This window comes from Pleurodeles waltl, chromosome 1_2, assembly GCF_031143425.1.
Source record: "Pleurodeles waltl isolate 20211129_DDA chromosome 1_2, aPleWal1.hap1.20221129, whole genome shotgun sequence".
In the NCBI taxonomy this organism is placed as follows: Eukaryota; Metazoa; Chordata; class Amphibia; order Caudata; family Salamandridae; genus Pleurodeles; species Pleurodeles waltl.
This window is the reverse complement of record NC_090437.1, coordinates 1,189,806,875-1,189,878,963: the sequence shown is the minus strand read 5'-3', so window position 1 is coordinate 1,189,878,963 and position 72,089 is coordinate 1,189,806,875.

Genomic DNA, 72,089 nt, shown 5'->3' with positions numbered 1-72,089 from the left:
AATCACTCACATTACAGTACTTCACTCAACTAGTCAGTGTCTTGCAAAAGTGAACCACATAATCCACCCTGGACTGATGTGGTAGCTTCTGGCTGTTTCTAAACTTCTGCCTCAATCCCGCCCGACCGGACATCGCCTTCCTTACCGAAACCTGGAGCAACCCCACCTCGGGACCAGACATCGCCATCGACATCCCGGACGGATACAGTATCCTAAGGAGGGACTGGGCCTCCCACTCGGGCAGAGGACTCGCCATTGTTCACAAGTCCTCACTACATATGAAGGCCAACTCAGAAGAACAGTGCACCACCATGGAACACCTTCACTTCCTGTTCCACACTGATCACAACTCCTCCATTCGCAGCACCCTGGTCCACAGACCACCCGGCCCCCGTTCAGTATTCATCAATTGCATTGTAGACATCGCCACCCCCCCAGGCCCTGACGTCTGACTACTACTTCCTCCTTGGCGACCTGAACTTCCACCTTGAGGACCACAATGATCCAAACACCACTGCTGTACTCTACAGCCTCGCCGACCTCGGCCTCAGACAGCTGATCACCATGCCTACTCACATCGCAGGACACACACTGGACCCCATCTTCACCTCAAGCAACCGGATTACCATCGAGACCATCTCCACCCCAGACTGGACTGACCACTGCTGCCTACACTTCACCATCACCACACCGCATCTGCACCCCCAGGGCTCCCCACAGGAAATGGAATGAAATAACCAAAAAGCGACTCACCACAACTCTTGCCAAACCCATCCCGCCTCCCTCCGATGAGGCCAACACTACAGCATGCAATCTCAATGCATGGATCACCAAATGCGCGGACACTATAGCCCCCTTCGGTCTGACATCGGCCAAGCGCATACCAAAGAAAGCCTGCTGGTTCACCACCAAACTCCAGGAATCCAAATGCACCCACAGGCACCTACAGAAAAAATTGAGGAATAGCCAAACCAGCGAAGACCTCGTCTCCCTCAGAGCCGCAACCGCCAACCACCACCGACACATCAAGAACGCAAGAAAGAACACACTCTGGGAGTGAATCAACTCCTCCACACACAACAGGAAGGAACTTCTCTCAGTCATCAACGAGTTCACAAATCCCCCAACCGCAGTCACCAGCTTCCCCCCATCGCAAGACCTCTGTGACAAACTTGCCACCTTCTTCCACCGCAAGATCCAAGACATTTAAGACATTTCCTCCTGGAAAACCAACCCAGCACCAGAACCTATGACTGACCCACCCCCCCAGAACCCATCCACAGCTGGTCCACCCTCACCACAGTGGAACAAGAAAGCAACATAAACAGCACCCACTCCGGAGCCCCCACAGACCCTTTCCCGTACCACATCTACGTCAGAGCCAGCACATCCATCACCCCCAAGCTCCGGAACACGATAAACCACTCCATTAACACTAGCGCCTTCCCCGAGGATGGGAAACATGCCAAAGTATGCCCCCTCCTGAAGAAACCCTTGGCTGACCCATTAGAACCTAATAAAGTCTGGCCCATCTTGCTGCTACCCCACATGGCCAAAGTACTGCAGAAAGCCATCAACACACAACTATTGAATGTCATGAAGGTCAACAACTCTCTGGACAGCTTCCAGTCCGGGTTCTGCAGCGCTCATACTCCTCGACCTCTCATCGGCCTTCGACGCGGTCTCCCACAGCACACTGTGCAACAGACTCCATGACATAGGAATCCGCAGAACAGCCCTGAAATGGATCCACTCCTTCCTCTCCGGAAGGACTCAGAGGGTCAGGCTCCATCCCTACACATCTAAACCCACAGGAGTCAGCTGTGGAGTTCCCCAAGGATCCTCTCTCAGTCCAACTCTTTTCAACATATGCATGACCCTACTCGCAGCAATCGTCAGAAGCCACAGAATGAACATCGTGTCATACGCAGATGACATACAATTCATCATTTTCCTCACCGAAGACCCAGACATGACCAAAAGGAATTTCCACTTGGGAATGGAAGCCGTCGCCACCTGGATGAGAGAAAGCTGGCTCAAGCTCAACTCTGACAAGGCAGAGGTCATCATCTTCGGAAACACCACCTCAGAACGGGACGACTCCTGGTGGCCCACATCTCTCAGCATCTGTCTTCACCGACTGAACACGCCCGCAACCTAGGCATCATCCTCGTCTCCTCCTTATCTATTGCCCAACAGGTAAACTCAGTCACCTCCTCCTGCTGGCACACCCTCCGCCAACTCAGGGAAATTTTCAAACGGATCCAGCAGACTGCTGCAGGATCGTCACCCATGCCTTGGTCACAAGCAAGCTTGACTACGCCAACACTCTCTATGCCGGCACCACAATGAGAAACATCAAGACTCTGCAACTCATCCAGAACACTGCTGCCAGACTTGTCCTTAACCTCCCACACCAAGAACATATCTCCGAGCACCTGAAGACCCTTCACTGGCTCCCCATAGAAAAACGAATCACCTTCAAGCTACTCAGCCACATGTACAAAGCTAAATACAATGTTGGACCTGCATACCTGAACCACTGCATCACCTTCCACACCCCGCCAGATCTTTCCATTCCGCTCAACTGCCTCTGGCCACTATCCCTCGCATTCAAAACATTACCGCCGGAGGACGATCATTCACCTACATCGCATCAAAGAGCTGGAACAACCTGCCCCTAGATTTCAGACAAAGCCCATCACTTACCATCTTCAGGAAGAACCTCAAGGCGGGGCTCTTCGAATGAGGCTCCATCCTCACCCACCCCCCTAGCGCCTTGAGACCCTCACTGGTGAGTAGCCGCACTTCACAAAAACTGATTGATTAATTGATTGATTGCCTATACTTCTCTGAGATGAGTCAATACATCCGACAAGGGCTTCCTTCATGAGGAAATACCTCATCCGGTCTCTGCTCCCTAGACTGCTCCAGAAACAGGCTCCCCAATCCTCCTCAGGGACCCTGTGCATCTCTAAGTTAACCTCATCAACTCCAAACCTCTTGTCAATATCATCGCCCACATCCAAGTTAGGCACCAGGACTTTGTGGATGTGGACCCTCCTGTCTCCACTGAACACTGGAGTATTGCTTTCACCAATACTGCTGACTCTTAGGCTTGTTTTGTTTTTATGTCCATCTCTTTAAGACTGCCAGAGTCTCTCTGTCTTAGCCTTCTCCTTTGCCATTGTGATCACTCCCTTAGCCCTCCTCTCCTCTGAATCCCTCTTTGCAGCAGCCTCTTCTTGACTGTTTCCATTTAGCTAGCTGCAGTGGACGGACAAGTTTGGGAAAAATTATGCTACCTGCTCTAGATCTTGCAGGGGACCTAACTCCTGTTGGTACTTTTCTCTCCTATGGGGCTATGATAAGGAGTTTCTCTCCTTCCTCCTTAGTTACATCCTCCTTCTACTCCTCCATCTCCTCATTCTCCTTCTGCACTGTGGCTTCTAACTTGTGGGCCTGGTGGGCCTCCTTCAATGCCCATAGGTCCTTTTGGATATCCTGCTTCTTGGAGCACTTGGTTGTTGAAAGTCCCGTCTCCCTGCATAATCACGTCTGCTCATCCACAGTGTAAATCTCCATGTTGTTCATCTCAAACAGGTGCACAAAGTCAGGCAGAATGGAAGTTGATTGGAAAAAAGCAAAAGTGACAAATCAAGGAGAATTTAAAAAGAGATTGATTCTGATGTTGGATTATTTGGATGGGATTTGAGTGGCACTACAAAACACAAGTACTGGATCCCAGAACTGAACATCAATGTCAGAAATGGGGTTATTGGTTTAGGGGGGATGAAAACCCTGCTCAAGCAACAACTACAGTCCTTGTCAGAGTGAGCCACAAAAATCACTAAATTAACCTGTGCTTAACACTCTGGTAACTTGCGAAAGCAGTCAGGCGTAACTGAGAAGCACTTTGTTAAGTATTTATATACAGCACACAAACAGTAATAAAGTGAAAACCCAATACAAAAAAAAAATCCCAAACTATTTTTTTTAAAAAGACAACATTTTAATAATCAAATTGATAATAGAACAAATCCAATCAGTAGAACCTAACTTTTGCAATTCTATTTTTTGTGTGAATATAGCACCTAAAAACACATAACGCCAACTAAAGCTATGTGGTCACGCTGGACCAGGACAAAGTCACAAGTTCAGGCCGAGGCCGCGGCAGAGGAAGGGGCAGGAGAAGAGGAAGAGGAAGACATGTTCATTGGGCCAAACAAGAACCGCAGATGATAACGTGCAGCCAAGGGAAGAACCCTTCAGTGAGAACCTAGTTGTCAACTTGTCAATGAGACAACTTACTGTGGAGAAGAACTCAGTCCTGAACAAAGGTTTGGGCTTTGTCCCCACACTGACAGATGATTTTTTTTAGAATCAATTGTGAATTGTATCACTTTTTCAGGAACATCAGACTACATTTTTTCTTTATACATAAACCAATGGAGTCCCAACCAGAAGATACAAGACTGACGACTCCATCTACTTTTTATCCCTCCTCCAGCATCTGTCCCCTGTGAAGTACTAGCTTTTGAGAAAGCAGTTATGATGGATGTACAACACTTACACCCCAAACGTGCCTTTTGCAATATTACCACTAGAGAGAGAGCAGCTGTGAAAGCCCTCGGACAAGATCAGACTATCATCATCAAACCGGCAGACAAGGGTGGAGCCATTGTGATCCAAGACTCTCCTACATACAGAGCAGAATGTCTTGGACTATTGAGTAATTTGACTTACTTTCTTCCAATTTCACATGATCTGACTGAAAGATTACAGCTTCAGATTCAGACTTTGATCCATGAAGCTGTGTCTAATGCTTGGATAATTCAGAGAGAGGCAGATTATTTGGACCCAAAATTCACAAGGGTACTACACCTCCCCACTGGGCATCCAATCATTTCATGCATTGGGTCTATACTAGAACCCCTTCCCACTTTCTGCAATGTCTTTTTACAACCCATAGTAAGAGAATCGTCCACCTTTTTGAAGGACACTAAGTAGGTCCTTAACTTAATTGAGTCTATTAATGCCACAGAAACAGTACAAGCTCTGATTACCCTAGATGTCGAGTCACTCTACACTAACATTCCACAACAAGAGACACTACGGGTCGTCGAGACAGCTCTCCTGAGTAGGACATTGAAAACTACCACACCTGTATATTTCATTATGCAATGTGCCACTTTAGCACTCACAGAAAACTTTTTTTCAATTTGAAGAGCAACTGTATCATCAGACTTGTGGAACTTCTATGGGGAGCACCTTTGCCCCCAGCCTAGCTTGTCTGTATGTGTACGATTTTGAACAGCGTCACATCCTTAATACCATTAATCCTTTCCCTGAAAATATCAGACTCTGGTGAAGATACATCGATGATATTCTTATCATATGGTAGGGGATACTCGATTGGTCCGCACTCTAACCAACTGTATTAACAGTCTTGACCCCTTCCTTAGGTTTACTTCACAGTATCCACTGAAAGTATTTCCTTTCTTGACCTTACTATTACCATCAACTGTGGTAAGTTGCAATCCTGTACATACTACAAAAAGACTGATTGTAACAGTTTGCTACTATTTGAAAGTTATCATCCTAAAGCTCTACGGGATAATCTACCTTGTGGGCAATTTTTGAGACTATGTCGTAATTGTAGCAACATATTCACCCTTGAACAACAAGCTGATGACGTGACCAAGATACTACTCGAGAGACATTATCCGGCTGGTATGATCAACTCAGCACGTAAACGAGCTTGCAACAACAACAAAGAGGCATTATTGTCATCCACACTAACAAAATGCTGGATCCCACCTAACTTGTGTGTCCACTTTTTCACCCGCGTCAAACTCTCTTAAAAAACTGATTAACAAACGCTGGTCTATTCTTACCAGCGGTGGAATCAATATACCGAAACCCTTATTTGCTTTCAAATATCACCCAATATAAAAGACTCTGTTGTGCATACCAGACCACTACCATTTAACAAGGTCTCAGACCAGAAAAGTTTATGGGCTTTACCGCCTGTGAAAGGCCATTTCCTGTGCAGCAATCGTAACGTATGCTCCCTTACCAAACGCACTCAAGAAGTTCTTTTGGAACCCATTGGTCTGTGGCATCTCCATAAACACACTAATTGCAACAACCATAATTGTATCTATATGATTTGTTGTCCCTGTGGGCTACGTTACGTAGGGATGACTACAAGATCAGTAAAGATCAGAATAAATGAACATCGTAGCAACATCAGATGTGGCCGCCTCACAAAAAAAGTGAGCATCCACTATTGTGATGTACACCATACCCCAGACGATCTTTGGTGGATAGTCCTAGAAGTTGTCCAATCACCCACAAGAGTGCTCTTAGAAGTAGAGCAATGCTGGGTGTTCGAGTTAGGGACTCACATTCATGGATTGAATGACGATATACCATGGTTGAGTGTTGCAGGGGGGATGAGATAGTTTTCGTTACTCAGCAACCTTCACTATCTAGGTTCTCCTCCTTTGTGACAGATATCGGAATGCACTTATTTTCCACTTGAAATAGTCACCACCTACTATTTTTTAAGTGGACATGTCTTTGTCCCTCTTACAATCATCTGCCACGTCGCCTTACATCTCCACACAAGTTACTCCTAAGTGAACAATACTGGAGTTACGAACCTGTAATTTTCTGTCTGTGTTTTTACTGGTTCTATGGCGTTGCAGCTACACGCAAAATAATTTGTTAATTTCACACCAGCTAATTCTTTGTACACTATTTACGTGTATAAAATCCACTTTATTCTGGTAGTTTCCCTCGTTATACTCGGTCACAGTACCACGAGGAAGTTAATTATTAGTCCTTCCTTTCTGTCGATGTCCACAGGAAGCACTAGGTCCTCCCCCTCTTTTCTTTGATTGGACGCCGAGTTTCCCGGCGTCCATTATCTTCTAAACCGTGTCTCTCTATCACTTGGAGGATCCGTGGCACCCGGGAAGACTAATGAGATCCCAGAGGAGCTGTTGCTGTAAGTAACACGGTTTTACTATTTTCCATTTCTTCAGTTTCATTACGATATGGAGAACCGCAACCTGATTATTTTTACCGACATGCGGCGTGGTTGTCTAGCCAGCTGATGGAGTTATTCGCTGAGGACGGCACCCTGATTATACTATCCCCGTCTGGGAAGGGTGTCCTCCGTTATTGTTGCTTTGAGCTTGATAAACTTTATTTAGCCGAAGCCCGCGCTCCTGTCTATCTAGGAGAACGCGCCCCCTTTCCATTGTTTTGCACTGTTCAGTGATTACGGACATTGGTCCTTTAATTATCCCCCCGGTCTCACATGTGACCCACAATAACAGCTCTGTATTTTATTTGTTACTACGCGATCTGCTTGGGCGAGGCAGCACTAAAATCTGCACCCCAGCAGCCTCGGCCCCCCCCCCCTGTTTTACTTTTCTGGTCATATCACCATTATCACAGACTGCATACATACATTACTCTGAAGTCTAGCCTAACAATGTATTTGTTGTAGCTATATATTTTTATCCCTTGTTTTGCAGATGTCCAGATAACATTTGTGAATTTGTTATTTGCATTATACAGATTTTGTCTTTAACATATTATTCTAGAAACAACGACTGAGTGTTAGCTTGCGCATCCCAGAAAAATTGTGCCCAGAATATGGATGGTAAGCAGATTTTTCCATTGTTCTTTCTTTGATATTGCCATGACTACCTTTAACATGCAGCACTAATTGTGTAACTCTCCCCGAATAAGGTGGGAAATAGACAACTGCACTATTCTGCATTACATTATTTTGTATCATATTAAAAAAAAAATCTATGTGTTTTGACTACAGGTATGGTTCAGTTGTAGGAGCCTACTGAGAATTATTGTGAGTAGAGTCTCACTATCAGATTTTTTGTTAAAAGTTTTTCGACCACAGAACATTTCTAAATCTGTTGGAGAAGATTTCACTTATTCCTGATGAAGTGCCAGTTGATCCGTGGGGACATTGGAAGGTGCGAAACATGTTGACTTTCAGAGTGGTACAAGAAATATTCTTCTAATCACTCTTCTTTAGAGTAAAGGATCATTGATTCCCTTAACTTTTTAGGGACGAGCCTGCGTCACATGCTCTTGCGCATGCATTTCGCTAGCGATCCGCTTTAGGGATTAATAAGGGCTCGGAGCCCCGTCCACTTGACGTCAGTGTCTTTCATTGGTTCGTGCGCTTGCCTGTTAGAATCTGCTTGATTTTATTAGTGGAAGGCACGCATACGTCATGCTTTTTCCGGTGGTTAGCCCTCCTCGAGCGCATCAACCAAGTACAGAAAACATGCGAGGCTCGCTGTTTTCCATTCGGTTTGTGGACTACTTTTTTTCTATTTTCAGAACGCGATCTCGCTTGGCAGAAGTCTTGCGCTTTGCATAATATCAACGCTGCTCTAACACGAGCAAATGCGAGACCCATTGGTCTCTATTTCTCATTCTAGGGGTCGCAAGTACCAATACACTTCGGTATTCGAGCGGTTTGGAAAATTGTTACTTACTTATTGAGATGCCACATTAACCACGGATAGTTCCGACATGTTACCTTTTGGATAGGACGCTTTCAATATCTATCCATATAAAGTAAATATAACATCTTAATGTCAAAAGGCGTTTGTTCACACTGGAGCTTGACTCTGAATATGCCTGTGCCGTTCACTAAGACTATTGTAACATTAAGTAATGTTCCACTGAAACATCTCTTTTATAAAAATGAGTAGGTTCAAAATGTCATGAGGTTCACAATATCAGCACTAGATGGCAGCCAGGGATTTCCTATTCTGGTTGTGGCCTCAAAATTAAATCATTAATTTAATCAAAAGCATATTTCAGGTTTTTTCTCTCGGCAAAGATAACCATGTCCTGGGCAAGCCCAAGTTTTCTCCAACTCCAGATGAATGATGGGAAAAAAACATTACATTCAAATAGCATGTTCTTAAATTTAACTATCTCGCTTGGCAGAAGTCGAGCGCTTTGCATAACATCGACCCTGTTACATAGTTAATTGCACTTTTGCCGGTTACGTAGATAATTGCACTTTTGCAGATATGTTTCACTATGAGTGAACTATAGCAGCGCGATCGCGCTGTTTTTTTTTCATTCAATGTGGCAAGAAAAATCTGGTTGGGAGTTTACAACTGCTAAGAGCTGGAAGTCGGAGAAATGTGAGACCCTATTGCATTGCAAATGCTTGTTTTTTGTTTTTAAAATTGACCAGCACTCCCTGACACAAATAAAATAGTTTTTTAAGGGAGTGTTAGAGCCAATTTTAATACACACTTTTCTCTATCTCTCCCTCCGTGTTTATTCACCTTATATCTTTTGTACAGAATTTGTCTAAGTGGCCCCATCAGGGTCCCGACAGGCATTGCAGTGCAAGTTTGACGTGGAGAAAGCCCAATGATGATACATGAGGGCCCTTGCTTCTGAAGTAAGACAAACCTGAAGAAGGCTAAAGATTTTCCGGGGGGTTGCCGTATTCTTTTTGGAACAGTGTACCTTTTTGATTGATACAAGTTCAGACCGACCACAATGGAGCACAGGTTGGGCACAGGACCAAGTTTGGTCCGCTAGAAGTTGTACCTTATGTCATTGGTGTGAGACCTGTGCTGTGTTGTTTGTGAGGCCTCTCATTGCCCGGCATTCATACCGATGAAGCTGCCAGCTGTATGGTTAGCCTTTTGTGGGGCTTCAGCTAGTCAAGGAGGAGTTCTTTCTGATGTCAGCCAAAGGTCCAGGACCTGGGGAGGCACCTATTGAGGATAAGGGACTCCCTCTTCCGCTGCTCTGGATGTTTTAATCTGCCTTCTGGTTGGCTGTTCCTTATCCAATGGTTGAGAACCCTTTCTGTGCATAAGAAAGTCTACCTCTGCTGCCATAGAGCTGTCCTCACTATCTTCGAGCCTACTTGGCTCTGTTTCCCTGTTCTCCTGATACTTGTGTAAATCCTGACAAGGACTTGTGCACAAAGTAACCTTTTTTACGGCTCACCTACAGTTCTCAAAGTAAAGGCAACAGTAATAACCGTTCCTTTAATTTTTTGTATAAGTAGCACAGCAAGAACTATAGTGCTGGCATCAACAGTTCATCACTCTTAACAAAGGAAGTTAAAGAAGGACCATTAGTGGCCTTATTTTTGAGTGTATCAACATCTGTCTGGCCGTTCAAACCTAGCATTGTTTTTAGAAGACATCTCATATATCTGGTAAGTGTGGAAAATCCATCCGAAAACCTGAATAATTATATATAGAGACCCAAAAATGATATTAACTGGAGGATTGATTGAAGTACTTTGTTAAAAATGACATAATATGTTGTCAAGAAACATAGGACGTGAACCCTGCTTTTTTAAATGGGTATAGAGCCTATTGTTCAGCCTCCATACCTCCACCCGCTGGGAGAGGGAACGGGGGTTTGGTAGTTTTTGTCATCTGTATTTTGAGTAATTATGAGGTGAAAGTTCTAACAGCTACTCCTCATTTTCAAATTTTACAATTATGAAAGGATAATGCATTGACCTTGATTTTAATCAATTTCTACTATAATAATTTTGTTTCACAGACAGCTAAGATAGTAGAGGATCTGGGGAAGTCGCTTTTTGCACTTCATAATAGATTAGAGAAAGCCCCCCCTTCTATAATCTGGGCAGGGGATTTTAATGTTGCTGAATGCAAGTACAGCACTGAACATATTTGTGGGTTCTCTGATGCAGATGGGTTAATTAGGGGTCACTTTCACTTCACATACTTTTTATGGGGAAGCAATAAATAAACTTATTCTGTCCTTCAATCTGGTTGATGGAGCAGACATATCAATCAAATCAAATGACATTGCTCTGCCCACATACACAGGAAAGGGCAAGGGCAGCATGACTGACTTTTTACCTTTTATCTTCTAATTTGGCAGCCTGGATCTCTTTAAAGTACATCCTCTGCCTTTTAGTGACCACAAACCTATCCATGTTTGTTTGGATGACCATCATTATGAGGAACTGACCATGGTAGATAATTTGCCAATTGGCTACACGGTTTATAGTGGGGCTCGTTTAAAGTGGAGCAAAATCAATCCACAAGATTTTATTAATAACCTTATTTTCACAAGGCCTGATGACTTTGGGGGTTATTCTAACTTTGGAGGAGTGTTAATCCGTCCCAAAAGTGACGGTAAAGTGACGGATATACCACCAGCCGTATTACGAGTTCCATAGGATATAATGGACTCGTAATACGGCTGGTGGTAAATCCGTCACTTTTCCGTCACTTTTGGGACGGATTAACACCTCCTCCAAAGTTAGAATAACCCCCTTTATCTGTTGCTTGTCAATGTATAGGGCCCCTGGAGAGATCCTAGAGTTTTAATAATATTTGCTGCACTGTTGCATGTAATCTAACCCTAAATAAACTAGCAAGAGAGCGCCCAGTGAAATCTTGGTTTAACCACAAGGGCACATTAGCACTTAAGGCACTAAAAAAGGCTACTTTCCATAAACCTTGCAATCCAGAAGCTATAGGAAGAGGCAGAGGAGTTTATAAGTAAGCAAAGGAAACAAGAAATGAGGACTAAGGCTTGGGATCATTTAGTAAACGAGGCAATCCTAAAGGATAATACATTTTTGGGGGAAATGGACAACCAGCCTCTTTTCACTAATGACTTTTCCTCTGGAATTGAGTGCCATATTAGCACCCAGGATTGGACTGATCATTTTACATCCATTTTCAATCCTGAGAATGTTTTAGTAATTCAAGTGGATGTTTCAGGTTTCTCATTTCTTGAGGTTAGTGAAGATTGTCCAACTGGCCTTGTTGATTATGCAACAGTTGTTAAAGCATTTCAGGGATCAGCTAATGGTAAAGCCCCAGGTCCAGATGGCGTACCTATCGATTTGCTTAAATATAATATTGATCTTTGTGCCCCATTGTTAACCAATGTCTTGAGGGCAGCAGTCGAAGGAAATCTAAATGATTCATGGAAAGAGGCCATAATGGTACTAATATTTTAAAAAAGGAGACCAAAACATGCCCTCTTACTACCATCCAATTTCTCTGTTAGACTCAACAGCAAAGATCCTGGGAAGGGTAATTTTAGATAAACTAGAGACCTGAGCTGAGTCATCATTCTTTCTTTCCCCATTACAATATGGGTTTAGGCCCAGTTTGGGGAAGGGAGAGCTGGCCTTACTACTGACCCTCATTTGGAGAGAATATGTCAAAGCCAGGACTGGTGCCCTTCACGCAGCTTTTATGGACCTCTCCTGTGCTTTTGACTTAGTGGACCGTGGATTATTATGGGACTTAATCGATCAGGAGGGAATTGACCACATATTGGTGATGCTAGTACAGCGCCTTCATATAAATACATCTGTTAAGGTGCATTGTACTCTTAACTAAACCTATTAGGGTCTCCAGAGGTGTAAGACATGGATGCCCCTTTTTAGATTCTTATCGTAAAGACATCCCAGGAGTTGGTGCAAAGCAGTCCCGGCCCACCTCTATGCAGACAATGCAGTTCGTTTTGCCATTAACCGCAAATGGTCTTCAAAATCTCGTACCCGGATTTCAATGACTTTATGAGTAAATTAAACCTTAAGGTCAATCATCAGAAATTGTTTGTTCTGACCTGTGGTCCCAAATCAACCAAGACCAAATATTTCCATATAGGAGGAACCCGAAATTTGAAAGTCCCTTTTTTCAGTTATTTAGGTATTTTATTTGATACCTGTAGTTCATGGGAGAGGCTAATTGCGCATAGAGCATTGAAAATGGGGGCAGCCGGTGATGTGTTATTTAGATTTGCTAATCGGTTGGGCCGTAAACCAATTAGAGAGTTGATTCAGCCATACAAGAGTAAATGCTTTTCACTAAGCGTTTATGGAGCAGGTGTGTGGGGTTGTGCTATGCCATGCACATTTGAGGTAATTGAGAACAAGTTTCTCATTCACCTGCTAGCAATACCTTAAAGTACGGCTAGCTTTATATCCCACTTCAAACTTGGAATGGACTATTTGAAAGACTTTGTGGGTAAGGCTCCCCTGTTACATTTGGGGCCAAAAATGTGGAGTACCCCCAATGTGGTGTTCACTCAGAAAGTAATTATGGACTGCCTAAACTTGGATAATTGGCATGCTATCCAGTGGCTAGCATACATAAAAGGATTTTGTGTAGTCTTGGGATGAACCAACTCTTTGATTCTTTGGAAGGGACACGGGCTCAAATGAAGGAAATTATCAAAAAATGTTATTTGTCTTACAAAGACGAAGGTCGTATGGTAAGGTCCCTTGACATGGTCTCTGTCCTGAGTTACATGCAGCTTTCTAATAGTTTGGGCATCTATGGGTACTTGACATGGCTAACTAATTTCCAACATTGATTTTACCTCACAAGGCTAAGGCTGGACTTAATACACCATTATTCACTCTTCCGATAGCGGGCTTGACACTGACATTTTTTGCACACTGCCCATGTGATGATGTCTCTGTGCAATCAGCTGTGCATTTTATGCTCCTCTGTAAATTGTATTCAGTGTGTCGGGCTGATTTTCTTTGCCTCATGTGCACTTTAAATCTCACAAAGATGATTTGAGATAGTTGCAATCTCCTGCTATTCCGGAAATATGTTTTTCCATTTGTGAGTTATATTAGGGCTGCTATTAAACTACTGAAAACATGTGGGCCAAGATTTAAGAGGGCCTAGCGCCTCCTTGCGCCACATTAGCTTAATTTTTTTACGCTAATGTGGCTCAACAAGACCAAATTCGCCCTGCCAGATTTACAAAGTGGCATAATGCGTGCATTGCGCCACCGTGTAACCCCTTGCACCACACTATGCCTGTGCCAGGCACAATGTATGCAAGGGGGCGTTTCCCCATTAGGGGGCCTGCAAAAATGGCATAGTGGAATCTATGAAATTCCACTGTGTAATTTTTAGCACCATTTTAGTGGCTGTACAGAGCAGGTGTTAAAAGGAGGCACACTATTATTTATAATGGGTCTTTATATACTTTTCAGGATTAGCACCAAAATTGTTCACGCTAATCCTGAAAAGTACAACAATAGCGTCAAAAATGTTGACGCTATTGCCCCTACTGTGTGGCATGGTGCGCCTTATATTAAATACAGCGCACACATAGTGGTGGTATCGGGGTGCAAGGGGCCACAAGAAAAGTGGTGCTACATGTAATGTAAATCTGGCCCATGGTACCTAGAGTTGAATTTTTAAAGACGTTTAGTCAGAAACAATTTTAAAATGTTATAAAAGGTATATTTATTGGTGTTAGATAGGGGTATGATATTGTAAGCTGCCTGTTGAATTTTTATTTCTCCTGGGTGTTCTTTTTTCATTTTGTGAATATTGTGTGTGTTTTAATGTTATTAATTTGCAAATAATGCTGCATTTTATGTGCTTTTATAATAAATAAAAAAACCAGACCGAATAAAGTTTTCATGAAAGGAAATACTAAATATTAACTGTTCACTATTTTTAGGTTCATGGGGACCTTAGTTGGCTTTAAATGATGACATTTTGGATTGAATTCCACTATTCAAAATGTGGCGATCCAAATCTTCTTTTTCCTTACAAAGACATACATATTTGTTGATTTGTGCCATTTTGATTTGATCCAACTTCCAGTGAGGAAGTGACTCTTTTTGCATGGTCAGCCTGGTTGTTTAGCTCTGCACAATGAAACACTCCTGACCAGTCCACAGTAATGTACTCTGACTCCATAAAATATAACAAAATTGGCTATTTAACTCTCCAGTATGATAGCAACACATGGTGCAGGAAACAGAACAATGGCATGGAATATTCATTAATACCTGTGAACTGAATTTTATATTGTGCCACCCACAAGGCTGACAAGGAAAACATGACTTCAGGCCTAGGTGTGTAGCTTGACTGCTGCAGCTTTTTAAAAACCTGTTTCATAGGAAGAATCACTACTTTAAAAATGTTAAGTAGGTTACCTCTAAGTAGGCTTTGAAGCCTATAAGTTAGGATACCAAGCATTAAAAACTGTAATATGTCTGAATTTCAGGTTGACGTGTTCCTGCAGTGACTAGTACACAAAATCTAATTTACCTACAAGGGGCTGTAGAGATGCAGCTATTTCTTTAACAAAAACTAAAGTACAATTAAAATGCTGTTTTGTAACTCTGTTTAGAATAAGCTGCAGAGTTCATTAAACCACTGTTTTCAATATTTATTAAAAATCCAGATCAATGGTGAAGCTGGATTTTTGATAAATCTAGAGGAAAAGTAATTTTTACAAAGTTATAATTTTCCTGCCTGTCGTTGAGGTAGGCCATCTAGCTTTAGCCTACCTGCAGATGCCCTCCTTGTCAATGCTTTTCTCTTGATGAGGTATGAAAACGTCTCACACTGCAGAGAAACTTTACTTGGTCCTTTGGGCAGGAAGACCTAGGCATGCAGTATGCAACTCTTCATCATTTAGGAAGATCAGCTGGGGGGGCTTCGGGTACTGAATTAATGTGAAAAAGACCAGGGTGTAACCTACCATAGTTAAGTGTAAAGTGAGACCTGGGGAGTCTCTGGATGGAGACTTGAAGAGGTGGCCCTGCTCCCTCATGTATCCAGGACTTAGAAATTGACTTCAAGTGCTAATCGGCTGATCTCCTGTGTGCCTACATGGCATCAAAAGCTGCAAGAGGCCTCTTTTCTGCTGTGGCTAGATGACCAGTAGCAAGTAGATCATGACTACACTGTGCTGGGGACCTTTGATGGAGTGTACCCTGGAGTCTAAACACTCTTACTGAAGTCATGGAAGTCTTAGCAGTGACCAAAAGTAACTGCATAAAAAAGAAGAGAAAGTTGGGATTTTTTTACCTCCAGAGGACTAGTGTTAGAAATGTGGTCTTTGGTTGGCAGTCAGTTTACCCCCTGTCCAAGCAAGGACCCTCACTCTAGTCAAGGTAAGTCACACACAATCCAAATTATCCTGTGCCCACCCTCTGGTAGCTTGGCACTGGGCAGTCAGGCTTAACTTAGAAGGCAATGTGTAAAGTATTTGTGCAATAAATCATACAATAACACCATATAGCACCGCAAAAATACACCACACAGTGTTTAGAAAAATATATAATATTTATCTGGATATTTGCAGGTCAAAAACGATCAAAAATGTAATAAGTAAATGTAGAGATATCACTGAAAAGTGATATAAAGTGTCTTAAGTCTTTTTAAAGCAAACTATGGGGGTCATTACAACCCTGGCGGTCGGTGTTAAGGCGGCGGTAAGACCGCCAACAGCCCGGAATGGAATTACGACCATGGCGGAAAACGCCAACAAAGTCAGCCACTTTAACACTCTGACCGCCACGGCGGTACAAACAAACAGCGTGGCAGTCACCGCCAACAGACAGGCGGGAGACAATGTACCGCCCACAGCATCACAACCTACCAATCCGCCACCTTTTCAGGGGCGGATTCACAGCGAACAAAAACACGGCGGAAACAGGACTTCGAAGGGAAAACACTCACCTCTGCACACCCCACGAGGAACCAGGATGCCATGGAACCAGAGCTCCACATTTTACCAGCCTTTATCTTCTTGCTCCTCTACCAGGAGCACGAAAGCCGGCGGCGAAGACCACGGTGAGTACTGCACCTACGACACAGGGGAGGGGGGAGGGAAAAAACAGTGGCACACACATGCAACACCCCCACCCCGACCCTCAACCACGACAACACACACACTAATACAGCATGATACATTACAATTACACCCCCCAAACACCCCGGAAGAATGCAAAGACAAAAGGAAATGAGGTAAACGATTGTAATATATTAAAATTCAGTAGTCAAATAATATACATACACTATTTACAAATATATACACCAAGAATATCAGTCCAGGGTATTCCACCCTTAAAGTCCGTGGACCACTGGGCCCACACTGCATGGGCGAGGCCCACACAAGATACCTGTACATGACGGAGAGAGAACACTGCAGGGGCATCAGATACAAAATAAAACAGGCACCTCAGGGGGAAGGGAAAGGGTGGGCACCTCAGCCGGTTGAGTGCACGACGCCAAATCCACGAGGGGGCCCCATGCCCACTGTTCAATCTTGGGGAGTGCAAAGCCACAGTCTCTCAAGTCTCTACAGTGGGTGGTTTGCCCACTGTTCAATCCTGGGGAGCGCAAAGCCACAGTCTCTCAAGTCTCTACAGTGGGTGGTTTGCCCACTGTTCAATCCTGGGGAGTGCAAAGCCACAGTCTCACAAGTCTCTACAGTGGGTGGTTTGCCCACTGTTTAATCCTGGGGAGTTCAAAGCCACAGTGTATCAAGTGGATAACAGTCTCCACTGGTTCTGGAAGGGGCTTGGTGCCCAGAGTGCTTCATCCTGCCAAGGACAGAGGTAATGGATGTGATACTCCACTGGTTCTGGATGGGGCTTGGTGCCCAGAGTGCTTCATCCTGCTCGTGGCGGCCACAGTAGCGTCAGTGCTTTTGGCGCTCATGGGCCTGCGGTGCTTGTGGCGGCGGTGTCCTTGGCAGCGGTGCTTGTGGCGGCGGTGTCCTTGGCAGCAGTGCTTGTGGCGGTCCTGTCTTGGGCAGAGCTTCTGCTGCTGGCGGTCCTGTCTTTGGCAGTGCTTCAGCTGCTGGCGGTCCAGTCTTTGGCAGTGGTGCTTGTGGCGGTCCTGTCTTGGGTAGCGGGGCTGCTGCTGGCGGTCCTGTCTGGGCCAGGGGGGCTGCTGGCGGTCACCTCCTGGGCAGCGGGCTGATGCTGGCGGTCCTGTCTGGGCCAGCGGGGCTGCTGGCGGTCGCCTCCTGGGCAGCGGGGCTGCAGCTGGCAGTCCTGTCTGGGCCAGCGGGGCTGCTGGCAGTCGCCTCCTGGGCAGCGGGGCTGATGCTGGCGGTCCTGTCTGGGCCAGCGGGGCTGCTGGCGGTCGCCTCCTGGGCAGCGGGCCGATGGCGGTCTTCTCCGCTGTGCTGATCTTCCCAGAGTTGCCGGGTTTCTTGTGCCCCTTCCCCACCTTGGAAGGTGTCGCTGCTGACTTCACAATCCCACCTGTACCCCTGGGAGCGGCTTTGCTGGCTGTTGACTTCCCCCTCTCCCGCCGGGCACTGGCCAACTTTTGATGCTTGACAGGTGGGGGGCTGTCAGTGCTGTGGCTCCTTGCCACACTGGCTGCCCTGCTGCCTGGTGCACTCCAGAATCCGGTGACTACTGGCACCACTGGTCCCGCCGATGTTGTGGCTGAGGTGCTAGGTTGGGACCTGGAGAGTCGGGCCCTAGGAGACTGACGGGGTGGGGGAGGTGAGGAAAAGAGGTCAAGGGTGGACAGGAAAAGTTTCTTAGGAACACTGGGACGGGTAACTGGAGGGGGTTTGGGAGTGGAGGAAGAGGTTGTGGTTGTAGGAGGTGTACGTTTGGTGACTTTGGGTGAAGGTGCATGCGCTGAGGCTGTCGTGAGGTGGATGGCTGTTGGGTGGGTGTGTGCCTGCATTTGTGTACCTTGGGAGGGGGCGTCACAGACACACTGGGAGAGGGCACAAGGGATGTGCGAATGGTAGTGGGGGTCTTGACTGCACGTGAGTGGGGTGTGGTGGTGGGTGTGCTGGTGATGGAAGTAGTGGCTGTAGATGTAGTGCATGCAGGTGCGAGTGGAGACGAGACTGGGAGGGAGGAGGGAGACGAGGAGGAGGGGGACACAGTGGAGGCAGTGGATGTTGCTATGTCTGCATGTGTGTAATGCTTGTGTGAGTGCCTGTGGGATGTGTGGTGCTTATGTTTGCCTGAGCTTCCTTTGTGTGTTGAGGTGTGTGCATGCTGGTCTGATGGTGTGCTTGGGGTAGGCTGAAGTACAGGGAATTGGGTCTGGGTGGAGGAAGTTGGAGGGGGGAGGCTAGAAGCAGGGACAATGGCTGCCATCAGTGCTGAGGCCAGAGTCTGAAAAGGTCGCTGAAGGGCCGTCTGACCAGAGTGAATGCCCTCCAGTGATGCATTGGTTTGTTGCAACTGTCTCTCTACACCCTGGATGGCCTTCAAAATGGTAGACAGCCCAACAGTGAGGGACCTGAGGAGGTCAATGGTCTCCTCACTGAGGGCAGCAGGGGTGACTGTGGCAGGGGCTGAGGTGCCTGGGGCGAATGAGATGCCCACCCTCCTGGGTGAGCGGGCACTGGGCAAACGCTGAGGGGCTGCTGGGAGGGCGGTGCTGGAGGGGGGGGCGGCTGTACCTGTAGATGCGGGGGGCACATATGGGGCTCCCCATCAGAGGAGGAGTCCGTATCGCTGGTGTCAGCTCCAGTCCCCGCCGTGGAGCTCCCCTCGCCCTCCGTCCCACTGGTGAAATCAGACTCCGTAGTGTCGTCCTCTAGGGCCATGTGGGATGCAGCTCCCTCCTGCTCCGGTGCCACTGCTCCTCCGCCTGATGATGATAATGCACACATGTACAGGGAGACCACAAAAAGGGGGGGAGACAGAAGAAAGACATGTTGAGTGCATGCATTAGCGCTACCGTTGGCGGACACGACAGACACAGAACCCCTGCACTACGCCGCGCACTTGGGGTCCACTATTCAATCCCTGGGACATGGCCTACAAGGCTATGGCCAACATCTGCACACATGGATGTCACAGGAGCCTGACTAGGTGTAGTTGGCACTGTACCCAGGTGGGGTGGGGTGCCACAGGGTCTGCCTGAAAAAGGGGACTTAACTAGCACACTCGCCTTGGCCTAGGGAAACCCACAGCCCACCTCCCCCACCCAGACACCTCGACTGCGCGCTGAATCAGCAGAATGAGAGTATACTCACCCCCTTGTTGCTGCTGTGATGCCCTCAAGCGCCCCTCCAACTCCGGGTACGCCACCGCCAGGATCCTGAACAACAGGGGGGGTCATGGTACGACAGGCACCTCTCCCACGTTGGGAGGCCATCCCCAGCTGGGCCTCCGGCGTCTTCTTGCTCTAGCGACGAATGCCCTCCCATCTTTTCCGGCTGTGGGTGCTCCGTCTGTGATAGATCCCCAGGGTCCAGACGTCCTTGGCGATGGCACGCCAAATATCCTTCTTCTGGAGGGTGCTGACCTACATGAATTGTACAGGGGAAAAAGAGAAGTTATTACCAACTGCACCGTCACAGTCATTGGCCCGCATCCCTATCCTTGCCATGTGGCACATGCACTCACCTTCGTTTCATGCAGGCATCATTCTCCCCCCCATCTTTCATCCACACCACTCCACACAGGCATTGCCCATACAGCATGCTCACAGTGTACTTACCTGTTTGTCTGGAAGACCGTAGAGTAGCGTGTACTGGGGGAGGACCCCATCCACGAGTTTCGCCAACTCCTCCGTGCTGAATGCAGGGGCCCTTTCCCCAGGCGCACGAGCCATTGTCTCTTCCAGACTGAGGTCACAGCAGCACTTGCAGTGTAGGTCCTCTCCTGTTGAAGATCAGGTATCGTGTGATTGAACAGATAGAAAATGGCGGTCACGTCCGTGGTGGTGCGTACCGTCACCGCCGGCGTACATCATCATTGGCTCCTGGGAACCATAGGGTTCAATGTTAACCAATGCAGAATTGCGCAGCGGTCTTCGACCGCCTACCGCGACGGTGTACAACGCCAGCGGAGTTACCTCACATCCCATTGTCCCACTTTACAGGTCAGGCAGCCGCCATTTCAGGGGCCCACATGGATTTATTTTGAACTGCGTCACACATACCTAGGCCTTGGCTCAACACTCATACAGGCAAAATTTGGGTTATGAATGGTTTTCTGAGTAAGCTATGTTTACGTACCTCTGAGTTGGTTGACTCTGTGCTCACTGTTAGGCACTGTCCGCTGGGACATGTGAGGATATGGCGGCATCCTCCGGTGTACAGACCGCTGGTGGACTTGTTGACAATGGAGGAAAGACATGTAATCATCTCCTACAGGCTTGATCTATCTCTTTACTGTCTGTCCTTTTCACCCAGTGTATGGTCACTGAGTTGTCACTTTCCCTTACGATTTCACAGATGTGGGTCCCACTGTGTGACATCTGCTTTGTTTCCTCATGGACGAGAGCTGTGGGTATGATGACATTACAATTGAAAGAGCATTTTGTCACTGTAATTGCTAATACACTATTTCGCAATCAAAGACAGACTCCAGATTGTTTTGTGCTTTAAGGGTGTTTATTGAAGTGCTCAATATTGGAGGGGGTTGTAAAATGGTGAGGGGTGATGGTGGAGGAATGTCAATGGCAGAATCCAGTCTATTAGTCTCACAGGTGCATTGTCCAAAGGGGCATAGGAAGTGGAGCTGGGGCAGTTTGAGGATGGACAGGATGACAAGGTGGGACAAAAGGATGACATTCAGGATGGTCTCATTTCTTGGCGGGGGTCTTGGCATCGTTCTCTGTCTTTGTCCTGGATCTCAGGGACCATTTGCGGGGTAGTTCTCCCTCTGCAGGGGGTGGGGTGTTGGTGTGGTGGTCCTGTGGCGGTGCCTCCTGTCCACTAGCGCCGGCGGAGGTGGTGGGCAGTTCATCGTCCAGGTTAGTGTCAGGGGCCCCTTGTTGTGCCACAGTGTCCCTCCTGGTGTTGAGGACTTCCTTCAGCACCCCTACGATGGTGCCCAGGGTGGAATTGATGGATCTGAGTTCCTCCCTGAAGCCCAAATACTGTTCCTCCTGCAGCCGCTGGGTCTCCTGAAACTTGGCCAGTACCGTTGCCATTGTCTCCTGGGAATGATGTTACGATCCCATGATGTTGGAGAGGGCCTTGTGGAGAGTGGGTTCCCTGGGCCTGTCCTCCCCCTGTCGCACAGCAGCCCTCCTAGTTTCCCTGGGCCTCTGTCCCCTGAATGGTGTGCCCACTGTCACTGCCCCCAGGTCCCTGTTGTTGTTGGGGTGGTGGGTTAGCCTGGGTTCCCTGTAGTGGTGGACACACTGCTGCTTGACGTGTCCTGGGGACAGAGGTATGGGCCCACTAGGTGGGTGCTGTGCTGGTGTTTCAAGAGGGGGCAACCTCTGTAGTGGCCTGTGCCAGTGTGAGGGGAACTGACTGTCCCGAGTTCCCAGATGGGCTGGTCGTCTAGATCCAGTTGGACGGAGCTGCTGTCATCACTGTGGGCCTCTTCTGTTGGTGGTGTGGACATGTGTTGACCCTCCTGTCCGGTGACATTGGGTAGGGGTCATGCAGGGGTATAAAAGGATGGTTATTGCATCTGGGTGTACCATGATGTGCAATGGGTGGGTGACTGTGTAACCCAGTGCTTGCATTCCTGTGTGGGACCTTGTGTGATGATGGTTTAGGGGGGTGTATGGGTATATGGGTATGTGCAGTGGCCATGCATTGGTGATGGGTGTCCATGCTTTGTTGTTGCATGCAGGGCTTGGTGTTGGGATGTGTGGTTTGTGATATTGGGACATTTTTGAGGAGTAGTAGTGATTGGGGTGAAGGCGAGGGTGGGGGTAGGTGATAGCATGCAGGTAGGGTAGGGGACATAGTAGTTAAGGTTTGACTTACCAGAGTCCATTCCTCCAACTACTCCTTCGAGGCCCTCAGGATGCAGAATAGCCAAGTCTTGCTCCTCCCATGTTGTTAGTTGTGGAGGAGGAGGTGGGGGTCCGCCGCCAGTCCTCTGAACCGCAAGGTGGTGTCTTGATACCACGGAACGCACCTTCCCCCGTAGGTCGTTCCACCTCTTCCTGATGTCATCCCTATTTCTTGGGTGCTGTACCACCGCGTTGACCCTGTCCACTATTCTTCGCCATAGATCCATCTTCCTAGCTATGGAGGTGTGCTGCACCTGTGATCCGAATAGCAATGGCTCTACCCGGATGATTTCCTCCACCATGACCCTGAGCTCCTCCTCAGAGAATCTGGGGTGTCTTTGCCGTGCCATGGGGTGGTGTGGGTGATGTGTGGGGTGGTGTGTGTCGTGATATGTGGGGTGATATTTAGTGGTGTGTTGTGTGAGGTGCGTGGATGTTATGTGGGTGATGGTATTGTGTGCCTGTGGATGCTTGATTGTAGATTGTAGTGTCTCTCTCTGGCCTTCTGTCGCAATTGTGGTCGTAGGGGTTTGTGGGTGATGTGGGTGTGTGTTTTATATTGTATTGGGTGTGTGGGAGTGGTGTGTGTATGTGTATTAGGTGTGGGTATTTTGATTTGTCCAATGTGGTAGTATTTTGTAAGAGTGTGTGTATTTTGAGCGTGGCGGTGTGTACCGCCAATGGAATATCGCAGTTGAATTCGTGGGTGGTGATAACGTAGGCATATTTCTGTTGGCGTGACGGTGGCGGTTTTGTTATCGCCAGTTTATCACTGACCTTTGGTGTGGCGGACTTGTGTGGGTGTCTCAATTTTGGCAGATTCCGAGCTGTGGGTCATAATGACCATGGTGGAATTCCGCTGCCGCGGCGGTGTGTTGGCGGTCTTCTGCACAGCGGAAAACGGCTTTTACCACCAATGTTGTAATGAGCACCAAAGTCTCTTTCAAGCACAAAGTACCTGGTTCATGTGAAAAATCCCCGCAAAGGTCCGCAGGGGAGGAGAAGCGTGGAAACAAAGGGGTGAGCGTTGATTTCTCGGGCCGCACATGGCAATGCATTGTTTAGTTTCCACGCAGGGACGGCTGTGTGTCGATTTCCGGTGCTCGGTTGTGGATCCTCTTCGGGCTGCGGGGTTTTCAGACAGCAGAGTTTCTAGAGAGTAGCAAGGCAACAGGCCAACAGCAAGGCAGCAGTCCTTCACAGAAAGCAGTCAGGTGAGTCCTTTGGGCAGCCAGGTAGTTCTTCTTGGCAGGATGCAGCTTCTGGTTCCAGTTATCTTCTCCAGGAAGTGTCTGTGAGGTAGAGTGTCTACCCCAAGAAGTGTCTAAAGTCTGTGGGTTTGGGTGCTCTTCTTATACCCATTTTGGCCTTTGAAGTAGGCTTACTTCAAAGGAAAGTCTCACTTGATTGTGAAATCCTGCCTTGCCCAGACGAGGCCTCAGACACACACTAGGGGGTTGGAGTCTGCATTGTGTGCGGGCAGGCACAGCCCTTTCAGGTGTGAGTGACCACTCCTCCCCTCCCTCCTAACACAGATGGCTCATTGAAATATGCAGGCTACACCCCAGCCCCCTTTGTGTCACTGTCTGGAGAGAGGTGCAAACAGCCCAACTGTCAAACTAACCCAGACAGGGAATCCACAAACAGGCAGTCACAAAAAATGGTTCAAGCGAATAAATGCCCACTTTCTAAAAGGGGCATTTTCAAACACACAATCTTAAAACCAACTTTACTAAATGATGTATTTTTAAATTGTGAGTTCAGAGGTCCCAAACTCTACATGTCTATCTGCTCCCAAAGGAAAGCTACGCTTTAACCATATTTAAAGGCAGCCCCCAGGTTAAGCTATGAGAGAGATAGACCTTGCAACAATGAAAACCAAATTTGGCAGTATTTCACTCTCAGGACAAATAAAACACAATAGTATATGTCCTACCCTAACCATACACTGCTCCCTGCCCATGGGGCTTCCTAAGGCCTATCGTAGGGGTGTCTTATGTGTAGGAAAAGGGAAGGGTTAGGCCTGGCAAGTGGGGACACTTGCCAAGTCGAATTTACAGTTAAAAACTGCACACAGAGACACTTCAGTGGCAGGTCTGAGACATTATTACAGTGCTACTTATGTGGGTGGCACAATCAGTGCTGCAGGCCCACTAGTAGCATTTGATTTACAGGCCCTGGGCACCTCTAGTGGACTTTACTAGGGACTTACTAGTAAATCAAATATGCCAATCATGGATAAACCAATTAACAGTACAATTTACACAGAGAGCATATGCCTGTGACTGTGCTTTGTTGGGCTATCCTGCAGTTGTTGCTTCTGCCTCTGAAAGGGGACAAAGACTGGACTTTGTGGTATATCCCTGCTTGTGAAGAATCTCCCAGGGCTTAAGCTAAGCTTTCCTCCTGTTTTGAAGTCTCAGGGCCATCAAAGACTTCCTCTGCTAACACCTGGACTCTCTGTTGAGACTTCTGCCCTGCCAAGTGGTGTCCTATCCAGTCTCTGGGCCCTTGAAAGGTAAAGTTGGTAGACCAGGAGCTGAAAATCCATTCACAGAATGCAGTGCGGGGAAATTTTCAATGCACCATGTGCAACTTGGCTGATGAATGACGCATCGGCTTTGTGGCTAAAATTGACTGTCCATCTGCATCGTGGCTGGGAGATCGATGCATCGCAGCTGGAGAAACGACATGCAGCACCCACTTGCGGCTGCTGATAACGATGCTAACCCAACACAGAACGGTTTTCTAACACAGTAGATTTTCTGCGTATCATCCCTGAGCATCAAAGTTAACCCAACTCTGTGCAAACCAGAGAAGAAAGGACGCACGGCCTCCCTTGCGAGGAAGGAATCGATGCACGCTCGCCAAGTACTTTTCTGCAAAATCAGCATTTCCATTGTTTTCCATGGAGTAAGATTCTTATACTTTTAAAAATTAATATTTTAACTTATGCATGTTGGATTTTTGTTGTTTTGGTCGTGTTTGATTTACATAAATATTGCCTATTTTTCTAAACTGGTGTGGTGTCCATTTTATTGTGTTTTCACTGTATTACTTTATGTGTTAGTACAAATACTTTACACATTGCTTCTGAGATGAGAGTGACTGCTTGTGCCAAACTACCAAGGGGGGAGGAAGGGGTTATCTAAGTGTGTTTTTCCATTGCCTGACTAGAGTGAGGGCCCTTGCTTGGACAGGGGGTAACCTGACTGCCAACCAAAGACCTAATTTCTAACAAAACAAATCAATTTCTTGTCAATAAACAAAGTAGCCGAAACCAGATCTACCAAGGAAGGCATTGAACACTCCGATCTGAGTTTATTTTGGACAGGCTATCTAATTATGGATTTGATGTAATCAGTACCATGAAATGATGTGGACCAATACATGCATAACAGATGAAACCAGGGAGTTGGTTCAAAAAAGGATTTCCCATGCCCCAATCAGTATTTCTGGCTATAAGTATTTCAAATCTTAAGGATCACATTTGAGACTTCTGATATTAATCTTCTTGAGACCAAACCCAATCCAATTTATGTCATCACCATCTCATACCAACTCCAACATATACAACACAGCATCATAGTCATCATCCTTATAATCGCAAAGATTATTCTTTCTCAAAACTATATCCACTTCTTTCACAGACGTTCTTGTAAGTGGCTGGTAGACAGAAAGTTAAAAGGATGAACCATCCTCATTCTCCTATCGGGTTAAGACAGAATCCAATATGGCAGAAATACCAGTATGCGCGTTCGAATAATGTTTCAACCTACATTTTTGCCTTATGAAAAGTCGCTGTATGGGCTTAGGTGGGGAAATCACTTTATCACTTTATATACGAATCATGTGAACATTCCACAGACGTAGCTTAACTATGTAAGGACATACTGTTACTAGTGGAATCGGTACAGGGCAAAAATATACACATTTGACACTTTTTACAGTGTCCTGTGCAATGACTGAGATTGATGCTGCTACTTCTTTCTCAGGGGAACCTGAAAGGAAAGGTGTCAATAAAGTATTTCAAATCTCCTTTAAATATCTCCTCACTCTCATCGATATTGTCCTCATAATTAGGTTGAATACGCCTTGAAGACAAATATATCTGTAAATTACAAAATAACCTGCCTAGTTGATAATAATTAGGCAGATCACTATTTGCAACCCTCTTTGATGCGCCACAAACTCGGGGATTGTGACAAGCATGGGAGAGCAGACACCCATTCCTGTGTTTGCACTTCAAATGGGAACAGGTGTTGTTGAACACATCGAACTGAGCAGACAATGGTCCCTGTTAGTTGCTCAACACGGTTCTCAAAGTAGAAGTTGTAAATGGGGACAGCTTAGAGGAGTCAGTAACTGTTCAATAGTTTGCAACCGCACTTACAGTAGCAAAGCATTGATACATACCATATAGAATCACAATTATGAGATGGCACCCATTCATGTGCCTTTCTAATTATGGTAGGGGTTTAAAACATATCAAAAGCCCTATTTGCAGCAGCCAGCCCCGAGAAAGGGGAGGGACTAGCTTTTCCATAGACATTTTTGGTAGTCTAGTTAAATTAGTCACTTCTGTTATGAGCATTGGTATTTTTTTACCACAGGACTTTGTGCTAAGTAAGTTTTTGTTGTCTCTTCATTTTCTGAGTGCAATTAAAATATATGCAAGAAAGAAACCAATACTAGGAGCCTCCATTTTGTTAACAAATTCAATTAACACATTTTCAGCATTAATCTATATATTCAGCTGTTCATTGGGTGCAGTTTTAACACAACGATTTGTAGGCTTGCAAAAACCAAAATATGCACTTTATGCCAGACTCTAAAAATGCAATTTTTGCTGCCAGTACAAGAAGACTCACATTTAGAAGGATGCTCAAAGCTGTTAATGTTAACTCTTGAAAATGTAACTTCATATTTTAACCGTGCACAGGACGCCTGAAAACTCAAAGTCGATTATGTACTGTTAAATATAATGATGATGGTCATTATTATATGTAGCTATAAAGTGATCAATGTGTAGTTAATGTTAATAAGGACAAGGAAATGTACCATTAACCCACATCCTACCACAACCAAGCACAGCCTTATTTAATTAGCTTACAGAAGACCTATCTTTGAGGCTTTTCCTCAGAGAGGAGTTTCAAAATCTCATACTCACCAAATCTAAGTTACTCCAATAATTAATTTGGTTGACAAGAAGAAATTACCTGGAAGTTAAAATACATCTTAAAGAAGGCATCAAGAATATGAACATAATTGATGGGTTCAAGTATATTTCTAAAATGTGCATGGATATCTTCTCTTACCAAGCTGCTACTTTGTGGAGTGCATATTTTTTCACAATGATGCACAGTTTAGGACCCAAATGAGTGCATCACTATCTCCAGTACTATCCACAGTACTATCGCTCAGTTATAAGTAACCTCATGATTACCCACATGGACTTTCTAGGTGTGGAAACATTAGACTGGGAACCAAAAGCAGTCCTGGAAAAAATGTTCGAAACAGTTGCTCAGGTCATACTCTCTAATGTCTCTCTCCTTTTCTATTTCTCTTCCCTCTCTCTCCCTCTTCTCTATTGCTTCTTGCTTAGCTATTGTATTGTCCTGTAAAAAGTGACAGTGATGCCAGCAGCCACCCCTGCCTTCAAACCCTGATCTCCAATTGCTGTAGTCCACTGGAGAAATACCTCAGAGAATAAACAGGCTGTCCATCCCAGTCACCCTGGCATTGTTTTCCATTTCTTGACCTGTATATTTTCTAATGGCACTCTGAAGCAGTAGAGTATATTTTGGGAATAAGAATCACATAGTTAGTATAACAACTATGGTTGATTGCCTTGGCATTTACATTTACATTTATTGTTGATTTATGACTATGGGCCTGACTTAGATCATGGCGGAGGGGAACACTCCATCACGGATGTGAGGGATATCCTGTTCGCAGTATTACAATCCCATTATATACTATGGAAATCGTAATGAGGCGGACAGGATATCTGTCATGTTTTCGACTGAATATTCTATCCTCCAAGATCTAAACCAGGCCCTTTGTTACAGATATCATAAGAAGATGTGCATCCCACCCCATGAACTGATCATAAATGCAATCCAGTGGTGTAGTTGTTTTGGCCAGTGTTTGACACCCAGTTATTGTTGGAGTGTAGTTATTATAATCAAAATTAACATGAAATGTTTGCAAATTAATGCCTAATGATGCGCATAGAAATTGTATTGCTGTGTTTTACTAAACGCGGGTTTAAAATGTGCCCACAGGGTGTGGCCACCAATGTATACTATGGTAAATGAAATTGACTAACGATGAATTATTAATGTACTAATGTATGATTTTGTACTAAGCATCAAGAGTTATATGTCAAGAGGTCGCTAAAAATTAATAACTAGGCCTTAGTTAGCATGATTCGGGGCCTAGCTGCCGGTCTCATATTAAATGTGTTTTTCTAACATATGATGTGCTGACTTGCTGAAGGACATGTAGCCGTACTTTTCCAGAAACTAGAAGATATGTGTAACCGTAGTAAATTCTTTCTCATGAGATTTGAGTTGCTCAAGGAGACATTCTTGCCGAACGCAACAGTGTAAACTTGCAACAGGTACAAGGTCGCCTGAACTGGTAAAGACAATGGAGCTACTGACTGGGCCTGAGAGAATAAACAATGTGTACCTGACATTCTACCCATTGGAGACGTCAATTACAGGAGCCAATAAACTACGTGAGAACTGTTCTAAAGTGACAATCCTGAGGTGACTACCTGATTATTGGATGGAGATAATGACGCACCAAAAGTTCCCCAATTGGAAATTAGGGGATTGGTATAAACCAGTGACACGAGGAGAAATCATCCATTACGTGCCTTTTTGCTATCACCTAGCCACTTTGTCACTCTGACTTTGCTGTTTGATTCTTCAAACCATACTTATCTTTGTCTTGCCCGATTCATACTTTTCCTCCTTATGAGGGAAGTGTCCTGTATTGCCTGTCTCACTGAACTTTGCTGTGTTTCCTGGCTGATGGCGAATCAACTGATGTCCTGAGGACGAAGACTGACTCTGTAAGCTGACCCATTATGGAGGTTAACTATATGATAATGAAATTGTAATTGTCTGTTTGCCTTTCCTTTCTAGGTACCAACTGCTACCTTTTGATAGAGACCATAGTTAGATGTTTTCTAAATCTGTGTTGCTAAATTGTTTTGCATGAAGCCCAACATGCTAATGCTAACTCGAGGTTAGATAAGGAGTTCACTAAAACGGACGCAAATAGACAAATGACTGAATCAATGTTTTGTTGAATAATTCGCTAATGATACTCTGCTAAAGTTAATCCATGTTGACGTCATGCTTTGTTCTAATGTTTATGATCTTTGCCTTGATGAAATCTTATTCTAGTTGCCATATTGTGACATCGCTGATGTGTTTTCTGGTTTTGAGACTAATAAACTTGCTAGTAGAGTGTAACCAATAGGGAATAAAATAACATAAATCTAACTAATTATGGTGTGGTTATTCATGGTTGAAAGGTCATGGTGTGATCAAACTTTATTAATGCATGTATCTAGATTGGTTTACTTTGACATATTAGATATTGAGAAAATTATTGACCTAGTGATTTATATGCTGATTAGTTGTCTCGTCCTAAGGTGTCTTCAATCAGGGTCAAAAGATTCATTGGCCTAAAACGAGTCCCAGACAAAGTAAATTATCTAAGATGGGATGCGTTATCAGTTCTGGTAGCAGAGGACTGTTTAGGTCCTTTGGGGCCCTAGGACGAGGGACCATTGTTTTAGAAGTGTTTTTGAAATAATGCAAATTGGAGAGACAATGTGCCCCTAAATCCCAAATGACTTTCCCGGAATCTCGGAGCTTGCCGAAGTGAGTTGGGTATGTTCTCGGCGTTCTGGTGATGGTATGAGTGAGTAGTATTTGCGCTTGCTCAGCTTATGCATATCGCAGGTGAACTGTGAAGTCTGTGAGAATGTTTAGGCCAGGCAATGTTTTAGTAGGAGTGGGCGTACTCCACAGTATGAGAGTAGGGAAGTCGGCGAAGTCGGCAAACTTCATGGGAGTGTGGCGCTTTGTGCTAAGAAATTGTCCATGTGGTTGTTGGTAATGTACGGACCCGGCGTGATCTATGACTCCGGAGTATGTTGATAAGTGTATGAGACACTTGGTTTATGTTGTAATTTGCGCGGTTTAATAGGTCAATCGGGCGTGGTTGACAAGTCGAGTTTGAGTCAAAGTGTGTGAGTGAAAACCTCAGACGGAGATTTGTTAAGTTCTAAAGTGCACTAGGACGAACCATTGACAAGTCAAGAGTGAAATTTGCAGGTCAAATTTTGCTTGCGATTGCGGGATCTGAGAAGGAGAGAGTAGCGGCCGAGGCTTCAAGTGTAATCTCTGTAAAATTCTGAAGCGAATGTGTTACCCTTCCTGTAGTAAACCGGCAAATTTGAGTTTGTTGTTAAGGTGCTCACAATATATTGCACTAGTTTTGTGTGGATTTAGAGTGAGGAAGACAAGCCGCAAGACTTTGTCAGCCGCAGTGTGTGTGAGTGTGACGTCATTTGAGCTGCGCTGGGATAGGTCAGCTAGTGGGAAGGGTCGCGCATGGATTAGCAGCCGTCCGTGAGAGGCAATTTGTTGAGAAGGTAGGCGGAGAGTGTTCTGGGAACTAAAGTCACTTCCTGATTCGATTCTGAACAAAATAAAAGACGCAAAAATGAAGTTTTTCAAGGCTTTAAAGAGTGCTTTGAGGGGAGATGCGTATATTACAGCGAGTGTAGGGGAGCCTACACCGCCAGAGGATACTCCGGCTTATGCCGCAATGGAGGAGAAGGGAGTCGCGCCATGTCTTTGGCTAAAGCAATGGTGCAAATTAACAGAGAAAGATGGGTGTTTGGCGTTTCCAGAGAATGGAACCTTTAATATAGGGGTTCTAGAGAATTTGCGGATAGCGTTAAATGAGCAAAAGCCACCTCCGAGACCAGCTCAGTTTGAGGCGTTAGCGATTTAGGATTTAATGGCGATACGACAGAGGCAACAGAAATTCGAGAGGAGACTGAGGAAAGCAGAAAAGACTCTAGCGGAGGCTAGATGGGATAGTGAGACTAAGATGTGGAGAAGGGAAATCATAGATGGAGTTAGGATGTCTCCGACAATAACTCAAGAAGCCGAAACACAGGGAAGAAAGGCAACTTGTAAAACAGATAAGGGGTCTAGTAGGCAAAAGGAGACTCAGAAGTCCTGGGTAGATGCAGACGATTCGGATGATGATGAGTTTCTCAATCAGTTGTTGCATGATCGACCACCACCATATGCCATAAACGACAACAGACCGAGTACTAGCGCAGGTCCTATAAGTTCGCCACAGAATCAGGGGATCACAAATACAGTACAGGCAAATAATTATACCACATCAGCTCCGATACAGAATGGTGCTAGTGTATCCACTGCACCCGAGACGCAGATACAGTTGCAGCCACCACCAGCTCAGAGGCTCTACCCTGATGTCCCAGTATTAGAGACGACTACATATTTGATGGTGCCGCCTGATCCAGTATACATGAGATCAAAGTTAGTGCAGATTGAGCCAACTCCACATTTGCTGCCCCAGCCGCAGCAACAGGTGGTTCCAAATTACACTTCGGTCACAGGACCACAGTCAGTTACAGCACCTGTAATGAATCAAGCTATGGGAGCTAATGCTCCACCGGGATTGGGAAATGGACAGACACCAGCTGCTATATCTTTGCCAATTACTGTTGGTCCGCCAGTACCGCTATATGCGCAGGCAAAACCTAGTGTATGTGACCAAGGAGTAATGACTCAAGAGGTGATAAGAGGAGGGTTCACAGGAAGCTCCCAAGGGATGACCCTGGGAGAACAGACAGCGGAGAGGTCTAGATCCTTGTTGGACTTCAGTCTGATTGGGGTTCCTTTAGAGACAATGAGACAAGCAGGTTTGGGTCTACTAACTCCACAGGTACTGAGTGCAAACACGTTGCAAACCCCGATGGTGCAGGCTGGAAATATCTTGTTACAAGGTTTAACTGCGCAACAGTTGAATGAATGGTTAGACAAGCTTAACACCCCACAGACTACTCCGGCGACAGCAGAACGGTCAGAGAGAGAGGAATACCTGAATTTTGTGAGGTTGGTAGTGGAAGCAGCTGAGCTAGTAGAAGGGAGCATGGGAGTGAACAGGTTAGAATCATACACTGAAGCAGAATTAAGATATCTATGCCCGAAAATAACCAAAGAAGTGAGTAAGGTGCACCAGAGGTTAGCGAACTTGGCAGACAAATTCGGCATAGACTTCGACAATACTAAACATCTGAAGAGGAGTTATAGGTTAGACTTCGAACCTAAAGATTTTGATCATATGAGATCCACTGGGATGAAGGCACACCTCAAAGAGATACTACAGAGTGCGCAGGTTTGGTGAGCTTTAGAGAAGTGGGAAGGCAGATGGGCGAAGAAGAGAGATAAGAGGAAAAGTGACTTCATGGAACAGCAGCAGGCGAAACCTACGCCAGACACGGGAACAATAAAGATGTTACCAATGAGGGAGACAGCTGGAGGGGTTCTAGTTCATGTACCATGGTCTAGAGGTGACATTTTGTCATTCACAAATGATGATCCCAGGTTGAGGGAAAAGCCGATAGAGTGGTATCAGCAAACGGATAGGTTTGTGAAGCTTGCAAAGTGTCTCTGGGAAGACTTGAACACACTGTTTGAGATTATAGTTCCAGCTGATTTGTGGCTTGAGTGCAAGAGGAGTGTGGATTGGCCGACAGCGGAACCGCCAAGGGACAGGACTACAGGAGCACCGTCTCCTGAGGTGATGAAGCACTACTATAAGGTGATTGACTTTTTGAAGCAGAAAGTGTCGCAGAAAGTTACTGATTGGCAGAAAATTGATCGAACGGCACAAGAAGGCAAAGAGTCAATACATGCTTACTATGAGAGGTTGTTAAAGGCGTTCAAACACTATGGTGGAACAGAGGTCATAGAACCGAAAGGCATGAATTATCTTGTGTTCAGGTTCGTTGAAGGATTAAGACCAGAGATTAGCCTGATGATTAAGAATCATTTGATCTGTTGGCAAGCGAAACAGATTGATGAGGTGTTGCAGTACGCAAAATACTGTAGTGATGAGATTGAGTTGAAGCAGAGAAAGCTAAAAGGGAAGGTGATGGTGATGCAAATTAAGGCAGCTCAAGCAGGGATGCAGGGAAATGGAGTACAGCAGATGGTACAGCAGCAACCTCAAGGAAACGGGATGTTTCAGCCGCAAACGAGAGGCAGAGGTCGGGTGGTTTTGTGAACCGTGGTCCAGATTTGAATACTGTTGTGGTTCAAAATGACGTGCAAGGGATGAAAAAGATGTCACCATGCCATGCGTGCGGCAGCGTGGGACACTGGAAGCGGGAATGTCCGATGATGGTGCAGGATGGTGTTGTTCAACAAAGCAATGATGTAGGTGCAATTCAAAATGCGAGGGGTCCAAGAATGAGGGGTCCAAACCGGAACTTCCAAAATAATATGGTTCAGATGCAGGGTCTCCAGCCCATGCAGCAAATGCAAATGCCACGTGTACAACCAGTGCAGGTGCAGCAAGTGCAACAGCAGATTCCTGTGGTACCTAGACAGCAAATGCAGTTGCCTTTAGCTCCGATGGGACAGCAACAGGTGAGGCTTCCTCAACAAGTCACAGGTCAAACAATGAGTCAAAATAATGCAGTACAACAGTTCCCATTGCGTGGTGAGAATTGAATAAACGATGAATGGTCGGATGACTGTTCCGACATTGAGGAGTGCAGGCTTGCAGCATCCCTAGAAGTAGATCAGAGGGGCCCTTATGTGCAGGGAAAGGTGATGGGTCACAAGGTTTCATTCCTGGTTGACACAGGAGCTACACGCTCTACAGTCAGAAGTGCAGAAGTTCCGAAATTGCCGCTTTCAGGGTGTACTATAAAGGTGGTAGGAGTAGCAAATCAGCTCCTGACTAATCCAATTACAGATCCGGTCCATGTCGAGATTGGTACCTTTCAGGGATTACATAGGTTTGTAGTCTGTGATTCAAGTCAGTTGTCCCTACTGGGGAGAGAGTTGCTTTGAAAGACAAGGTGTTCAATCACCTGTTCCAATGAGGGAATTGAGGTGCAGACAAACAGTGATGATGAAGGGGATGATGGTCAGATCTCAGAACCAGAGACGGAGACCACAGACGAGGAGTACCCTTTGATAAGCTTTTTCCTGCTGTCCACAGTGACCGATTTGCCGACCGAATTACAGGGAACAGTCACAGAGAAGGTGTGAGACTTGACACGGAAGGAAGTAGGACTGATAAAAGGAGTAGAACCAGTCAAGGTAGATGTCAAGCCAAATGCCGTGTTTCCCCAGGTACCGCAGTACCACATGGCACAAGATGTCCTCATACAGGTGACGCAGATACAGGTGACGCAGATAATTGCGGACTTTGTGAAGCAAGGGGTCTTAAAAGAAGGGATAAGCAGCCCATGTAATTCGTCAATAATGGGATTGAGAAAGCCTTGTGGGAAAGTTCGAATTGTCCAAGACCTGAGAAAAATGTATGAGATAGTGGTAAAATGCTGCCCCATAGTGCCAAATCCAGCCGTGATCATGTTCCAGGTTTCATGTGATGCAGAGTGGTTCACAGTCGTGGACCTGTCTCAAGTGCTCTTTTCTGTGCCTCTTCATGAGGACAGCCAATTTTTCTTCAGTTTAAAATTCCTGGAAAGGTTTACAGTTGGTGTCGAATTCCTCAAGGGTTTTCAGAATCTCCTTCCATCTTCAAACAGACATTGAAGAAGGACTTGGAATCATTGGAACTGCCTTTTAATTCGACTTTAGTACAGTACATTGATGATTTGTTGATTGCATCCAAAACAAAAGATGACTGCAGGTATGATACTATTGCCTTACTGAAACATTTGGGAAAGAACAGACATAAACTGTCCCCAAAGAAGCTACAGTACTGTCAGAAAGAGGTGAAGTACTTGGGCCACCTGATTGAGAAGGGGTCAAGAAGAATATCCAAAGAAAGAGTGACAGCCATATTACAGATGAGTCCCCCGACATCCAAGAGAGACGTAAGGATGTTTTTGGGAATGGTGGGCTACTGTCACCAGTGGATTCCCAACTTCTCAATTATCTCTAAGCCTTTGGTGAGGTTGACTGTCAAGGAGGTTAAGGATGGCCCAGATACCCTAACTATGTCTGAGAAAGAGATGAGGGCATTCATTGAACTGAGAGAGTGCATGTGTAGGGCTCCAGCTTTAGGTATGCCTGACTACACAAAGCCTTTTGTACTGTTTTGTCATGAACATGATGCTTGTTCTTTGTGTGTCCTGACACAGGTCCATGGAAAAGCAAACTGCCCAGTAGCATATTTTTCAGCTACTTTGGACCCAGTCGCAGCAGCCGTACCGGGTTGTCTGCATGCGGTTGCAGCAGTTGGTCAAAGCCTCACTCAATGTGAGGGTATAGTGATGGGACATCCCTTAACAGTAATGGTCCCACACTCAGTCGAAATACTACTCACCCGAACCAAGACGCAGCACATGACAAATGCTAGACTGACCAAATACAAAACGATTACACTGGGGTCACCTACTGTGTCACTAAAACGCTGTTCTGTGCTAAACCCGGCAACTTTGTTTCCCAATGAGAATACAGATGTTGATGATGCTGAGGAAATAGAACATGATTGTCTTGAGGTAACAGAACTGTGCACCAAACCGGGACCTGACATTAAAGATACTCAATTGGAGGAAAATGATTACATTATCTTTGTTGATGGTTCATGCCTGAGGGACTCAGTAGGAGTACTGAGAGCCGAATACGCTGTGTGCACAATCACCAATATCCTGGAAGCAGCTTGGCTCGAGAGAGTGTATTCTCTTCAAGTGGCTGAATTGGTTGCTCTTACTAGGGCATGCCATGCCGCTGACAAACTAAAAGCGACTATCTATACTGACAGCATATACAGATTTGGAATTGTCCATGATTTTGGCCAGTTATGGTCACAGAAGGGTTTCGTGACCTCTTCTGGTTCTCCAGTGAAAAATGGTGAAAGAATTAAGAAGTTGTTGCAGGCGATTCAGTTACCTCTTGAAATTGCCGTGGTGAAATGCAGCGCTCATGTGAATCACAAGACTTTGTGCCAATGGGAAAGGATATACAGATCAAGTCGCAAGGTTTTGTGCATTGAACTGTATATCGTTCAAGGATCAGTGGGAATGGTTACCTGAAACTGAAAATGAGACATGCACAGGTTACGCATTAAGGGTGGTTGACACAATGGAAGAATTAAAATTGTTGCAGGGACGTGCCAGCAGAGAAGAGAAACGTTCTTGGCTTAAAATGCAATGTGTACAAAGACCTGATGATTTGTGGGTTTCAGATGAGGGGAAAATGGTTTTGCCAAACAGTCTCTTGTCACAGTTTTCAAGGTTTTACTATGGCCAAGAACATATTGGGAGAGACGCCATGATCAGGTTGTTCAAAATCGATTGGTTCAATCCAAAAATTCAGACAAGCTGCAGAAGTAATCTGTCACAGGTGCATCATCTGTCAGCAGATGAATGCGGGGAAAGGGACCGTGGTCAATTTGAGCCACATTGGGAGAGCTGGAGGTTCATTTAGAAGGTTGCAGATGGATTTTATCGAGATGCCTGTGTGTGGAGGTTTGAGATATGTGTTGGTGATTGTGTGTATCTTTTGTCATTGGATTGAAGCATACCCTACACGTAGAAATGACAGTCTCACAGTAGCGAAGTTGCTGCTTAAGGAATGGATACCACGTTTCGGGTTTCCAATCTCTTTAGAATCAGATAGAGGAAGCCACTTCAACAATGAGGTGGTTAAGCTCTTGTGTGCCGCACTGAACATTGAACAGAAGTTGCATTGTAGCTACCGTCCTGAAGCCTCAGGACTAGTGGAGCAGATGAATGGTACCTTGAAGTCGAGAATGGCAAAAATGTACGCAGCTACCAATTTGAAATGGCCAGATGCATTGCCCTTAGTGCTAATGTCAATGAGAAATACACCTAACAAGAAAACAGGACTGTTTCCTCATGAAATTCTCATGGGGCGAGCTATGAGATTGCCCGCAGTGCCTGCAAATGCTCTTGTGAATGTCACGGATTATATGGTGTTGGACTACTGCAAGGGTCTGGCTGACATGGTCCGCTCTTTCTCTCACCAGGTGGAGGCAACCACACTGCCACCGATAAATGATCCAGGTCACAATCTGAAAGCCGGTGACTGGGTTGTTGTCAAGAAACATGTGAGGAAGTCGTGTTTGGAGCCACGTTGGAAGGGGCCGTATCAAGTGATACTGACAACTACTACTCCTGTGAAATGTGTGGGAATTCCAAACTGGCTACATGCCAGTCACAGAAAGAAGGTGACGTGCCCAACTGATGAGGAAATTGAGTTGTCGAAACTAACAGCTACAGAAAAGGAAGTCTCAGGGCCGGAGAGTAATCAAAGGGGAACTGAGACTGGAGGAGAGCCCGCTGAGGGCGGCTTGGTCACTCAAACAGCAAACAAGATCCAGACGGGTGACAGTGAGCCTATCTCAACTGAGGCACCAGGAGGACCGACCCAAAGAGAGATTCTCCCAGAAGCAGACGGTTACGGGTTTGAAGTTGAACCCCTGACAGACCCAGAAGGCAAAGGAGTTGAGGCAGAAGGAAGTCAAAGTGTTCAGACTCCTCCCGAGCCACTTGCAGATCCATGAAGAGAAAACACCATAGCACAAGAGGAGGGCATTGAACAGCAACCTGAAAAGCAGGAGGGAAAAAAAACATTGAGAGTAGATAAGTGGCCAGAATCGCAAACTGAAAAAGGGAAAGTGGTCTTCAATGAAACAATAGAGGAAGAGGTCGATACCACAAGGAAGGAAGATCTGAGTGAAGGAGAATTGCAGGGTGACCGCAAGTTGAAAAGAAAGAGAAGAGCCATCAGAAGATACGCAGGTCCTGAATGGGCTTATGTAACATCAGCTGAGTGGCAACAAGAGTTCTTGGCTTTCTGTTTTGATGGTGAGGTCCCAGGCCAATATTATGGTACTTGAAGTTGGCAACAAATAAGAGAGACGGTTTTAAGCTGAAATTGAGTAAAGGGGAAACCTGAGAAAAGAGACTGATAAATTACCGGATGTGACACTGTTATGCTGAATTGAATTTTGGGAAAAAAAACAACTGTGACAAGCTGCTAACTGGATTGTCAAAAGACCCTGGGAGTGAATGAGAAAGCTGTAAATACTTGCTGAAAAAAAGACTTTTGAATGAGCTTTGCGGAGAAAAAAAGAGTTATTAACCATCCTCCTATTAATTGATTACGTTTGTAGTACTTACCTTTCTGATTCTTTACAGATCATGCCTAGGTCAGGAGATGACGTTGAGGGGAATAAGCGCTGTAAATATTTGGGTATTGCTTTAGGTGTTATGTGTGTGACATTCATTATAGCCTTGTTTGTGGAAATGCGTTTGGGGGATGAGAGTGAAGCTAACAAAGCTACAGTTTCTGAGACTGCTACACTAAAACCGTGGGATAAGTTTGAGCAAGATACAAAGTACTTGCATGACGAAACTAATCCAAAAGGGGAGCTGTCTATTAATGTTTTCTATCGCTTGTTGAGTGAGTATGTTGACACTATGGATGCGAAGGCTTGTTATGTGTGTACACAAATTCCTCTTTCGGTCCAATAGGGAGTTCCATATCACAGCTTCCCATTAACATACGGGATTAGCTGTAGTTTGCTACTAACGCGTTTCTATAATCAAGAAGAAGTGCAATATTTGTATTCGAACTATGATTTAGTGTTCTCTTATGTGCCTATCATAGAACATTTGAATAGTGTAGCAAAGTATTACGCTCTAAAGCTGATTAAGGGTTTCTTTGAGCCTAGAATGACAAGTAGTACTTCATATGCACACCGCAATAATTTGACATGCTTGCTTACATCTGTAGAAAAGAGCTTTCTAGATCACACTGAAGATAGAAGGAGGGCTTTAAAGGGGAAATTAGAAAAGGGCTTGCAGCAACGATCATTCCTTAGAAAAAGTAATAATGGGGTTAGGGAACAAGGGAAGCTAGCTTTAGATGTGAAACATGTAGAAAGACTTTGCATAACTTGACCAAAGTCATATTATGACAATGTGTTTGTGGGAACGAGTGAGTGTAAGCATGTGCTTTTGTTTGAGAATAAATGGACTTTCATGCTAAATGGAATGGATCAAGCGATCCCAGGGGTATATTATATTTGTGGACTTAGTGCTTATTACTGTCTTCCAAAGGGATGGAATGGCACATGTTATTTGGGAATAGTTTTTCCAAAGATTTATTAACTAGATGATTTAAAGAAGTTTCAGAAAGTGACAGAATTACTTTGTGCTAGACAAAAGAGAGAAACTGCTGCTGGTGTAGTAGGAGACATATTTGAAGCAATAATTCCTTCAGTGGGAGTTGTTTTGAACTCCATATAAATTCGAAAGTTGTCTACTATTGTGGATAACATGCTGACAAACTTCACAGGGGCTATACTCCTGATGGATACCAAACTTGCTGCAGAGAGGGCTATGACTCTCCAAAATAAGCTTGCTTTAGATATTCTTTTAGCGAAAAGTGGCGGAGTCTGTAAGATGCTTAATGAGCACCACTGTTGTGCCTACATATCGGATAATAGTAATGAGATTAGAAGTATGCTTACTAACCTAACAAGACATAGTGCAGATTTGAAGGAACTGAAAGAACCAGGGGGGGCAGAAACCTCTAGGCACCAGGGACCTTTTTTTTTTATTTTTTATGTTTCATTTTTTTTTTTTAGGTGGGGAGCGATCCCTTAGGCAAGGGTCGCACCCCTTGGGGGAAAATCATATTTAGGCCATTTCTGCCCCCCTTGGGGGCAGATTGGCCCATTTTGATGAGGCCAATCTGCCCCCCTTGGGAGCAGAAACCACTAGACACCAGGGAGTTTTTTCTTTGCGTGAATTTCACGCAAAGGGAGCGACCCCTTAGGCAAGGGTCGCTCCCTGGGGGGGCAAATTTATTTTAGGCCATTTCTGCCCCCCCCTGGGGGCTGATCGGCCTATTATTAGAAACCTCTAGGCGCCAGGGCAAATTTTTTTTTGTGTTTTTTTTTTTTTTTTTTTTTTTTAGAGATGGGGAGCGACCCATCAGGCAAGGGTCGCTGCCCTGGGGGGTTGAGCTACAGGACAAAATTCACAGGTAGGCACTGCTTTTTATAAAAAAATGTGATGTGTCCACGTTGTGTTTTGGGCCATTTCCTTTCGTGGGCGCTAGTCCTACCCACACAAGTGAGGTATCATTTTTATCGGGAGACTTGGGGGAACGCTGGGTGGAAGGAAATTTGTGGCTCCTCTCAGATTCCAGAACTTTCTGTCACCGAAATGAGGGGAAAAAGTATTTTTTTGGCCAAATTTTTATGTTTGCAAAGGATTCTGGGTAACATAACCTGGTCAGAGCCCCGCAAGTCACCCCATCTTGGATTCCCCTGGGTTTCTAGTTTTCAAAAATGCTCAGGTTTGGTAGGTTTCCCTAGGTGCCGGCTGAGCTAGAGGCCAAAATCTACAGGTAGGCACTTCGCAAAAAACACCTCTGTTTTCTTTCAAAAAATTGGATGTGTCCACGTTGCGCTTTGGGGTGTTTCCTGTAGCGGGCGCTAGGCCTACCCACACAAGTGAGATATCATTTTTATCGAGAGACTTGTGGGAACGCTGGGTGGAAGGAAATTTGTGGCTCCTCTCAGATTCCAGAACTTTCTGCAACAGAAATGTGAGGAACATGTGTTTTTTTAGCCAAATTTTGAGGTTTGCAAAGGATTCTGGGTAACAGAACCTGGTCCGAGCCCCACAAGTCACCCCTCCTTGGATTTCCCTAGGTCTCTAGTTTTCAGAAATGCACAGGTTTGTTAGGTTTCCCTAGGTGGCGGCTGAGCTAGAGGCCAAAATCTACAGGCAGGCAAAAAACACCTCTGTTTTCTTTCAAAAATTTGGATGTGTCCACGTTGTGCTTTGGGGCGTTTCCTGGAGCGGGCGCTAGGCCTACCCACACAAGTGAGGTATCATTTTTATCGGGAGACTTGTGGGAACGCTGGGTGGAAGGAAATTTGTGGCTCCTCTCAGATTCCAGAACTTTCTGTCACCGAAATGAGAGGAAAAAGTATTTTTTTGGCCAAATTTTGATGTTTGCAAAGGATTCTGGGTAACATAACCTGGTCAGAGCCCTTCAAGTCACCCCATCTTAGATTCCCCTGGGTTTCTAGTTTTCAAAAATGCGCTGGTTTGCTAGGTTTCCCCAGGTGCCGGCTGAGCTACAGGCCAAAATCCACAGGTAGGCACTTCGCAAAAAACACCTCTGTTTTCTTTCAAAAATTTGGATGTGTCCACGTTGCGCTTTGGGGCGTTTCCTGTCTCGGGCGCTAGGCCTACCCACACAAGTGAGGTATCATTTTTATCGGGAGACTTGGGGGAACGCTGGGTGGAAAGAAATTTGTGGCTCCTTTCAGATTCCAGAACTTTCTGCCACGGAAATGTGAGGAACATGGTTTTTTTTAGCCAAATTTTGAGGTTTGCAAAGGATTCTGGGTAACAGAACCTGGTCCGAGCCCCGCAAGTCACCCCATCTTGGATTCCCCTAGGTCTCTAGTTTTCAAAAAATGCACAGGTTTGGTAGGTTTCTCTAGCTGCCGGCTGAGCTAAAGGCCAAAATCTACAGGTAGGCACTTCGCAAAAAACACCTCTGTTTTCTTTCAAAAATTTGGATGTGTCCACGTTGTGCTTTGGGGCGTTTCCTGTCGCGGGCGCTAGGCCTACCCACACAAGTGAGGTATCATTTTTATCGGGAGACTTGGGGGAACGCTGGGTGGAAGGAAATTTGTGGCTCCTCTCAGATTCCAGAACTTTCTGCCACAGAAATGTGAGGAATATGGTTTTTTTTAGCCAAATTTTGAGGTTTGCAAAGGATTCTGGGTAACAGAACCTGGTCCGAGCCCCGCAAGTCACCCCATCTTGGATTCCCCTGGGTCTCTAGTTTAACAAAATGCACAGGTTTGGTAGGTTTCCCTAGCTGCCGGCTGAGCTAGAGGCCAAAATCTACAGGTAGGCACTTCGCAAAAAACACCTCTGTTTTCTTTCAAAAATTTGGATGTGTCCACGTTGCGCTTTGGGGCGTTTCCTGTCACAGGCGCTAGGCCTACCCACACAAGTGAGGTATCATTTTTATCGGGAGACTTGGGGGAACGCTGGGTGGAAGGAAATTTGTGGCTCCTCTCAGATTCCAGAACTTTCTGCCACAGAAATGTGAGGAATATGTGTTTTTTTAGCCAAATTCTGAGGTTCGCAAAGGATTCTGGGTAACAGAACCTGGTCCGAGCCCCGCAAGTAAACCCTCCTTGGATTCCCCTAGGTCTCTAGTTTTCAGAAATGCACAGGTTTGTTAGGTTTCCCTAGCTGCCGGCTGAGCTAGAGGCCAAAATCTACAGGTAGGCACTTCGCAAAAAACACCTCTGTTTTCTTTAAAAAATTTGGATGTGTCCACGTTGCACTTTGGGGCATTTCCTGTCGCGGGCACTAGGCCTACCCACACAAGTGAGGTATCATTTTTATCGGGAGACTTGGGGGAATGCTGGGTGGAAGGAAATTTGTGACTCCTCTCAGATTCCAGAACTTTCTGCCACAGAAATGTGAGGAATATGTGTTTTTTTAGCCAAATTTTGAGGTTCGCAAAGGATTCTGGGTAACAGAACCTGGTCCGAGCCCCGCAAGTCACCCCTCCTTGGATTCCCCTAGGTCTCTAGTTTTCAGAAATGCACAGGTTTGGTAGGTTTCCCTAGGTGCCAGCTGAGCTAGAGGCCGAAATCTACAGGTAGGCACTTCGCAATAAACACCTCTGTTTTCTTTCAAAAATTTGGATAAGTCCACGTTGCGCTTTGGGGCGTTTCCTGTCACGGGCGCTAGGCCTACCCACACAAGTGAGGTATCATTTTTATTGGGAGACTTGGGGGAACGCTGGATGGAAGGAAATTTGTGGCTCCTCTCAGATTCCAGAACTTTCTGCAACAGAAATGTGAGGAACATGTGTTTTTTTATCCAAATGTTGAGGTTCGCAAAGGATTCTGGGTAACAGAACCTGGTCCGAGCCCCGCAAGTAAACCCTCCTTGGATTCCCCTAGGTCTCTAGTTTTTTAGAAATGCACAGGTTTGGTAGGTTTCCCTAGGTGCCGGCTGAGCTAGAGGCCAAAATCTACAGGTAGGCACTTTGCAAAAAAACACCTCTGTTTTCTTTCAAAAATTTGGATGTGTCCACGTTGCGCTTTGGGGCGTTTCCTGTCTCTGGCGCTAGGCCTACCCACACAAGTGAGGTATCATTTTTATCAGGAGACTTGGGGGAACGCTGGGTGGAAGGAAATTTGTGGCTCCTCTCAGATTCCAGAACTTTCTGCCACAGAAATGTGAGGAACATGTGTTTTTTTAGCCAAATTTTGAGGTTTGCAAAGGATTCTGGGTAACAGAACCTGGTCCGAGCCCCGCAAGTCACCCCTCCTTGGATTCCCCTAGGTCTCTAGTTTTCAGAAATGCACAGGTTTGTTAGGTTTCCCTAGGTGCCGGCTGAGCTAGAGGCCAAAATCTACAGGTAGGTACTTCGCAAAAAACACCTCTGTTTTCTTTCAAAAATTTGGATGTGTCCACGTTGCACTTTGGGGCTTTCCTGTCGCGGGCACTAGGCCTACCCACACAAGTGAGGTATCATTTTTATCGGGAGACTTGGGGGAACGCTGGGTGGAAGGAAATTTGTGGCTCCTCTCAGATTCCAGAACTTTCTGCCACAGAAATGTGAGGAACATGTGTTTTTTTAGCCAAATTTTGAGGTTTGCAAAGGATTCTGGGTAACAGAACCTGGTCCGAGCCCCGCAAGTCACCCCTCCTTGGATTCCCCTAGGTCTCTAGTTTTCAGAAATGCACAGGTTTGTTAGGTTTCCCTAGGTGCCGGCTGAGCTAGAGGCCAAAATCTACAGGTAGGTACTTCGCAAAAAACACCTCTGTTTTCTTTCAAAAATTTGGATGTGTCCACGTTGCACTTTGGGGCTTTCCTGTCGCGGGCACTAGGCCTACCCACACAAGTGAGGTATCATTTTTATCAGGAGACTTGGGGGAACGCTGGGTGGAAGGAAATTTGTGGCTCCTCTCAGATTCCAGAACTTTCTGCCACAGAAATGTGAGGAACATGTGTTTTTTTAGCCAAATTTTGAGGTTTGCAAAGGATTCTGGGTAACAGAACCTGGTCCGAGCCCCGCAAGTCACCCCTCCTTGGATTCCCCTAGGTCTCTAGTTTTCAGAAATGCACAGGTTTGTTAGGTTTCCCTAGCTGCCGGCTGAGCTAGAGGCCAAAATCTACAGGTAGGCACTTCGCAAAAAACACCTCTGTTTTCTTTCAAAAATTTGGATGTGTCCACGTTGCGCTTTGGGGCGTTTCCTGTCTCGGGCACTAGGCCTACCCACACAAGTGAGGTATCATTTTTATCGGGAGACTTGGGGGAACGCTGGGTGGAAGGAAATTTGTGTCTCCTCTCAGATTCCAGAACTTTCTGCCACAGAAATGTGAGGAACATGTGTTTTTTTAGCCAAATTTTGAGGTTTGCAAAGTATTCTGGGTAACAGAACCTGGTCCAAGCCCCGCAAGTCACCCCTCCTTGGATTCCCCTAGGTCTCTAGTTTTCAGAAATGCACAGGTTTGTTAGGTTTCCCTAGGTGCCGGCTGAGCTAGAGGCCAAAATCTACAGGTAGGCACTTCGCAAAAAACACCTCTGTTTTCTTTAAAAAATTTGGATGTGTCCACGTTGCACTTTGGGGCGTTTCCTGTCGCGGGCACTAGGCCTACCCACACAAGTGAGGTATCATTTTTATCGGGAGACTTGGGGGAATGCTGGGTGGAAGGAAATTTGTGACTCCTCTCAGATTCCAGAACTTTCTGCCACAGAAATGTGAGGAATATGTGTTTTTTTAGCCAAATTTTGAGGTTCGCAAAGGATTCTGGGTAACAGAACCTGGTCCGAGCCCCGCAAGTCACCCCTCTTTGGATTCCCCTAGGTCTCTAGTTTTCAGAAATGCACAGGTTTGGTAGGTTTCCCTAGGTGCCAGCTGAGCTAGAGGCCGAAATCTACAGGTAGGCACTTCGCAATAAACACCTCTGTTTTCTTTCAAAAATTTGGATAAGTCCACGTTGCGCTTTGGGGCGTTTCCTGTCACGGGCGCTAGGCCTACCCACACAAGTGAGGTATCATTTTTATCGGGAGACTTGGGGGAACGCTGGATGGAAGGAAATTTGTGGCTCCTCTCAGATTCCAGAACTTTCTGCAACAGAAATGTGAGGAACATGTGTTTTTTTTGCCAAATGTTGAGGTTCGCAAAGGATTCTGGGTAACAGAACCTGGTCCGAGCCCCGCAAGTAAACCCTCCTTGGATTCCCCTAGGTCTCTAGTTTTTTAGAAATGCACAGGTTTGGTAGGTTTCCCTAGGTGCCGGCTGAGCTAGAGGCCAAAATCTACAGGTAGGCACTTTGCAAAAAACACCTCTGTTTTCTTTCAAAAATTTGGATGTGTCCACGTTGCGCTTTGGGGCGTTTCCTGTCTCTGGCGCTAGGCCTACCCACACAAGTGAGTTATCATTTTTATCAGGAGACTTGGGGGAACGCTGGGTGGAAGGAAATTTGTGGCTCCTCTCAGATTCCAGAACTTTCTGCCACAGAAATGTGAGGAACATGTGTTTTTTTAGCCAAATTTTGAGGTTTGCAAAGGATTCTGGGTAACAGAACCTGGTCCGAGCCCCGCAAGTCACCCCTCCTTGGATTCCCCTAGGTCTCTAGTTTTCAGAAATGCACAGGTTTGTTAGGTTTCCCTAGGTGCCGGCTGAGCTAGAGGCCAAAATCTACAGGTAGGTACTTCGCAAAAAACACCTCTGTTTTCTTTCAAAAATTTGGATGTGTCCACGTTGCACTTTGGGGCTTTCCTGTCGCGGGCACTAGGCCTACCCACACAAGTGAGGTATAATTTTTATCGGGAGACTTGGGGGAACGCTGGGTGGAAGGAAATTTGTGGCTCCTCTCAGATTCCAGAACTTTCTGCCACAGAAATGTGAGGAACATGTGTTTTTTTAGCCAAATTTTGAGGTTTGCAAAGGATTCTGGGTAACAGAACCTGGTCCGAGCCCCGCAAGTCACCCCATCTTGGATTCCCCTAGGTCTCTAGTTTTCAGAAATACACAGGTTTGGTAGGTTTCCCTAGCTGCCGGCTGAGCTAGAGGCCAAAACCTACAGGTAGGCACTTTGCAAAAAACACCTCTGTTTTCTTTAAAAAAAATGGGATGTGTCCACGTTGCGTTTTGGGGCGTTTCCTGTCGCGGGCGCTAGACCTACCCACACAAGTGAGGTATCATTTTTATCGGGAGACTTGGGGGAACATAGATTAGCAAAACAAGTGTTATTGCCCCTTGTCTTTCTCTACATTTTTTCCTTCCAAATATAGGAGAGTGTGTAAAAAAGACATCTATTTGAAAAATGCCCTGTAATTCACATGCTAGTATGGTCACCCCAGAATTCAGAGATGTGCAAATAACCACTGCTCCTCAACACCTTATCTTGTGTCCTTTTTGGAAATACAAAGGTTTTCTTGATAGCAATGTTTTACTCTTTATATTTCAGCAAATGAATTGCTGTATACCCGGTACAGAATGAAAACGCACTGCAGGGTGCAGCTCATTTATTGGCTCTGGGTTCCCCGGGTTCTTGATGAACCTACAAGCCCTATATATCCCCGCAACCAGAGGAGTCCAGCAGACGTAACGGTATATTGCTTTAGATAATCTGACATTGCAGGGAAAAGTTAAAGAGTAAGACGTAGAGAAAAATTGATGTTTTTTTCACCTCAATTTCAATATTTTTCTTTTTCAGCTGTTATTTTCTGTAAGAAACCCTTGTAGGATCTACACAAATGACCCCTTGCTGAATTCAGAATTGTGTGTACTTTTCAGAAATGTTTAGGTTTCTGGGATCCAGCATTGGTTTCATGCCCATTTCTGTCACTGACTGGAAGGAGGCTGAAAGCACAAAAAATTGCAAAAATGGGGTATGTCCCAGTAAAATGCCAAAATTGTGTTGAAAAATTGTGTTTTCTGATTCAAGTCTGCCTGTTCCTGAAAGCTGGGAAGCTGCTGAGTTTAGCACCGCAAACCCTTTGTTGATGCCATTTCAGGGGAAATACCACAAGCCTTCTTCTGCAGCCACTTTTTCCAATTTTTTTGAAAAAAAACAACATTTTCACTGTATTTTGGCTAATTTCTTGGCCTCCTTCAGGGGAACCCACAAAGTCTGGGTACCTCTAGAATCCCTAGGATGTTGGAAAAAAAGGACGCCAATTTGGCTTGGTTAGCTTATGTGGACAAAAAGTTATGAGGGCCTAAGCGCGAACTGCCCCAAATAGGCAAAAAAAGGCCTGGCAGAGGAGGGGGAAAAGGCCTGGCAGCGATGGGGTTAAGCGAGGAGGGAGGAAAAGAAAAGGGAGAAAATGTTCAGAGCAAAATATGAAAAGGCGAAGCAGAAAGAGGATATCGAAATGAAGGAATTGAAAAGGTAAAGGATTGTTAAAGAATGGATTTGTGTGATGACAAGTGTCATCAGAGGAGGGATTGTTGGAGTGTAGTTGTTATATTCAAAATTAACATTAAATGTTTGCAAATTAATGCCTAATGATGCCGCATAGAAATTGTATTGCTGTGTTTTACTAAACGCATGTTTGAAAAGTGCCCACGGGGAGTGTCCACCAATATCTACGATGGTAAATGAAATTGACTAACGATGAATTATTACTGTACTAATGTATGATTTTGTACTAAGCATCAAGAGTTATATGTTAAGAGGTCGCTAAAAATGAATAACTGGGCCTTAGTTAGCATGAGTCGGGCCTAGCTGCCGGTCTCATATTAAATGTGTTTTTCTAACGTGCAATGTGCTGACTTGCTGAAGGACATGGAGCTGTACTTTTCCAGAAACTAGAAGATGTGTGTAACCGTAGTAAATTCTTTCTCATGAGACTTGACTTGCTCAAAGAGACATTCTTGCCGAACGCAACCGTGTAAACTTGCAACAGGTGCAAGGTCGCCTGAACTGGTAAAGACAATGGAGCTACTGACTGAGCCTGTGAGAATAAAAAATTTGTACCTGACATTCTACCCATTGGAGACGTCAATTACAGGAGCCAATAAACTACGTGAGAACTGTTCTAAAGTGACAATCCTAATGAGGTGACTACCTGTTTATTGGATGGAGATAATGATGCACCAAAAGTTACCCAATTGGAAACTATGGGACAGTACAACAAGATAGATATAACCCTGTGACACGAGGAGCAATCAGCCATTACGTGCCCTTTTGCTATCACCTAGCCACTTTGTCACTCTGACTTTGCTGTTTGATTCTTCAAACCATCCTTATCTTTCTCTTGCCCGATTCATACTTTTCCTCCTTATGAGGGAAGTGTCCTGTATTGCCTGTCCCGCTGAACTTTGCTGTGTTTCCTGGCTGATGGTGAATCACCTGTTGTCCTGTGGACGAAGACTGACTCTGTATGCTGACCCATTACGGAGGGTAACTATATGATAATGAAATTGTAATTGTCTGTTTGCCTTTCATTTCTAGGTACCAACTGCTACCTTTTGATAGAGGCCACAGTTAGATGTTTTCTAAATTTGTGTTGCTAAATTGTTTTGCATGAAGCCCAACATGCTAATGCTAATTCGAGGTTAGTTAAGGAGTTCACTAATACGGACGCACATAGACAAATGACTGAATCAATGCTTTGTTGAATAATGCGCTAATGATACTCTGCTAAAGTTAATCCATGTTGACGTCCTGCTTTGTTCTAATGTTTATGATCTTTTGCCTTGATGAAATCTTATTCTAGTTGCCATATTGTGACATTGCTGATGTGTTTTCTGGTTTTGAGACTAATAAATTTTCTAGTAGAGTGTAACCAATAGGGAATAAAATAACGTAAATCTTACAAATTTTGGTGTGGTTATTCATGGTTGAAAGGTCATGGTGTGATCAAACTTTATTAATGCATTTATCTAGATTGGTTTACTTTGACATATTGGATATTGAGAAAATTATTGACCTAGTGATTTATATGCTGATTACTTGTCTCGTCCTAAGGTGTCTTCAATCAGGGTCAAAAGATTCATTGGCCTAAAACGAGTCCCAGACAAAGTAAATTATCTAAGACGGGACGCGTTATTATTATCTATCAAGAAGATATTTAGTGAACAGCCAATACTTGAGTTCTCAATTTTATTGAGGTAATAGTTTCTGTCTGTGAAGTCCTGAGTGTAAAAATAAATTGTAGGCTAAATGATTATCTCTTGTATTGTACTGTATTGCAATGTATTGTAGCATTTATATAGAACTTATTACCTCTAAACCATGTAGGGTATGTGTGTGGGAAGGTGTTGTCTTTGTTTTTTGTTCCTACACTGGAATTGTTCCCATGTCATGCGTGATGACCACTGAGATGTGGTTATTGTATTATGGGACAGACCTCTTAGCAGTGTGGTAGATGAAGAGCGGAAAGAGAGAGATGCACAGTTTAGGGTTTTCAGTAATTGGACATTCTGAGAAACTTTGGAAGTCCCTTGGCTGAATTTAGTATGATCATAGTTTTTGTAGCTGGTCACTGCAGAGGGTTGTCCAACCTGATATTTTGTTTAAACTATTCTGGTACTTAGCAGGCATGGTGGGAGAGAGAATTGGTGGGACGATCCGCTGTTTGGGTTTTATAACTGTCATCCCATAACTGAGTGTAATTGTGAGGTGTAAAAAAGCGGTTGATAACGCGTCCTTCTATGTTAATTGATACATTTTAGGACTTGTTTTAGGCCGATGAATCCTTTGGACCCAGTGGTGAGACACCGTAAGACGAGGTAACTGATCAATATATCAAGCAATATGTCAATAATATTGTCAACATATATCACCACAATATATCTCAATTTAGACATTAGTTAAGATCGTTAACGCAACCATTCAGTCATGAATAACCACACCTTAGTGAAGTTTTTGTTAATTTCTATTCCCTATTGATTACAATCTAATAGCAGATATATAAATCTCAAAACCAAGAAGCAAAAGAGCATAGTCACAATGCGGCAACTATGATAAGGTTTCAACAATGCAAAGATCACAAACATAAGATAGTAACATGAAGGTAACAAATAAAAATGCATAGAACCTCATATATGTCTTAGTTCAGCATAGCACCACGTCAGTCACGTCAGTTACGTCAGTCAAGGTGAATGCCTCATCTAGCCACTAATTAGCATCAGCATGTTGGGCTTCATGCATAACAATTTAGAACATCAATTTGGAAAACATCTAACTAAGGTCTCTAATCAAAAATACATAGCAGTTGGTACCTAGAAAGAAAAGGCAAATAGATGAATTTCTATAGCAGCAGCATATTTACCCTCCTCGGAATAGGTCAGCATACAGGATCAGTCTTCGTCTTCAGGACATCAGCTAGATCGCCGTCAGTCTATCTAGTCTAAGGGCAGGGGACACTACCCTCATAAGGAAGAAAGTGCAATGGTTGACTAAGGGTGAGGATGGTTTTATTAAGTCTCAAGTCACCAAACAAAGTGACAGAGTTTCTGGATGCAATCAATATCATTCCCTACCTAGTGCTCTCGAGTCTCCTGTGTCATGGGTTTTTATCCCTTTTTCATAATACATTCCCAAATTCCATTGGATAGTCACTACACCCCACTATCTGTAACCTATCAAATTATACATTAAGTAATGCATTTGTCATCTCAAGATAAATTATAACATTTTGATTGGTCTTCATACTTGATGTTTTTCGTAGGTGGCACATCCGGGGTTACTTCATTCTCTGGCACACTCTTCGGGTCAAGAGTTCTCTTTTCCGTGGTTCAATGTCCTTGAAAGTGTCCATATTTTGTTGCAAAGCGTATAACTTTTATACTAAAGCAGCTAGCATGCGGATGAGAAAAACTAGCAATGTTACATATAACGGAGAAAAGAACAATTGCTGGGTCATGGCCTTTTGCGAGTCAGCACACTGAAGATACAGAAAAATATGCTTTAATATGAGAGCTACACAGCTAATTCTTCGACTCACGCTAACTTAAGGCTTATGGATTCTAATAAATGCAATCTTCGTACGTGTTAACATATTCAATGAATCATAGTACAAGCAATCATTTCTTATAGTTGATATTAGTATATGCATACAATAATTCTCCACGTTTAAAATATGTTTCAATGAATAATATTATTAATGCAGCATTGTTAAGTATAAGCATTTCACATCTAGATATATAATATTTAAACTACGCCATCTCAGTCCCTCCTATGATGACGCTCGTCATCACACAATTTTCTTTTTGATCTTAATTTTTCACCTTGCGCATAATACGCATTTCAACATCTTGCTCTTTATGTGAGCTTTCCCATATTTCATTGAACATTTTCTCTCTTTCACTTTCTTCATTTCGTCGGGCTCTTTTAGTCCAATTTCTTTTTACTTTGTCAATGATTTTACATGCCCCCCATAATCCTAATAGACAAACCAAAACAATTAATAGACCCATCATAATTTTTGCAAGTACTCCATTCCAAATGTTGGTAAACCAGCTTCCCACTCGGGTAATTCCTTTCCCAAATTTCTCCCAAACACTAGGTTCTTTCAGATCCTTCAAGTCTGTACTATCTCTAGTAAGGTTAGTAAGCATGCTTCTAATTTTCTTACTGTTATCTGGTATGAATGAGCAACAATGATGCTCATTAAGCATTTTGCAGACACCTCCACTCTTTGCTAAAAGAATGTCTAAAGCAAGCCGATTTTGAAGAGTCATAGCTCTTTCTGCAGCAAGTTCAGTATCCATCAGGAGTATGGCTCCTGTAAAAATTTTCAACATGTTACGCACTATAGTAGACAACTTTCGAATTTTCATAGAATTCAAGATAACCCCTACTGATGGGATTATAGCTCCAAATATATCACCAATGACAGCCGCCACTGATTTTTGTTTTTGTCTAGAATGTTGTAATTCGGACGTTTTAGGTATTTGTTTTAAGTCATCAATCTGGTATATCTTTGGGAATACTATTCCCAAATAACATGTCCCATACCATCCCTACGGTAATATGCATTTAGTCCACAGATATAATAGATTCCAGGGATCGCTGGATCTTGTCCATTTAACATAAAGGTCCATTTACTCTGAAACAAAAACACATGTCTGCATTCACTCGTACCCACAAATATATTATCTTGATCAGATTTTGGTCTATATATACAGAGCCTTCCTATGTGTAATGCGTCTATAGCTAATTTGCCCTGCGTTTTGATTGCAGTGTAAGCATAATCATTTGCATAACTACATTTTTCTAGTCCTTTTTCGAACCTTTCTTTTAACGCCTTGCGTCTATCATCTGTGTGATCTAAAAAGCTCTTTTCTACCGGCGACAGCAAGCAAGTCAAATTGTTGCAATGTGCATAAGCAGTTCCAAATCTAAGTGTTGGCTCAAAGAATCCTCTAACTATTTTTAGATCATGCTCTTTTGCTAAACTATTTAGGAATTCAAATACAGGCACAAAAGAAAACACAACATCCAAGTTTGAATAAAAGTATTGCACATGCTCTTGATTATAGAATCTTGTTAATAGCAAGCTGCAACTAATTCCATAAGTAAGAGGGAGGCTATGATAAGTAACTCCCTCCTGCACAGATGAAGGAATTTTAGTACATACATAACAATCTTTCGCATCCATAGTTTCCACATATTCGTTTAGTAAGCGACAGAAAACATTAGTAGAAAGTTCCCCTTTTGCATTAGTTCCCTCATGCATATGTCTTGCATCCTGCTCAAATTTCTCCCAGGGTGTTAGTTTAGTGGTAGTCTCAGGTTTTGAAGTTGCGTTAATTGTTTCTTTCTCTCTCCATGGCATTGCCACAATCACTCCTACAACCATTATTGCACACACAACACCTATTATAAGACCTAACCAACCACACACTTTACTTCCTTTGCTACTGTAAGCCATGTTTGTATAGAATCAGAATAGCAGATCAACAATCAACTTGAGGAAAAACTCTTTGTGTATATTACAGCGTCTTCACTCACTCCAGGACCCCTTTTTGTCGATTCCGGTTAGCAGCTTGTCGTAATCAGGTTTCTTTAAAAGTCAAGTTCGGTTTTAATTTAATGTCACTTCCAGTAGTTTCTAAAGTCTCTTTCGCTTTTTTTTTTTAGCTTTCACGAATTCAATTTTAGCCGAGTTTTCCTTTGAATATCTTCAGGTACCGTAGTATTGGCCTGGTACTTCTCGATCAAAACAGAATGCCAAGAATTCTTGTTGCCATTCAGAGGTTGTAGCATATGCCCATTCAGGACCTGTATATCTTCTGTTCGCTATTCTTTTTCTTTTTAACCTTCGTTCACCTTGTTGTTCTCCTTCACTCAGATCATCTGCTTGTGAAGTATCACTTTCTTCTATTATTGTGTCATTCGATACCTCTCTTATTTTAGGATGTGACTTGTCTGGCCAATTATCGCCTCTATGTGTCTTGGTTCGATGTTTTCCTTCAGGACGTTGGACAGCACCCTCCTCTTGTGATATGGTGTTTCCTCTTGACGGACCTGCAACTGGTTCGGGAGACTCTGACACGTTTTGATTTGTATCTACAGTTTCTCCTTCTCTTTCGTCTTCTGGTTCTATGTTGGGTTCGGACTCTAACCCGTACTCGTCTACTTCTGGGAGAACTTCTCCTTGGCTTAGTTCTCCTGCTGCCTCGACTGATATAGGCACTCTGTCACCCCTCTTGAACTCATTGACAGTTTGAGGGACAAGGCTGTAGTCAGTGGGCTCTCCAGTAATTTCAGTTCCTTCTTGACTGATCTCTGACTCTGAGACTTCTCTCCATGAAATTGCTGTACCGGAAACTTCAAGTTCTTCTTCAACCGGACACGTTACCTTTTTCGTATGACTGGCATGTCTCCAATTGGGAACTCCGGCACATTTCACAGCAGTGGTAGTCGTCAATATTACTTGATACGGTCCCTTGCAACGCGGCTCAAGACACGATTTTCTCACGTGTTTCTTGACAACCACCCAATCTCCAGCTTGCAGAAAGTGACCTGGATCGCCAATCGGTGGCAACGTGTTAGCTTCCACCTGGTGAGAAAAAGAGCGAATTACGTCAGCCAAACCTTTGCAGTAATCCAACACCATATCATCTGTAATATTCACTAGTGCATTTGTAGGTACTGCTGGTAATCTCATAGCTCTGCCCATGAGAATTTCATGGGGAGATAATCCCGTCTTCTTGTCTGGGGTATTTCTCATAGTCATCAGCACTAGAGGTAAGGCGTCTGGCCACTTCATGTTTGTAGCTGCACACATTTTTGCCATTCTTGATTTTAAAGTACCATTCATCTGTTCAACTAATCCTGATGCTTCAGGGCGATAGCTACAATGCAGCTTTTGTTCAATGTTGAGTGCTGCACACAGAAGTTTAATCACCTCATTGTCGAAGTGTCTCCCCCTATCTGATTCTTTAGAAACCGGAAACCCGAATCTTGGTATCAGCTCCCTGAGTAGTAGTTTTGCAACTGTAAGACTGTCATTCCTACGTGTGGGATATGCCTCAATCCAATGACTGAAAACATACACAATCACCAACACGTACTTCAATCCTCCACAAACAGGCATTTTGATAAAATCCATTTGCATTTTGTTGAATGGACCTCCAGCTCTCCCAATGTGGCTCAAAGTTACCACAGTTCCTTTTCCAGCATTCATCTGTTGACAGATGACGCACCTGTGGCAAGTGATTTCTGCGGCATGTCTGAATTTTGGATTGAACCAATCAATCTTAAAGGACCTGGTCATGGCATCTCTTCCCAGATGTGCCTGGCCATGATAGAGCCGGGCAAACTGTGATAAAAGACTATTTGGCAGAACCAATTTTCCCTCTTCTGAAACCCATAGATCATCTGCTCTTTGTACACATTGCATTCTCTGCCAGGAACGTTTTTCTTCTTTGCTAGCACGACTTTGTAATGTTTTCAGTTCGTCTAAGGTATCAACCACTCATAATGCTAGACTTAAACTTGTGTTGTTTTCAGTTTGTGGTAACAATTCCCACTGCTCTTTAAACGATATACAGTTCACTGCACAAAATCTTGCAACTTGATCTGCATAGCTGTTTCCCATAGATACAAAATCTTGTGATCTGATGTGAGCACTGCACTTCACCACGGCAACTTCGAGAGGTAACTGAATCGCATGTAACAAATTTCTTATTTGTTCACCGTTTTTCACAGGAGAACCAGAGGAGGTCATGAAACCCCTCTGTGACCAGAGTTAGCCAAAATCATGCACAATTCCAAATCCATATCTGCTGTCAGTATAGATAGTGACTTTCAAATTTACAGCTGCGTGGCATGCCTTAGTAAGAGCTATTAATTCTGCCACTTGTGCAGAAAACACTTTCTCGAGCCAGGAGGCTTCGACAATGCCAGTTATGGTACATACTGTGTAACCGGCTCGCAATGTTCCTGCTGAATCTCTTAGACAGGACCCATCAACAAACATAATGCAATCGTTTTCTTTTAACTGGGTATCCTGTATGTCTGGGCGAGGTTTGGTACAGAGTTCAGTCACCTCAAGACAATCATGTTAAAATTCTTCCCCATCTTTGATTCCAGTATTTTCATTGGGAAGTAAGGTTGCCAGGTTCAGCACAGTGCATCCCTTTAGTGTGACATTTGGTGACCCCAGTATAATCGTCTCATATCTAGTGAGACGTGCATTTGTCATGTGTTGTGTCTTAGTTCGTGTCAACAGAATTTCAACTGAATGTGGAACCATTACTGTCAGAGGGTATCCCATGACTATGCCTTCACATTGTGAAAGGCTTTGACCAACTGCTGCAACTGCCCGCAAACAACCCGGTAAGGCTGCTGCGACAGGGTCCAAGGTAGCTGAAAAAAATATGCTACAGGGCGATTTGCATCTCCGTGGACCTGTGTTAAAACAGACAAAGAACAAGCATCACGTTCATGACAAAACAACAGAAAAGGTTTCTCATAGTCAGGCATTCCCAATGCTGGTGCCCTGCACATGCATTCTTTTAATTCTACAAATGATTCAAGCTCCTCTTTTGTCAAAGTTATTGTGTATGGCTCATCCTTGACTTCTTTTCCTGTCAATTTTATTAAAGGCTTTGAGATGATTGAGAAGTTGGGTATCCACTGACGATAGTAGCCCACCATTCCCAAAAACATCCTGACATCTCTTTTTGTTGTTGGGGGATTCATCTGCAAAACAGCTGTTATTCTTTCCTTTGATATTCTTCGAGACCCTTTCTCAATCAAATGTCCCAGGTATTTCACTTCTTTTTGACAGTATTGTAACTTTCTGGGTGACACCTTGTGTCCATTCTTTCCCAGATGATTCAATAATGCAATGGTATCATATTTACAACTGCCTCTTGTTTTGGATGCAATTAGCAAATCATCAATGTACTGCACAAGAGTCGAATTAAAAGGCAGCACAAGAGGTTCCAAGTCCTTCTTCAATATTTGATTGAAGATGGATGGTGACTCTGAGAACCCTTGAGGAATTCTGTACCAACTGTACACCTTGTCCAAAAATTTGAAACTGAACAATAATTGGCTGTTCTCATGAAGAGGTATCGAAAAGAATGCTTGTGATAGGTCTACCACAGTAAACCATTCAGCATCACAAGGAACCTGGAACATTATTACCGCTGGGTTAGGTACCACAGGGCAGCATTTGATCACAATTTCATTTATTTTCCTCAAATCCTGCACAATTCGAACTTTTCCACAGGGCTTCTTTAAACCCATTATGGGAGAGTTACACGGACTGCTCAAGACTTCTTTCAGGACTCCCTGTCTGAGAAAATCTGCAATTATTTGTGACACCTCAATGAGGACGTCTTGGGTCATGTGGTATTGTGACACTTGTGGGAATACTGCATTCGGCTTTATCTGAACCTTGACTGGTTCTACTCCTTTTATTAATCCTACTTCTTTCCCAGTCAAATCCCACACTTTCTCTGTCACGGTCCCTTGTAGTTCAACAGGTAGGTCGATCAAAGTATGCATTGGGAATAAAGTAATCAAAGGGTAGTCTTCATTTGTCTCTCCTCCTTCCTCTATGAATTGACTCTCCTCTCCCTCATCGTCACTATTTGTCTGTACTTCTATTCCATCGTTGGAACAAGTAATTGAACATTTTGTCTTACACAGTAAGTCCCTTCCTAGTAAGGATACTGGACTTGAATCGCATACAACAAATCTATGCAGGCCTTGAAAGTTGCCAATTTCAACCTGCACCGGATCAGTGATCGGATTAGTCAGGTACTGATTTGCCACACCAACCACTCGTATAGTACGCCCTGAGAGAGGTAATCTCTGGACTTCTGCACTTCGAACTGTAGAGCGTGTAGCTCCTGTGTCGACCAAAAATGAAACCTTATAGCCCATTACTTTTCCCTCTACGTATGGGCCTCTCTGATACACCTCTAGAGATGCTGCAAGCCTGCACTCTTCACTGTCTGAGCTGTCATCTGACCAATCCTCATTCATGTCATTTTCACCTCGTAATGGGAATTGTTGCACAGTATTATTTTGATTGGTTACCTGGCCTGTGACCTGCTGAGGAAGCATCACCTGTTGCTGTCCCATCGGAGCCATTGGTAATTGCATTTGCTGTCTAGGCACCATAGGAATCTGCTGCTGTACTGGTTGCATTTGTACTGACTGAAAACGGGGCATTTGCATCTGCTGCATGGGCTGTACCCCTTGCGTTTGTACCAAATTATTCTGAAAATTCGGGTTTTGATGTCTCATTTTTGGACCTCGTGAATTTTGTAATGTACCAACATTAATGCTCTGCTGAACTGCACCATCCTGCACCATATTCGGGCACTCCCGTTTCCAGTGCCCCACGCCCCCGCACACGTGACATGGTGACATCCTTTTTACTCCTTGAACATCATTTTGAACAACAACATTATTCATGTCCAAACCACGATTCACAAACCCTCGACCTCGGCCTCTTGGTTGAGCCTGAAACGCACCATTCATTTGCGGTTGCTGTTGTATCATTTGCTGAACTCCATTTCCCTGTATTCCAGCCTGTGCAGCCATTATCTGCATCACTATCACCTTTTCCTTTAACTTTTTCTGCTTCAACTCGATCTCATCACTACAGTACTTTGCATACTGCAATACCTCATCAATCGGTTTAGCTTGCCAACAAATCAAATGATTCTTAATCTTTTGGCTAACCTCTGGTCTCAACCCTTCAACGAATCTAAACACAAGGTGATTCATGTCCTTCGGTTCGACATTCTCAGTACCACTGTAATGTTTGAACGCTTTCAATAATCTCTCGTAATAAGCATGCATTGACTCCTTAACCTCTTGAGAGGTCCGGTCGATTTTCTGCCAATCGGTCACTTTCGGCGACACCTTTTGTTTCAAGAACTCAATTACTTTATGATAATATTTCATCACCTCTTCTGAAGGTGCTCCAGTCACCTTATCTCTTGCCGGCTCCTTCGTTGGCCAATATACCCCTCTCTTGCACTCGAGCCACAAATCAGGCGGAACAATGATCTCAAATAAAGTATTCAAGTCTTCCCAGAGACACTTTGCAAGTTTCACGAACCTGTCCGTTTGTTGATACCACTCAATCGGCTTCTCTCTTAATCTAGGATAATCGTTCGTAAAAGATAAAATATCTCCTCTAGCTCACGGCACATGTACTAAAACACCACCACCTGTCTCTCTCATAGGTAAGATTTTTCCGATCCCAGGTCAGGTGAAGTCCTAACTTCATTGGACTCTGGACTGTCTCCCTTTCCCTTATCTTTTTTCTTTGCCCATCGGCCTTCCCATTTCTCCAATGCACCCCAAATTTGTGCACTTTGCAACAGTTCTCTCAGATGTGCCTTCATGCCTGCAGATCTCATGTGTTCAAAATCTTTGGAGTCAAAATCTAATCTGTAACTTCTTTTCAAATGCTTAGTGTTTCCGATATCAATATTATATTTATCTGCCAAATTCGCTAATCTCTGATGTACTTTGCCTACTTCTTTGGTAATCTTGGGGCATAAGTACCTCAATTCTGCCTCACTGTATGATTCCAACCTATTTACTCCCATTGTTCCTTCCACTAACTCGGCAGCTTCTGCCCCTAGTCGTACAAAATTCAAGTATTCATCTTGTTTCTCTTTCTCGGGTTCAACTGTGGTCACTGTAGTCTTTTGCGAGGTGTATGTTTTCTCTAACCATTCATTTAACTGTTGTACTGTAAAACCCTGCAGTGAAATATTCCCTGCATGTATCATTGGGGTGTGTGAGGTATTTGTACTCATAGTTTGGGGAGTTAAAACTCCCAACCCTGCTTGACGCATCGCTTCGAGAGGTGCCCCTACTGGACTAAGGTCCATTAAGGGTCTCGGTGGCTCATTTACTTGTGCTCCAGGGGCCATTATCTGGGGTGTTCTCATAGGCCCTTCTCTTATCGCTTCCTGAGTCATCACTCCCTGATCACACATCCCTGATTTACCTTGTGCATACAATGGTACGGGGGACCAACAGTAATGGGTAACGATATAGCGGCAGGTGCCTGACCTGGACCCAGACCTCTTGGGGCCTCAACACCATAGGTCCGCTCCAGTGTACCCGGTACAGTTACTAACGGTGGTCCCGCTACAGGGTTATACCCTGGTATCAACTGTGGTGGTTGAGACATTAGCTTCGGAGTCGATTCAATCTGTATTAACTTTGGCTTTGTGTATATCGGGTCTGGCGGCACTATCAAGTTTGTAGTAGCCTCAAGCACTGGAACATCAGGGTAGATTCTCTTTATCTGCGGTGGAGGCTGCAACTGTATCGGCAAGTCTGGTGCAGTGGGTACACTGACACCATTCTGTATCAAAGCTGTATCGCTAGTCTGTACTGTATCAGTAACTCCCTTTTCCTGCGTCTGGTTCCCAGGATCCAAACTAGTACTTGGAGTATTGTCACTCACCGCATATGGTGGCGGACGATCATGTAACAATCTATCCATAAATTCCTCATCATCTGAATCATCTTCCTCTTACCAGGACCTTTTATTTTCTTTAGTTTTGCCTGAATCTTTGTCGGTTTTACAGGAGGCTTTCTTTCCCTGTGTCTCTTCTCCCTGGGTTATTTTTGGGAATAACTTCAACCCATCTACGATTCCCCTTCTCCAGATTTTGCTCTCGTTGTCCCACCTAGCCTCTGCATATGATTTTTCTGCCCTTCTCAGCCTTCTCTGAAACCTTTCTTGTCTATGTTTAAGGACCATCAAGTCCCAAATCGCCAAAGCCTCGTATTGTGCCGGTCTCGGAGGTGGCTTCTGTGTACTTAACATCCACCTCAGATTTTCTTGTACCTTTGGATTAAACGTCCCATGCTCTGGAAACGCTAATCACCCTTCTTTTTCTGTTAATTTGCGCCACTGTTTCATCCATAAACAAGGTGCGAGACCTTTCTCTTCCATAACCGTGGAAGCCGGGGTACCCTCAGGTGGTGTGGGTTCTCCATCGGTTGCAACAATATATACGTCTCCCTTTAGAGCGCTCTTGAATGCTTTGACAAAATTTATTTTTACGATCCTCTTCTTTGTATTCAATCAGAAATGGCTTAGTTCCCAGAACACTCTTCACCTGCCTTATTCCATCTATTGCCTCTCACGGACGGCAGCCAATCCGTGCGCGACCCCTCTCGACATCTGACCTATCTCAGCGCAGCACCACTGATGTCACACTTACACACACCGACTCCTACAACTCACACAAACTAATGCAAATTATTGCGAGCACCTTAAAATGACAACACAAATCTGTCGGTTTACTACAGGAAGGGTAACACATTCGCTTCAGAACTTTACAGAGATTTCACTTGAAGCCTCGGCCGCTACTCTCTCCTTATCAGTTCCCGCATACGCAAGCAGAATTCGACCCGCAAATTCTACTCTCGACTTGTCAATGACTCCTTCTAGTGCACTTTAGAATTTGTCAAATCTCCATCGAAGGTTTCATTCACACATTACAACTCAAACTCGACTTGTCAACCACGCCCGCTTGACCTATTAAACCGTACAGATTACAACATAAACCACATTTATCATCAATACTCCGGAGTCTTAGACCTCGACAGGTCCGTACACAACAACCAACCATGTGGATAATTTTGAGCAACAAGCGCTACATTCACATGAAGTACGCCAACTTCCCTACTCTCATACTGTGGAGTACGCCCACTCCTGCTAAACAACACTTAATTTGGCCTAAATACACACAAATTTTCACAACCACCTGCAAGATGCATAAGCTTAGGCAAGCGCAAAGACCCTAACCACGCACACTATGGCGCCGAGAACATTCCCAACTCATTTAGGCATGCTCCGAGATCCCGGGAAAAGCCATGGCAAGCTTAACAACCCATCATATCTCCAAATTGCATTCTCACAGAAAAACAAATTAAACAATGAAACTCCGTCCTAGGGCCCCCAAGGGCCAAACCGTCGCTCTGCTACCAGAGCTACCAGAACTGATAACGCGTCCTTCTATGTTAATTTATACATTTTAGGACTTGTTTTAGGCCGATGAATCTTTGGACCCAGTGGTGAGACAGCGTAAGACGAGGTAACTGATCAATATATCAAGCAATATGTCAATAATATTGTCAACATATATCACCACAATATATCTCAATTTAGACATTAGTTAAGATCGTTAACGCAACCATGACCTTTCAGTCATGAATAACCACACCTTATTGAAGTTTTTGTGAATTTTATTCCCTATTGATTACAATCTAATAGCAGATATATTAATCTCAAAACCAAGAAGCAAAAGAGCATAGTCACAATGCGGCAACTATGATAAGGTTTCAACAATGCAAAGATCACAAACATAAGATAGTAACATGAAGGTAACAAATCAAAATGTATAGAACCTCATATATGTCTTAGTTCAGCATAGCACCACGTCAGTCATGTCAGTTACGTCAGTCAAGGTGAATGCCTCATCTAGCCACTAATTAGCATCAGCATGTTGGGCTTCATGCAAAACAATTTAGAACATCAATTTGGAAAACATCTAACTAAGGTCTCTAATCAAAAATACACAGCAGTTGGTACCTAGAAAGAAAAGGCAAATAGATGAATTTCAATAGCAGCAGCATATTTACCCTCCTCGGAATAGGTCAGCATACAGGATCAGTCTTCGTCTTCAGGACATCAGCTAGATCGCCGTCAGTCTATCTAGTCTAAGGGCAGGGGACACTTCCCTCATAAGGAAGAAAGTGCAATGGGCGACTAAGGGTGAGGATGGTTTAATTAAGTCTCAAGTCACCAAACAAAGTGACAGAGTTTCTGGATGCAATCAATATCATTCCCTACCTAGTGCTCTTGAGTCTCCTGTGTCATGGGTTTTTATCCCTTTTTCATAATACATTCCCCCAAAATTCTATTGGATAGTCACTACACCCCACTATCTGTAACCTATCAAATTATACATTAAGTAATACATTTGTCATCTCGAGATAAATTATAACTGTTAGAAATGGGGTTTTTGGTTGGCAGTCAGGTTGCCCTCTGTCCAAGCAAGAACCCTCACTCTAGTCAGGGTAAGTCAAACACAATCCAAAATCAGCCTGTGCTCACCCTCTGGTAGCTTGGCACGAGCAGTCAGGCTTAACTTAGAAGGCAATGTGTAAAGCATTTGTGCAATAAATCATACAACACCATAGCATAACACCACAAAAATACACCACACGGTATTTAGAAAAATATATAATATTTATCTGGGTATCTTTAGGTCAAAACGATCAAAGTTGCAATACGAATTTGTAAAGATATCACTGAAAAGTGATAGAAAGTGTCTTAAGTCTTTAGAATATAAACAAAGTCTCTTTCAAGCACAAGTACCTGGTTGGGAGTGGAAAAATCTCCTCAGAGGGCCACAAGAGAAGAGGTGCGTGGAAAAAGGGTGTGTGCGTCGATTTCTCCCCAGCACACACGGACTTGCGTCGTTATTTTCCACACGGGGAAGTCGGCGTCGTTTTCCGGCACGTGGACAGTCTCTTTCTGTGGATCGCGGGGATTACCAGATGTCCCAGGTCTGTGCGTGGATTTTCCTGCTTGTTCTCCGGCTGCGCGTCGGTCTGCGGGGCTGCGCGCCGAAATTACGATCTCACGGCAGGCGTCGCGTCGATTTCTCCTCTAGACTTCGATCTGCGGGGCTGCGCGTTGAAATTACGATCTCACGGCAGGCGTTGCGTCGATTTCTCCCCTAGAGGTCGGGCGGCGTTGTCCTTGCGAGGCCGTGCGTCGGATCTTCGATCGTCCCAAGAGCGTTGCGTCGATCAGCGTCGGAGTGCGGCGTTTTTCTCGCCACGAAACAAGCTGTGCGTCGAAATTTTCGGCGCACGGAGCGTCCAAGTAAAAGAGAGAAGTCTTTTTGGTCCTGAGACTTCAAGGAACAGGAGGCAAGCTCTATCCAAGCCCTTGGAGAGCACTTTCACAGCCAGACAAGAGTTCAGCAAGGCAGCAGGGCAACAGCAAGGCAGCAGTCATTTGTAGAAAGCAGACAGGTGAGTCCTTTGAGCAGCCAGGCAGTTCTTCTTGGCAGGATGTAGTTTCTGGTTCAGGTTTCTTCTCAAGCAAGTGTCTGATGAGGTAGGGCAGAGGCCCTGTTTTATACTAAGTTGCCTTTGAAGTGGGGGTGACTTCAAAGAGTGTCTAAGAAATGCACCAAGCCCCCTTTCAGTTCAATCCTGTCTGCCAGAGTCCCAGTAGGGGGTGTGGCAGTCCTTTGTGTGAGGGCAGGCCCTCCACCCTCCCAGCCCAGGAAGACCCATTCAAAATGCAGATGTATGCAAGTCAGGCTGAGTACCCTGTGTTTGGGGTGTGTCTGAGTGAATGCACAAGGAGCTGTCAACTAAACCTAGCCAGACGTGGATTGAAGGGCACAACAAGATTTTAGTGCAAAGAAATGCTCACTTTCTAAAAGTGGCATTTCTAGAATAGTAATATTAATTCCGACTTCACCAGTCAGCAGGACTTTATATTACCATTCTGGCCATACTAAATATGACCTTCCTGCTCCTTTCAGATCAGCAGCTGCCACTTCAACAGTGTATGAGGGCAGCCCCAATGTTAGCCTATGAAGGGAGCAGGCCTCACAGTAGTGTAAAAACGAATTTAGGAGTTTTAAACTACCAGGACATATAACTACACAGGTACATGTCCTGCCTTTTACCTACACAGCACCCTGTTCTAGGGGTTACCTAGGGCACACATTAGGGATGACTTATATGTAGAAAAAGGGGAGTTATAGGCTTGGCAAGTACTTTTAAATGCCAAGTCGAAGTGGCAGTGAAACTGCACACACAGGCCTTGCAATGGCAGGCCTGAGACAGGGTTAAGGGGCTACTGAAGTGGGTGGCACAACCAGTGCTGCAGGCCCACTAGTAGCATTTAATCTACCTGCCCTAGGCACATGTAGTGCACTCTACCAGGGACTTACAAGTAAATTAAATAGTCAATCATGGATAAACCAATCAGTAGTACAATTTAAACAGAGAGCATATGCACTTTAGCACTGGTTAGCAGCGGTAAAGTGCCCAGAGGTCAAAAGCCAACAACAACAGGTCAGAAAAAATAGGAGGAAGGAGGCAAAAAGTTTGGGGATGTCCCTGTCAAAAAGCCAGGTCCAACAATAACATTTTGATTGGTCTTCATAATTGACGTTTTTCGTATGTGGCACATCCGGGGTTACTTCATTCTCTGGCACACTCTTCGGGTCAAGAGTTCTCTTTTCCGTGGTTCAATGTCCTTGAAAGTGTCCATATTTTGTTGCAAAGCGTATAACTTTTATACTAAAGCAGCTAGCATGCGGATGAGAAAAACTAGCAATGTTACATATAACGGAGAAAAGAACAATTGCTGGGTCATGGCCTTTTGCGAGTCAGCACACTGAAGAAACAGAAAAATATGCTTTAATATGAGAGCTACACAGCTAATTCTTCGACTCACGCTAACTTAAGGCTTATGGATTCTAATAAATGCAATCTTCGTACGTGTTAACATATTCAATTAATCATAGTACAAGCAATCATTTCTTATAGTTGATATTAGTATATGCATACAATAATTCTCCACGTTTAAAATACGTTTCAATGAATAATATTATTAATGCAGCATTGTTAAGTATAAGCATTTCACATCTAGATATATAATATTTAAACTACGCTCTCTCACGGTCATAGAGTGTAGCAGTTATTAACATAAGTCTTCAGTTATTCCTTTTCAGTTGGTTATGGCTAGGTCATAGGCTGGTAAAGTAATGGTTGAAGGACATGACTTGTAGCAGAAATGTCTTATGTGATTGTCGGAGGGTTGAGGTACAGCTGGCTGTGACCACTGAGTATTATGGTATTTGTATTAGTCTGAACCAGAATAGTTAAATATGATTTGATATAAAATGCAGGGTAACCATATGTCAGCCCCTCTTAGCTAGAGGGAGTGTGCTGGTTGGATTGTTCCATATCTGTGTGCTGTGAACAGTTGATTATACTCAAAGGTATGATTATTCTTCTGGGTTCTATCCCAGAATTGTGAGATTTTGTGGTTATTTTGGAAATTATCATTTTTTTACCTGTCTTCTGAGGCATATATGCTGAATTCTGACTTGTGGTGAGTTCCAGAGCATGTCGGCTTGTACTGAGACAGCATTGCCTCATATGGATTTTTTATGGTACGGTGATCTGTAGTACAAACCTTGAATGTCATGTCCTGTTTCGTTTGTATTGCTTGAATTTACTTGTAGGTATAGTGGTCCTTTTTCTTCTGAGGATCTGTGGACAGTGCAGAGTGCCTTGAACATTGTTTTTCCAGCTACAGGAGTGATTGTAGGACTAGAGTCATGTCTTCTCTTGATTGAAGGTGGAGAAGAAGTCATGTAGCAGCATTTTGGATCAGTTGTATTTTGCATATGATGAATCTGGTGTGCCAAGGTATAGGCTGTTGGCATAGTCAAAATTTGAGAATATGAATGTGAGGACAGCTTGTATTTTTTGTTGGCATCCGAAATAGGGGAAAAATAGATGCAGTGTTTTCATTGTGTAGAACGTACCCTCTGTAACATTGTTGACATGTGGTATTAAGGTAGACCTGGATCCGTAGATATCCTTAGGTTTATGACTTCACTTGATTGTGTTAGTGGGGTCTTGAGTTCCTTTGGTCATATGGAAGTAGTCTGGTATTTTTGCTATTGTCTGCAAGTCATGAACTCTTGCGGTATTGAGTTTTAGGTCGTTCCTCATCATCCATGTATTTATGGCACAAAGTCATGCTTTGAGTTGTAGAAGTCTTCTGAGCCACCCATTTTTAGATTTTTAGAATTATGTCATCTGCGTAGCTGTAACATGTGAGGGTGAATGAATTAAACAGAGTTGGTACTGGGATAGGAAGAAGTTGATTAATAGAGGTGACATAATGGATCGCTGAGGGATATCACAGTTGTAGGTGTGAGACATAATACTGTGTTAAACTACACCTTGTCTCTGAGGTAATCCATTTTCTAGCATTTCATATAGTCTAGGATGATGGAGTCTTTGTAGCAGTGCTTGGTGGTGGACAGTGTGAAACACAGCTGTTCAATCTAGGAGCAGGAGGGAGGCCCCTCTCTTCTTGTCCACTGAGAGTTTTACGTCATCCCAAATAGATATAACAGCTGCCCCTGTGAGTCCGCCTTGTCTGAAGCCGAACTGTTCATGTGACAGCAAGTCATTTTCTACTGTAAATTTTAAAAGTTTAGTCAATAGTGCTCTTACAAATATTTCTCATAAGATTGGTCATTTGTTTAAGGCCTATAGATTGCGGAGTCTGATGGATCAATGTTTTTCTTTTTCAGGCATTGTCTTCTCTTAGAGGTTTTCAACTTGGGTGGCAAAGAACCTAGTTCCAGGGCTTCTTGAGTAGGTGTCTAGCTACCTCCACTGCACAGATTGTTTGATGCGTACCTTTAAAGATGTTTTGAGATGCTGGATCTGAAGGTAAGCGTAGTGGTCTGCTTGCAATATAAATGTTGAAGACATTTTTTCTGAGGTGGCATTGAAATTATGCACAGGTGGAAGATAACTTTAATTTCTTTCTCTGGTGGTTGGGTCATGTGTAAGGATTGTCTATGTTCTACTGAAGGTCATTTTCAATCCCTCTAATTTTTGAAGTCACTGCCTTTTAAATTATTTTATAGAAACCTTGCAATTGTGGCTTTTCTGTGTTTTGTTACTGTGGATTGTGGAATTCTGCTAAAATCCAATGGAGTTCTTTAGACGGGCAGTCAGCTTCAGTTCGATATCTGGAGTAGTATTTGCTATGAATTTCCTTTCTCCATCTGAACATTATCTGCAGACACTTGCTGGACGGGCTTAGATAACAAATATTTTGTGCCTGTAGCTTAGAAAATCTGATAAATTAATGTATTGAAATAATCCTACTTCGTGTGATTGTAAACAATTTTAAATCGTACTTTATTGCTTTTGTTCAGCACTTGGCTACTCCTCAGCTTGGTTTATGCTATACAAATTGCATTATATACATGCATGATTATTGCAGGTTAAACGTACGGATAGGATTTTTTCAGGCTGTGACACAGAAGTCTCAACGAAATGCCGTTTGTAGCTGCTGGAGGAAGTGCCTAGCAGCAACATAGCATCGTGGGTCTCTTCACTTTTCCGCATTGTCCCGCAATCTCATGACTTCACCATTACTCTGCCTCTTTCCTCCTATCTCACTAATTTTGGTAGTCACCCCTACTTGCCTTTGCTATTCCTATGCCTGATTTCCTCTGATTATTGCCGAGTCAATTTTGAGCTCTCTGAGTGAGACTGAAAAAAGAGAAATTCAGCACTTTGCCACACCATGTGTATAGTTAGGAACGGATATATTTTTATTTAACAGTTTTACATATTTCATGACAGCATCTTTTTTGCAAAACACATTCTTGTAAAACGTAAATATTTAAATATTACATTTTTTATTTTTATATTTTTATTTAAATAATGTTTTGCTATACGTCAAATCAAAAATATCATGCCATCAAAAAAACTTTTTCATTTAAGAGAGCTCATGTCGGATTTCAGCAACACTTTATAGAAACACACACCACAGTGTGCACCTTGAATTAAGCATTGCCAAAGCCAAAACTTCTGGTTGATAACTACCATCGATTCATATGTGTGTGGCTGTGGGAAAGAGGGTATTGTGGATTGGGGGAGTGGTTGAAAACAGGAACTAGTCAATGTGTGAATGAATTGACACATGAGAGAAAGGATGATAGTGCGTGCGTTATGAGTTTTTGAATGTATAAACACACTATTTAATGAAGGGGAGCTTTCAATTACAAGCAGACCTATGGACTTTGTCAGTACGTGTTAACATTTGGAGACAGAAAACAAGAACTCATTGCATTTTCTGGTTGGCTTTCAGTTTTAACATGTTATTTGAGGATTTTGTACAACAAGAATATCTTGTAGTTTATGTTTAGCCAATTTAGATTCCTTGCTGGCCTCACAACTAGTTGCAAAGGAGACAGTATTCACACAAAAGATGCAATTTCCTGTTTATCTGGTGTACGCTTCTTTTTCCATGGAAACTATGACAAGGACCTAGCATAATGCTGCACAAGTGGAGTGTTTACTGAGCTCTTCTCTCTTTCATCAACTGCTTTGTTGCTGTCTCCTTTTTTACATCCTCTCTGGTCTCAAGTTTCCCAGATGCATGCGGTGCCTATTTATGAAGTCCTAACTAGGATGAAGTGTGTCACATTCGCGCATGCGTTGTCAGAGATCCTCGACTAATTCAACGGACCTCCTTGAACGTTTTCAAACATGATGAATCTTTTGTTATGTACTTTCATTATCATTATTTGTTTGCATCATTTAACTAATACTTCCTGTACACAGTTATTATGTTTAGGCAGCCGTTTCTTTCTTATTTCACATCCCTACACATCTACTTCAGCGGTGCATTTCCTAGAATTCTGCACAGCATGAAGCCTTAACAACGCCTTCTTAACTGTCGAGTGTCAATCCGCAGTAATTTATTCGCTGTCACGTACGGCATCAGTTTTATCTTTCATACCTTATTGCTTCCTCTTCAAGCACAAAATGATACCTTTTTTTAACAATATGTATTTTATTTGCTTCGTTAAAAAAACTTCAAAGCGTGAGTGCTCTTCAATTGCAATTACAAGCTGTAACCCTCAATGTCTTTCTAAGAAGCCTGTCTATTCACCTCAGGGCACAATCTCCAGAGGCGCCATCATTTCACTTACTTGCCAGACAGCAGAATTTTAAAAAGGCACTTGCTTCCTGCATGTTTTTATTCTTTTGCAGAAAAAACCCTCTCTTCGATGTTGGCAGTTTCGTTGTTGTGTTTTGCTGGAGTTAAGCAGCTCATGCAAAGATGTAATTGGTGGGTACCAGCCAAGTCGGCTGGAGTGATGGCAACTGGAGCCCTTGCATGGTTAATGGTCATTTCTATGTATCGCGGCAAGGGAAGGTAGATTGCCCCTGCCAACTAGAAGCCTCGCCATTGATGCAGGAAAGTTGACCTTTGCCATGTGCTAAATAGATGTGGCCTTATTACTTTGAATGCTGATGTGAAGTCACTGATATCATCTTGTGATAAAGTGTTGTGGTCTGAGGGACTGTCAACATGGACGATCCACATCACACGCACGCAGATTGCAGGCCTGCAGTAATGAAGATTTGGAAGCCATCCTGGACCAGTTATGACTTTTAAAAGTAATATTGAACAGTATCTGTGACAACTAGACTTTTCTATGCGTGGATGTAACAGCCCTGGCCCCTTGATATACCTAAAAAAAAATGTTGTCCAGAGATTTTCATTTTTGATTTGTGTTTTAGTATCATTACAAAAGCAATTTAGCTTGGGTAGACGTTGCTAATCCAGGCCGATTTTTTCGGGATGGCATTTTTTGAAATGGCAGATGTGTTGCAGTGATGACCTAATATTTCAGGAACCATTTGACCTATATACTTTTTGGTGCCAAAACATAGGTTTTGGGTGTCAAGTAGTCTTATAGAGTCCGAAAATAACTCCTCAGAGCAACTCTTCTGCCATTTTCCAAAGTGGCAGCTCTATAATGGTGTGATATGATCTGATCCGAAAGCAGAGGATCTTAAATGTGTTATCTATGTTTTAGCCAGAACAAGGGCCAAAGGGATTGATGAAAGAACAAATTTTGTGAGTCTCAAAGGGCAAACATGTTTTTATCTGCAGCTAGTTTCTTTCAAGATTAAGGTGGTCATTACAACCCTGGTGGACGGTGTTAAAGCTGTGGTAATACCGCAAACAGGCCGGCGGAAAAAAAAGGGAATTATGACCGTGGCGGAAACCGCCAACATAGACAGCCACTTTAGCACTTCGACCGCCACGGCGGTACAGACAAGCAGCGCGGCGGTCACCGCCAACAAACAGGCGGAAGACAAAGTACCGCCCACAGTATTACAACCCACCAATCCGCCACCTTTTCTGGGGCGGATTCACCGTGGATAAAAACACAGCGGAAACAGCTTTTGCAATGGGAAAACGCTCACCTTAACACACTTCACGAGGAAGGAGGACACCATGGAGCCGAAACTACAAATACTCCCTGAGCTTGTCTTCCTGCTCACCGCAACGGTGGCGCAGAAGACAACGGTGAGAACTGCACCTACGACATAGGGGGGGGAGGCAAAAGTCACGGACACACACACACAACACCCCCACCCTCAACCCGACCCTCGCACACTACAACACACACACCAATGCATTTCCAAACATCACAGTAACAACCCCCAACCCCCCGGAAGAATGCAAAGACAAAACCAAATTTCTCGAACCATTGTAATGTATCCAAATACAGTAAGCTCATATATACAGAAATACATACACATTCCAAATATATACATCACGATTAGTAGTGCAGGTATGCACATTTCAATGTCCGTGGACCACTCGGCCCACAATGCATGGGCGATGGCCAAACTAGATACCTCTCCACAAACGGAGAGAACACTGCAGGGGCATCAGATAGAAATACAAAAGGCACCTCAGGGGGAAGGGAAAGGGGGGGCACCTCAGCCGGATGACAGCACCACGCCAGATCCTCGAGGGGGCTCCATGCCTATTGATGTATCCTGGGGAGTGCAAAGCCACAGTCTCTCAACTCGATAACAGTGGTTGGGTTGCCCACTGTACCATCCTGGGGAGTGCAAAGCCACAGTCTCTCAAGTCTCT